This window comes from Mus musculus, chromosome 8 (genome assembly GCF_000001635.26).
Source record: "Mus musculus strain C57BL/6J chromosome 8, GRCm38.p6 C57BL/6J".
NCBI lineage: Eukaryota > Metazoa > Chordata > Mammalia > Rodentia > Muridae > Mus > Mus musculus.
In genome coordinates, this window is record NC_000074.6 from 21,574,739 (window position 1) to 21,646,827 (window position 72,089).

Sequence of the window (72,089 nt, forward strand, 5' to 3'; positions counted from 1 at the left end):
GCAAGCTACAGGTTTTCCTGATTACCAGCTGAAGGATATGCTGATTTGGAGAAAAATGTTTTGTCTTTGTGTTTTGGTAAATGATGATTAAGTTATTTATACCTTCCATAGTTTTATGGATCAGATTTGATAGAGGGAGACCACCCATGAGAACTAGATTCCAGAGAATCAAACAAAAAGTTTATCTTAATGATACTAAAATTTCATTTGAGATTTATATATTACAGAATATAGAGTCTTTTTTAATTTCATCATCAGACATGCTGAACTGACCTGCCTGAAAACCTGATGTCTTGGTTTTTCATCTGGATCCAGTCAGGACACAGACATCAGAGACTAATACAATCATTGGTGCGGCCTTCTTAAGGCCAACTAACTCCCCCATTTCCCTACCATTCCCCCTCCCTTCAAAAATATCTCGACACCCATATTCAGCTTCAAGAAGTTATGAAGAGTTGTCGTCCCAGTTCCCTAAGCTTTAGGGCTGGGAGTGGGTATTATAGGTTGTCTTTGGTACTGACAAATTTGAAGTACAGGGCTTAGACTAAGTCCTTCTATTGCTGTTATTATAAACAGATCTGAGATGTGTAAGCCTGTGAGTTAAGGGCCAAATAGGAAATTCATGACTCTGGCTTTATCTTTAGACTGTTTTCAGATTTTTAATTAGTGACTGAGAGTAGTTAACAGACAACAGTCAAGGTTACAATACATAGTTGGTTTTCAAAAACAGAAATCCACAGAATGTGACCTTTAATGTTATTAATTCATTTGTTGTTGAGACCAGTATGCTCCTGACAGCCTTCTCTGTCTTGTATTCAAAGAAGAAACTGAGCATCTTTGAGTTACTCCAGTTGTGGCAAAACAGCCACTAAGCAAGAATTGCCTCATTTCATTTACAGACATAATATTGTCCAAAGAAAGGACACAATTACAGTAAAGGACAGCTGGATTCTGCCGAGACAGAGTAAACTAGTCTTTAATATTCCTGTTTCTCTAAGTCTTTCAGAGGACTGTGTCCAGTAGGCTGAATATTGATGCTCCAACATATTGAAGTAAGGGACTGACCAGGTGATCAGAGGTCTCTATGGACTGGCTAAGTTTTAGAATCTGTTTTAGGTTTTAATATATATTTTCAGTTATATATCAGTCATTCTTGGACTTCTGATGGGGTTGAAAAACTACATAGTCTCCTATCCAACCCAGGCTTTTTATTTTGAGAACAGTTTTCAGGGGATGGTTTTTAGATGGCAAGACATAGCCAGATACAGAATTATAAGTCTTTTAAGTAAGGATAAATGACAGAGGTTCTGTTTAATTAACAAACATGATGGACTGGGTGTTAGATCTCTTGTACTTTATAAATTACAAAATAGTAATAGTTATGTTCATTTATATCTGAGATAAAATAGTCTTTTAATTGAACAGAAAGGGGGAAATCTTGTGGATTGCCCTGGGGCTAATTTTATTTGATGTTAATTATGTTCTGCTGTAAATGGTTGTGAACCAGGAATGAGTCAAGGCTCTGGTGATTTCCTGTAAACCTGCTTCCCATCTTAATTTGTAAAATAAAGGAGAGCTAATGATAGGGCAAGTAAAAGGGAAGGTGGAGCAGAATGGGGGTAGAGAGATAGGAAGGAGAAAATGGAAGAGGAAGAGGAGCCAGACTAGGAGGAAAAAGAAAAGCAGAGCAAAAGCACATTGCCTGGAGAAACTGCAAGTTCTAAGGGGTCTCATAAGCTGTGGTAGATGTGCCAAATTTAGGTGCACAGCATGTTATCATATTAACTATGTTGTGTTTTCATTGGGGCATATTTGGGAGGAGATTTACCTCAACAGATCCTGGTAGTTTGGTTTTTTGTTTTTGTTTTTGGTTTTTTTAATCTCCTAGAAAACCCACTGCCCTGAGGATGTTAACTCTGCTCACCACCCTTCTCCTGTTGGCCCTGCACATGCAGGCAGGTTCTCCCCAAGGAAGTACTGAGGAGGCTCCAGACCAGGAATAGTTGATCAAGGAGGACCAGGATATTTCCACATCATTTGGAGGGGATAAATGCAGTACTCTCCAAGATGCAGGGGAGAGATATCATCATGCTAGAGACATGCAATAGAGAGGAGTACAAATAATCTCTAAAATTGGGTCACCCAGGTCACTTTATTACTTCATTATTTTCCTCACTGAACAGCAAGAACAAAACAGATCAATTTCTTTCTGCAACGAATTGTTTGTGAATAACTTGAGAATTAATAAATAAATAAAGAGAATTAATAGATAGTGTTTTCTTCAAGATCTAAATGGTTAGTCTTGGACTATTTAACTGTGTCTATTATATTTTAGTTTGGAGATGTGTTTTTACATATTTAAGTAATGGCAGGAGCACAAAAATGAAAACAAACAAGTAGGGCTTAGTCTTTAGTTTTGTGCTTACCATGAATATTTATTTATATTCATCCTGATAACTCATGTTGCTGTAGTAATGATCAATAAGGAGAACCCATTTCACCCAGCACATATCTTGCCCAGACCTCTTCTGTCCTGCTGATTCAGGAACTAAGTACTTCATATGATCTCTATTCCCAGATATGAAGTCAGACTGGATCTGTGATTGTAGACTCACAGACTGTGGTTTTGGAGAACGGTTTTCTGGGGCCAGCACTTACCAGGGCCACACCTTCCAACCCTGTTGCTGCTGAGCACTAGGAACAAGAAGATTATATTTGTCATATGACTTGAGAATTTGAAAAGGACTGTTACTTGTCAGGTGTTATGCTCTAGACCTCCCTCTTCCTTTCTATGCAAATAAAGTTTTTACAGCAATTCTCTCTGTGTGTGCTTGATTATTGTCCCAAGCAAGACTCTGAGAACCAAGTAACAGAATGCTAGAAATACTTGGCACTCAGGAGGCAGAGGCAAGCAGATTTCTGAGTTCAAGGTAAGCCTGATCTACAAAGTGAGTTCCAGGACAGCCAGGGCTACTCAGAGAAACCCTGTCTGGAAAAACCAAAACACATAAAAAACTTATCTTTGGCCTGTAGGAGTGTCAAGGTTATCATTCTCACACAGGATCCTGATGCATAATAAGAAAGGCCAATGCTGTTGCAAGCATCCTAATCTATCACTTTATAACACAGCCCATTTAGATCTGAACCACTATCAAAGCCATCAGCCATGTGGGAGGTAGGCAACATGGTTATCTTCACTTTTACATTGTCACAATGACCTACCTTTTTAGAGAAACCTATCTCAACATTCTAAATGTTAGGATTTGACAAGCAGGGCAGGACAAGATCATATGTCTGGCTTTGAATTTCTATAAGTGTGTCAGCTCTAAAAACAATACTGTAAGAAGCATTAAGTAGAAAAGGCACCAAATAAGAAGTATGATGGTTTGTATATGCTCAGTCCAGGGAGTGGCAGTTTAGAGAAGTGTGGGCTTGTTGGAGTAGGTGTGTCACTGTGGGTTCTGGCCTTAAGACCCTCATCCAACCTGTCTGGAAGTCAATATTCTGCTAGCAGCCTCAGATGAAGCTGTACAACTCTGAGATCCTCCTCCCCATTGCCAGCCTGAATATTGCCATGTCCCTGACTTGATGGCCTGTAAGCCAACCACAGTCAAATGTTGTCCTTATGGCAACATTTGAGAGAGTTTCCTTGGTGTGTCTATTCAGAACAGTCAAAGTCTCTAAGACAAGAAGCAAAGCAGGAAGTCTCACCCAGATATATACAACATGTGAAGAAGTATCTGTACATATCTGTGGAAGCTGGATTTGATATATAGAGGAGTGACTGTAAACACACACACACACACACACACAAACACATACCATGTGCTCAGGTATTCAGATATATCTTCAGATATCTAGGTGTAGGTACCTTAAGACACCTTTATCTACCTTTCTCAACTGATGATGAGCTGTTAGAAAATGTGACTTATGTTACTTATATGACCAGATATCCTGTGACACACAGAGATACAGCAAGAGTGATCAGGACCCAGAGACAGTATCCTCAGTCAATATACCAGCTCATGCCCCCGTACAGGTGCCTGAAACCTGAACCAAACATAGTGGCCTGCAGAGGGACCTGGAAACCCTAAGCTTCTAGTTTTGAGCAACCACCCACCAAATTCAACAGGCATATATGAGGATGCTTCCATGTTAATTCCTTGCCCCCTTAAGACACTTTAAGGTCCTAGTTTAACTCTAGTAATAGCAGAAGAGATTTCCAAGTCTTCCAAATTCCAAAGTGCTAACAAAGGGTTGTGGTGGCTTTGATGAGCTCAAATTCTCACTGATGTGCAAAAGATCTATTAATGCATAGATCCCAGCCTCTTTTACAAGGTCTTTTTTGCTTTTCTTGGAATGCGGGCTTTGGAACAAGTGTAGTAATATTTAGAGCTCAGTAGACTGGAGCCTGTTGCCCAACCCTACTGCACTGAGTCCTCTGAAGACTCTCTGTAAAAAGACAAACTTTTAGCACAGCCATGCCACTTGATGGTCAGTGCAGGGTATCTGTCCACTTCTCTGTGGAGCTTGCCCTCCTTTCCTGGAACACTCTGGACTCTTAATCAGAGTGTCATGCGGAAAGTTTTTTTGATGTGAAAATACATGGGAGCAGCTGAGCAAAATGTGCAAACACCCCTGGGTCTCAACAGCTTACATTTCATGCAAGGCTATGACAAGGCTGCCCACTTTCTCCCTACCTATTCAGTATAGTACTTGAAATTCTAGCCACAGCAATTAGACAACAAAACAAGATCAAAGAATTCAAACTGGAAAGGAAGAAGTCAAAAATCACTATTTGCAGATGATATGATAATATATACAAGTGACCACTGTCTTTTTTCCACTGGATGGTATTACCTCCCTTATCAAAGATCAAGTGGCCATAGGTGTGTGGGTTCATTTCTAGGTCTTCAATTCTATTCCATTGGTCTACTTGTCTGTCGCTATACCAGCACCATGCAGTTTTTATCACAATTGCTCTGTAGTACAGCTTTAGGTCAGGCATGGTGATTCCACCAGAGGTTCTTTTATCCTTGAGAAGAGTTTTTGCTATCCTAGGTTTTTTGTTATTCCAGATGAATTTGCAGATTGCCCTTTCTAATTTGTTGAAGAATTGAGTTGGAATTTTGATGGGGATTGCATTGAATCTGTAGTTTGCTTTTGGCAAGATAGTCATTTTTACTATATTGATCCTGCCAATCCATGAGCATGGGAGGTCTTTCCATCTTCTGAGATCTTCTTTAAGTTCTTTCTTCAGAGACTTGAAGTTCTTGTCATACAGATCTTTCACTTCCTTAGTTAGATTCACGCCAAGGTATTTTATATTATTTGTGACTATTGAGAAGGGTGTTGTTTCCCTAATTTCTTTCTCAGCCTGTTTATCCTTTGTGAACAGAAAGGCCATTGATTTCTTGAATTAATTTTATATCCAGCTACTTCATTGAAGCTGTTTATCTGGTTTAGGAGTTCTCTGGTGGAATTTTTAGGGTCACTTATATATACTATCATATCATCTGCAAAAAGTACTATTTTGAGTTCTTCCTTTCCAATTTGTATCCCCTTGGTCTCCATTTGTTGTCGAATTGCTCTGGCTAGGACTTCAAGTACAATGTTGAATAGGTAGGGAGAGAGTGGGCAGCCTTGTCTAGTCCTCGATTTTAGTGGGATTGCTTCCAGCTTCTCACCATTTATTTTGATGTTGGCTACTGGTTTGCTGTATATTGCTTTTATCATATTTAAGGTATGGGCCTTGAATTCCTGATCTTTCCAAGACTTTTATCATGAATGGGTGTTGGATTTTGTGAAATGCTTGCTCCACATCTAATGAGATGATCATGTGGTTTTTGTCTTTGAGTTTGTTTATATACAGGATTACGTTGATATATTTCCGTATATTGAATCATCCCTTCATCCCTGGGATGAAACCTACTTGGTCAGGATGGATGATTGTTTTCATTTGTTCTTGGATTTCATTAGAACGAACTTTATTGAGGAATTTTGCATCGATATTCATAAGGGAAATTGGTCTGAAGTTCTCTATCTTTGTTGGGTCTTTTTGTGGTTTAGGTATCAGAGTAATTGTGGCATCATTGATTGAGTTGGGTAGAGTACCTTCTGTTTCTATTTTGTGGAATAGTTTGTGAAGAACTGGAATTAGATCTTCTTTGAAGGCCTGATAGGACTCTGCACTAAACCCATATGGCCCTGGGCTTTTTTGGTTGGCAGACAATTGATGACTGCTTCTATTTCTTTAGGGGATATAAGACTGTTTAGATCATTAATCTGATCTTGATTTAACTTTGGTACCTGGAATCTGTCTAGAAACTTGTCCATTTCATCCAGGTTCTCCAGTTTTGTTGAGTATAGCCTTTTGTAGAAGGCTCTGATGGTGTTTTGGATATCTTTAGGGTCTTTTGTTATGTCTCCCTTTTCATTTCTGATTTTTTTAAATTAGGATGCTTTCCCTGTTCCCTCAGGTGAGTCTGGCTAAGGGTTTATCTATCTTGTTTATTTTCTCAAAGAACCAGCTCCTCGTTTGGTTGATTCTTTGAATATTGCTTCTTGTTTCCCTTGGTTGATTTTGCCACTGAGTTTGATTATTTTCTGACTTTTACTCCTCTTGGGTGAATTTGCTACCTTTTATTCTAGAGCTTTTAGGTGTGTTGTCAAGCTGCTAATGTGTGCTCTCTCTAGTTTCTTTTTGGAGGCACTCAGAGCTATGAGTTTTCCTCTTAGAAATGCTGTCATTGTGTCCCTTAAGTTTGGGTATGTTGTGGCTTCATTTTCATTAAACTCCAAAAAGTCCTTAATTTCTTTGTTTATTCCTGCCTTGAGCAAGGTATCATTGAGAAGAGTGTTTATCATTTTCCACATGAATGTTGGCTTTCTATTATTTATTTTGTTATTGAAGATCAGTCTTAGTCCATGGTGATCTGATAGGATGCATGGGAAAATTTCAATATTTTTGCATATGTTGAGGCTTGTTTTGTGACCAATTATGTGGTTGTTTTGGAGAATGTTCCATGAGGTGCTGAGAAGACAGTATATCCTTTTGTTTTAGGATAAAATGTTCTGTAGATATCTGTTAGATCCATTTGTTTCATAACTTCTGTTACTTTCACTGTGTCCCTGTTTAGTTTCTGTTTCCATGATCTGTCCATTGGTAAAAATGGTGTGTTGAAGTCTCCCACTATTAATGTGTGAGGTGCAATGTGTGCTTTGAGCTTTACTAAAGTTTCTTTAATAATTGTGGCTGCCCTTGTATTTTGAGCATAGATGAAGGCCCAAAACAGGACCTGTCCTAGAAGTTGTGCTGCTTCGGCCTGTCACCAAAGCTGTTAGCTTCTGTAGTCCACACTCTCACCTGGACAGACTAGTCTCAGAGGGATCTGGGAACCAAGATGGCTCCCCTAGGTGCTCCTCAAAGCCCTCCCAGGCCAGGCAGACACCTCTACTCTGGCAGGGAAGCTGCCGGGATGTCTGGAGCCCGAAAAGGGGGCTGCCTCAGAAGCTCTGTTGCTCCCACCTGTCCCAGAAGCTATTAGCTTCTGTAGTCCATACTCTCACCTGTGAAGACTAGTCTCGGTGGAGTCCTGGAACCAAGATGTCTCCCGCCAATGCTCAGGCAAAGCCCCAGTACTCATTTTCTGAAAGTAAAAACATTGCAGAATCTCAAACATGTGGAATGACCCCTAGCTTGAGGGTCCCAAGTATGGAGATGCTCCTGGACCACACTATTGTTCCATGTGTTCAGACACTTTGGCTTCTACAGAACAACTCACTCTAGCTGCATTCTTACAAAATCTGTCTCTTAAACTCAATTCACTGTGCCACAATGAGGCCATCTTGCTTTCTCTATAATGGCCCCAAGTAGGGGATTCACATTGTTACCCCTCATGAGGATGATTGATAATACCTGAATCATGAAAAGAACTGACTCTCCAGTCTACCTGATCAAGGTCTAATCCAGACTTTCTGAGAATCACAGGCTTCAAGTCCAGAATATAAAAATCCTTTGTTCCTTGAGCTTATTAAATTAGGCAGTGCCCAGCTGCTTCTTCTCTTGCAAATGAGAGGTAAATACTCAAGCAGATGGGAAATGGGAGAAGATTGCAGGGCCTCTTCATGATTATCGGTATCAGGGTTTTTGTTACTGAACACAAAGTGCAACATGATGATGGTAGCCTTGAGGACAGAGGAACATCAAAGGGAACTTGAGGGTAACAGCCTCTCCCAATTCCACACATTGAGCTCCTGCTCACCAATCCTCCAGGTGACTCCCAGCCATGAAGACACTAGTCCTCCTCTCTGCCCTTGCCCTGCTGGCCTTCCAAGTCCAGGCTGATCCTATCCAAAACAGAGATGAAGAGAGTAAAATTGATGAGCAGCCAGGGAAAGAAGACCAAGCTGTTTCTGTCTCCTTTGGAGACCCAGAAGGCTCTTCTCTTCAAGAGGAATGTGAGTACTGGTGCCCAGTGTGATGGATGCTTGCATTCTCCTGAGGGAGGGATGAAGATGAGCCCTAGAATCCTGGTAGAGTAATGTTGCTCTCTGGCAACACTATTTTAATTCCTTTTATATTCATAACAGTAACAGCGAGAGAAAAGTAACTCTAATTGAATATCTTTCTCATAAGGCGTTTACTGTAAAAAGATATACATGGGAATTTCAATACTCACAGTACTCCAATACTCTGTTTAAATGCTTATAGAACAGGATTAGTCTTGGGTATTAGTAGAAATTTTTCTTTGTGTAAAGGAAAATTGAATCAATTTCAAAGTATACTAAAGTGTCTACATGGTGATAAAAGGAACACAGAAATTAAAGACACATCAGAATGGCTCTCAAGTACATGACCAACACCCCTGAAGTGTGTTATTGGTTGAGATGTCCTTGCTGAAGTCTGTATTGTGGCCAACACAGCACATTCATGCTGTATCACATATCCCCATAGGATTACATACTATTACATGCTGCCAACCCCAAATCTTAATGCCTGATTCTTTTTGTGCCTCCAGCGCGTTGAGAGATCGGATATGCTATTGTAGAACAAGCTGCAAAAAAAGAGAACGCCTGAATGGGACCTGCAGAAAGGGTCATTTAATGTACAAGCTCTGCTGCCGCTGAACATGGAGACCACAGAGGACAAGACAGCCATGAGTACTGAGGCCACTGATGCTGGGGCCTGATGAACATTTCTCAATAAATTGTTCACAATATGCTTCCTGTGTGTTTACATTCTTTCAAAGTATGCTACAAGGCTCAGTAAAGGCTCTGTATATAAAGTACCAGGACCTTCTAGGAAACCTTTGAAGATGAATGAATACTATAATTTTTTACTTCAAGATACCAGTTCCAATTAATATCAATTTTAAAAAGACTCCAGGTTCAGACACAAAATGTATAGAAAGCTCAGAATTCTCATGATCCTCACATATGCTGCTCCTGACTTTTGACTCTGCCTTTAGGTAGTCTTGACTCACTCTCAAAAGACATTGCCTATATGTTAAGAACAACTGACACTATGGGTTTCAGGTTTACAGAGTTCTAAAATGATATATTTTTTAAAAACTATACTGTCCTTAAAAACTGTTTAAGTTTTAATGAACCACACCTGAATTATGCCTCTGGCTTCTAAACCGTGGGTTACATATGGCTCTGTGGAGACAACTTTTCTCAACATTAGAAAAAGTTAGTCAGAGACAGAATGGGTAGGATAAAAGACAGTGCATCCCACACTATGATCTGCATTAATCTGCAGTGTCCACAGTCGTATAGGACAAAATACAGTTTTTATACAGAAAACGTCTTTATATACAGAAAGTATACATGTCTAATGACTGCAGTGTGCTCTACAAGGTACACTCAAATGACTTACCCTACAGCTTTCAAGGGCTTAATTCAGCATGGAAGAGATATGCAAGATAAATAAAGAAGTCGGTAGGCAGTTGTTGAAGCAGGGGACACTAGTGATGTACAGGGTGCTAAGAGTCAGGATATAAGTCATCATACTCCTTCAGGAAAAACCATGTCCTAAATGAAAGAACAGCAGTTGTAGTGGCCTCCAGATTACAGGTTCTAGTACCACAGATGGTGTGGGTTCACAGAAAACATAGTTGTGGGCATTCAATAGTGATGGAACCATGCTAGGTAAATTGAATACCCTTTCACACTTTGAGGAAGAAAAGATGCTAGAAGCATCTTACTTGGTCAGTTATGGCAACCATGACAGAGACTAGCTCCACTGATTGAGCTAGAAGAGAAAGCCAATACAACTCTTTTCACATCAAATATTACAGAATTCCAGTTAGAAGATTGCAAACAGAATGCAGTTATCATAGTCCACAAGACATTTGTCTTTAAATAAGTCACTGGTGAACTGAGCAAAATAAATTGAACAATTACATCAATATGGTCCATCCTTCTGAAATGTAATTATCTGAGGATATAGGTCCTCTGTTTCCAGGAACTGTTAGCATAACTCCAGTAAGTGTCAATCAACAAACACATGACACAGTCATATTGTTCAACCTCTCTACTAAAGTTCTCCAAGGCCTCTCCTCTATTTTACATAGCTAAAACTCTCTCTTTTCCTTGTCTTCAGAGTTTATTCAACACCTATCCCTGTTGCAAATTCTTGACCCTGGATGTTATAAGATCATGTATTCTTCCTTCCCAATTTACAATTTGGATAGAAATTTTCTTGTAAAATGCATGGTTTCATTGTTTTAACCTGACCTATTCTAGTGGTGAAAATTCTAGATGCTTATTAGAAAGGGTTTCTGTAGGTGTGTGCACATTGTGAAATGATTAAGTTCAAAAAGTATCATATCTGTAACCACAAGTATTTATAATTTTGTTATGGTGAAACACCTAAATTCTACGGTACTAATTGTTTTGAAATACATAATCCATTAATTTTTATAACCATATTGTTGTGTAATAATCCACTAGAACTCATTGCTCCTTCCTAAATGTAATTCTGCACCTATTGACCAAAATCCCCTCAACATTACTTCATGTTGCCAAAATCTAGTAGCAAGTACTGTATTCTCACCTGCCATCACATTGCTTTTTATCTTGGATATGTGAGAACATGTTGTCCTGCACTTTGTGTGTCTGGATAATACACAGTAAGTGTCCTCAGGTACCATCTCAGTTATTGCAAATTCTTTCTTTCTATGGTTGAGTACTATTCCACGATGTCCACATAAACTCACACACACACACACATACACAGAGAGAGAGAGAGAGAGAGAGAGAGAGAGAGAGAGAGAGAGAGAGAGGGAGGGAGAGAGAGAGAGAGAGAGAGAAAGAGAAAGAGAGAGAGAGAGAGTTTATATATGTGTACCACATTCTCTTTATCACCTCACATACTGATGGATATCTCTTGGCAGTAATGTACAACATTGAGAGATATAATACACAAATATATCTCTGCAGCATAAAGAGTTTATTTCTATTTGAAAGTTTGGTTTTCTGAACCCTTTCTACAACAAGAAATAGAATACAAGGGATTAAGAGAACATATTTTTCTTTGCTTTACCAACTTTCCTTTGACACTCAAAGTGCCTCAGCTCATTTAAAAACTTTCAGGTTAGAGGAAAACATTCTCCAGTCTAATGTTGCCCAGATGGTCTCCTTCCCATCTTCTTAATACTTGGACACCTTAGCTGACAGTGACCCTCTCCTCACTCTCTTCAACTAACCAGCCAATGGCCACATGCCCACATACTTGCCAATGCCTAGATTCTCCTCAGTTTGGGTGTTAATCTAAAGCTCCTGGTTTGTAACCTATTCATCTGCCTTCCTGCCTCTGATGTGGAAGACCCCGGTTCTTTGAGAAGTTCCCTCAATAAAGCTGTGCTTGAGAGTCAGCTGAGAACAATGATACATATGGTATACCCAGAACACTTGTACCCAGCTCTTTCATGACAGATGCTCTTTGTTAGCAATGATCACACACCACATGCATGTCAATTAGAGTGTTGAATTCAGGTTCAGAAAACACCCCTGCATCAGTATTTTCACACAAATTCTTGAGAACCATAAAGAGGAATTTTTATTAGAAAAACTGCTTGGTTCAGAAAATAAAGTGTTGCCCTGGCTTTTGTTTCTCCTTCTATTACTCATAGCTCTCATATAATGTCAAATGGAATAAAGGGCAGTTCTAGAAAGGATTTGTAGTTGATAATCCTAGAAAAATAACAAACACTTCTTAGTTTTCTCATGTTCTAGCAATCACAAAGGTCATACAGCCCACCCCACTACATCCCTTCCCATGGACAGAGAACTGAACCCCACTTGGTTGCACACTAATCCTGCATATCCATTGTAGAAAACTGGATATACAAAGAATGAGAAGTTGTTCATCAAAGCCCCCACATAGTACAGAACCTATGTCACTGATCTAGGACATGTTTTCAGAGTCCTTAAGATAAATTCCAGACTTCATCAATGCATTGACAAAGCAAAGGTTGATATTCAAAATAATCCACACAAGTCAAACATTCACTCTGTATGTACATGAACATGCTCTGCTCTCCTACTGCCCTGTAACATATCATTACCAGAAGAAATGGATTTCAAACAACACACATAAATGCGTTCTAACTCATATTTTCTATTTGGACATTGTTCAGTAAAATTGGCACAGAGATGAGTGGATCTCTAGGATTTAGAGAGTTTATTACAGAAAACCTCTCCAGCATGGTTGCCTAGTCAGTACTGGTGTCAGGAAGAAGCCAAGAGCTGAGAACAGGTGTGCAGAGGACATCCAACTATCCTAGCTAAGTAGAGAGGCATCATTATGAACCTGTCTGAAGTAGAATGGGTTTTGATGAAGGATGTTTGTAAACATTAGAAACCAAAATATTTTCCCCAATAAAGGTACTGATAACAATTTTAATTATACCACTCAGGGTCCTCAGTTCTTTCCCTGTTGTTCCCCTGAAAAGAATCAGAGTTCCTTAAAGTAGGGCATTTGTGTTCCAGTGTGAACATATGCCTTAGTTCTTTTTCTCTTATATAGCAGGACAGCACATAACAAGTCATATAATAATTGCATTTTGCATAGCAGTTGGTACCAATTTCCTATAGTTCTGGTTCTATGAAGTCTGGGGTCAGATGAAAGTGTGAAAAGATTTACTCTGGTGATGTCCCATTTTCTGATTTATAAAATTATTACAATTTAAATTTAATCCATGTTCTTTCAGCGTTTTCTGAGTTTATAACACTGGGAGCTAGGATTTTTATAAAACAAAAGGTTTTAAATAATATCATCCTCATTTTTTAATCCAAGAGTCTTCACAAAGGCATACACCACATATTAATTTTAAGCTGTCTTGTTCCTGTATTGATCACGATGAACCAGAACAGTTCCCATGAAAGAGGTCCATTGTTAAAAATGTGGAAGGAATGAAGACAAGAAAGTGAAAGTTCGGTTGGAAACTCGGTCTTTTATCCAGGCCTTGTAGTAGGTGACCCAGGTAATCACATCCACAGGTAATGCAGATGAGACATGCAGAGGGAATGTGCAGTGTTTGCCATGACAACAGACACAGTAGGGTCCTTGTTGACTGGGGATGGCATCATCACTGGATTCATGGGCTAGCTGTAAACAGCTTCTGATGCTAACACCAAATGTTAATGAATTACTTATAGTATGGATTTTCTACAGGGGACTGAAGTGAAAACTTGATGGTTCTTTGGAAAATCAGTTTTGTTGGAAGCTGTTTTGCTGGGGCAAACACAGGTAAAACACCGAGGCAGACTCTTGAAGGAACATTTTCCTGAAGCAGACACAGGAGAAAGGATGTTCTGCTAAAGCAAGCATGTGAAAGGACATGTGATGAAGGATTCTTTGCAAACAACACATATGTATTGGTCCACCTTACATGCCACAGCTGACCTCCATTTGTCAGGACTCCATGAGGAAAATGAACAAAAAAAATATCTGGTGGTGTGCTCTGACTATTTTGCAGCTTCAGTAGACTGGGGATAATCAGCAGAGTGATGTCAGCAAGTGTTCAGCATGTGTTCAGGCAAGACCCATGGAGGAAACATGGTATTTAGAGGGTATAAATAAGACTCGATGGGCAGTGATGGAGGCTGAAAAAGGCTTGCTTATAGAGCTGTTGTGCAACTCTTCTTGGTCTCAAGGCTTAGAGATCTTCATTTCCCTGAGAGCTGAGAACTCCTGGCATTCCAGCTAGTGCTTCCTGCTGACTCCTGAAGTGGATGAGGCCTGCATGTATGTGCTAGGTAGAACCACTACTGCTGATTCCTGTTTACTATCCTGACTTTATCAAACTGGACTACTGATGCATCCTTGATGTACTTGCAAGTGGATTGAGTGGTTCACTGCTGACCTTGTGAACTGAACTGTGAATTTCAAGACAACACACATAGGAGTTGATCCACTTCCAAAGTATTCTTTCTTATCCACTACCTCAGGTGGGTGGTGGGCTAAAAGAGAGGTTAACACATTTAAGAACCATCATGAAAAATAAGGGTTGGAAAAAAATTAAGTTACAGGGGACTTTGAGAAGAAAGTACATTGAATGCACATGGTGATATTAATAATCCCTGTGTAATAAGAAAGCAGATTATGAGTTTACTCTTGGTCTGCTTCCTTTACAAAACATAGAGATGAGCTTCATCCTGTAATACAAGTCTTAAGTCAATGTCTTCTGGTGGACTTCTTTTCATGAAAATATGTACCATTGTTGGATCTAGAGACACAGAGGACATTAGGCACTAAAATTAGACCTACCACATAAGAACAGAGGATCTGAGAGAAGTCCCATGCTTAGATGGGTGGGTTTGCTGTGCTGGATACATCAGAGCAAGCAGCTGGAACACTTTGGTGGCAAGAATCAGAGGACATATTTTTCCTCCAAAGATGTTAGGATTTTTCTTACTGCCTTTTCTTGTAGGTGTTTCTGGAATGCCCCTCCATACTGCCCATATGCTTATACACACTCATACACTTCTCCAATGTGTCTAGACTCTTCTAAGAGATAGAGTCAAATAGACTCCGTCATTAAGCTTAAATATTGAACTATAATAGGATCTACTCACAGTTTGCTCTCCTCTAACTTATAGTTAGTATATTTCAAACATATCTTGGAATCAAAAGTTCATGGCAGAAGGAAATCTCCTATACATATTTCATTCTCATGCTTGAAAGCACAGATGAGATATAAATAATCTAACAATATATGTATATTAATATTTATTATTCATATATTTATGTTTATTATTATGACAGAGTAATTTCAGCTGAGACAGATGATCCTACTAAGGCAAGACCCATGGAGGACACATGTGATTTGTTCTCTGTGTGTGTGTGTATGTGTGTGTGTGTGTGTGTGTGTGTGTGTGTGTGTGTGTTTCTCTGTATATTTAAAACGTCTCCACTGGGGGTGGAGTGAGCTAATTCAAACGAGATTAGAATATATTAAAGGCAAGTTTATTGGGAAAATCCCCCTGAGTGGGATAGTTCACTGGACACAAGGACCAAGGCTAGGGAAGTCACCATGGGTAAAGTGAGGGGGAGTTGAGAAGGGAAAGAAAAAAGAGAGAAAGGGTTTGAGGAGAGAGAGAGAGAGGTAGAGACAGAGACAAAGACATAGAGAGAGCACAAAAATGTCTAAATTATATGGGGAAGAGCTTCAGGAAAGAGCTGTTCACCCCCAGGTCTGGAAAATTCAAACTTGAGGGCAGGATATGCCAGGGAGGGACTGAGGAAGGCTAAGAGAACCTGGCAACAAGGTCTGCTTCAATATATAAACTATGAACCTCAGTAACTTGTCCCATGTTCTGAAAACAAACACATATGTATTTATATAAGTGTGTGTGTGTGTGTGTGTGTGTGTGTGTGTGTGTGTATGTCTTTGCTAAAATCTTTATGAATCTAGTTCCTTATCTCTAGCTATATTACCTCTATGCTGTGTGGCCATTCACATGCTCTTTGATCATGTTAAGGTTCTCTACCCAAGAACTTCCTGGTCCAGAGATGTCTCAGGTTTTTCTCAGACAGCTGCATCCTTGGCCCCTGAGACTACCAGGAAAATAACAGAGAAGAGGGTGACCTCTCTCCTGCAGGATGAGGGAGCAGGAGCTAAATGTGTGAAGGCTAACTGGATGCAGAGGTCTCATGAATTTTTTTGCCAGTAAAATATTAGTAATCCCCCCAAAACACACAGGAGCCAATCAGATGCAACTCACAGCAAGGTCTTATTCTATTCCAGCTAGCTCAGCACACCCACCCCAAAGCATCACCATCATGCAGGATGGATTTGGTGTGGGCAAACCTGAATGTCTATGGAGCAACTAAGCAGCAAACAGGAAATATGTATGCAAGCATCTAATTGGAAAGCTCCTGTGGCCTTTAATATAATTTGCTGCTGCTGGGATCATATCATAAACTTAACTTTTGCTCCCCTCTGCATTGCTCATCCAATAAATTGGTCTTAAGGGGTGGGCTTGTAACTTGGGGTGCATTTTGGCGGGGGGAATAACATGGAGTCCTGCTTGCTAGAGACCAATTTTTTTTCCTCTGCCCACAAAACCTATGCTACTCATACCAGATGTTGAGCAAGTTTTTAACTAGAAGGAGAAAGATATCTGGTCTTGTTGAGGTTGTAACATGGAAACTCTGGTTTCCTTGGGGATTAGCCTAGATACTGGAGCTAGGCTCAGGTTCTGTTAGGGGGCAACTTGGAAACTAATGCTTGGTACCAGTTTTTACTTTACCTGAGTGCAAAATTAAGTCAGGTTCTCTGAAATGGAGTCTGAATTTAAAAGATTTGGTGTCTTAGTCCCTGTCAAAAGCGCGGGGGGGGGGGGCTTCCTTTGTTAAGCAGTTTCTCATTTGAGTTTCAATTCAAACTGGGAGAGTTTTCAACTTATTCAAAGTCATCACATTGAGGTTATTCCATGCCTGATGCATAGCCCCATGTTCTCAAATACTAGCCTTCATCCTCTATTAATTGTTCAGCATTTCACAGAACCAGATATTCTCACTGTCTGGAATATTTGTGTTCTGGGCCAAGAACCCAGTGATTGATCACCTAATATGAGTATATGCTTAAAACATTCCTGCCTTTGAGACTGAATGAGAAGTCTTACTCTTTTATCTATAAGAAGTTGAAGTAAAGCTATTACCAGGCAACAGGGTAAGTCATAATTTGCATATATTATCATGATTTAGTAAATGATTAAGGTAAATCCAGGAAATGGTGGCTGAAGTTGCATTGACTTCCACCCTGCTCTAAGGCACAAAACAAGGACAGGATCAATTGGCTAATTAAAGACTGTGGGATGCAGAGAGTTGTAAGGAGAAATAAATTATTGAAGCAGCTCCCCATCTTGTGGTTCAGGACTGTACATGCCATGAAAGTACATAAGTTTTTGTCAATAGCCCATCACTTCTGATCCTACAAATAAGCAACAAGCTGGCTGGAGAACAATTTTCTTTTTCCCCCACCCAGACAGCCTCTGCTTCTCACAGGTGATGTTGAGCAAGACATTCACTTGAAGGAGAATGATAAAGCCTTAAACAACAAAGAAGTCATGCATTAAAAATAAAAAATAACGCCGCAGACATCTTCCAGTAACTCACCAAAATGACGAACACAAAGGGAAAGAGGAGAGGCACCCAGTACATCTTCTCTAGGCCTTTTAGGAAACATAGCGTTGTTCCTTTGGCCACATACATGCGAATCTACAAGAAGGGTGATATTGTAGACATCAAGGGAATGGGCACCGTTCAAAAAGAAATGCCCCATAAGTGCTACCACAGCAAACCCGGAAGAGTCTACAATGTGACCCAGCATCCCATGGGCATCATTGTCAACAAGCAGGTCCACATGGATTAAAAACTAAAATTAAAGGAAAAAAGGAATTGAACTTGGATGGATGTTGGATGAGTTTGCTAAGTGATGAGTATTATCCAAATAGGCTAACCAGTTGTTGCAAAATTTCAAAGAACTATTAAAAATAGCCAAGAAGTATATTTTAAAGTGTTCAACATTCTCATCAGAGAAATGGAAATTAAAAGTTCTCAGAGGTTTCATCTATGCCTAGTCAGAATGACTAAGATCAAGAAAACAATTGTCCACAAGTGGGGGTGAGGGTCTAGGGAAAGGAGAACCCTCAGGCACTGTTGGTGGGATTGCAAGCTGGCACAGGAACCAAAGACGTCAGTGTGGAGAATTCTCACAAAACTGCAGGGAAATCTCCATGGCACAGCTGTACCACTCATTGGCAAATGCCCAAGACACAGGGACCTCCCTCATAGTTACTTGCTCAACCATCTTTATTGCCTCTGGGATTTCAGCAGCTATAGAAAGGAAAGGACATAGTGTCCTTCAACTGAAAAAAATGGATCGTGAAAATGTGGGTCTCATTTTTGAGGGTGAGTCTTATCTAATGAACAGAAGAGTTGATAGAGAAGTAACTAGAGCAGAATGCCTGTCTCTTTGTATGTAACCTGCTGAGCATCCTTGATATGACTGCTAAATGTAACCAAGACTTCCTTTATAAGGGATTCACTGAAGATTCTACTACAAGGATTAGAAGAGACCTTTCGAAGATACCTAGAAAACATCAAAGAAACATAAACACAGATGATTTTTCAGCAAGGAGTTTATGAGAGAAGGAATTGCAATTGAGGCTAAGCACAAAGAGATCGTGGAGACCAAAGGCAAATGGTCATCTCAACCCAGATTCCACATTCAGCTCAACAGCCTTTATGATGTGTATTTGGAGCTTGGGTGGTGATAGCAGTTTTATTTTGCCTTTCTTTGCACAATGGCTGCTTTGGGCACTGGGGGCATGTCGGGCACACAGGGCACTTCTGGCACACTTCGCACTTCTGGCACACTCGGCACTTCCGGCACCACGGAAATCTTCTTTGGGCTGAGGACACAAACAAAGCATCAGGTTTTAAGTAAGTAGGCCAGCAGTGTGTTAGTAAACAATTCTATGAAGATATACTGTACATGGTACAGAGTAGGTTTGTTGTACTGGTGACATCACAGTCAGCACCATGGACACGAGACATTTAACAAGTATTGATCATGTACAGGACATGACACCCACACCATATTTCTTAAAAAATTTCTGTATTTTCCTGACAGAACACATTCATGCAATGGCATTTGGTTTCTAAGTCAAATTTTTTTAAAGCAAAACAGATTCTTCTTTCTTAACAAATTTATTAATCATGTATAAGATGACTTATCAATATGTTCTATATTTTGAAGGTTTCTCACAGATAATTTTTTTTCTTGATGTCTGTGACTCCATTTATCCCTGAACCTATCATGGGGAACAGAGCTCAGGAGTCACAGGCAAATGAATTTTTAAATGAAAAAACTTAACACTGGGTTGACTCTCACTGTTACTTCTATTAATAAGACAGAAAAAATCTTAGAGTATCAAGGGACAACTACCTGAACCAAGCTGTTATAGACATGATTCCAGGCTCATCTTCAGTCCTGCCTCAAGAGACACCAAACCTCCATCACAGGGCTTGAGCACTCACCTACATCTTGAAGAGCAGAGCCTTCTGTGCCTCCAAAGGAGACAGAAACAGCCTGGTCCTCTTCCCCTGGCTGCTCCTGAGTTTTAGTCTCTTCATCTGTGTTTTGGATAGGATCAGCCTGGACCTGTAAGGCCAGCAGGGCAAGGGCAGAGAGGAGGACAAGTGTCTTCATGACTGGGAGTCACCTGGAAGATTAGTGAGCAGGAGCTCAATGTGTGGAGAATGAGTAGCCAGCCTGCATTTATACGGCAGAGAGGCATCCCCACTGAGAGAAGGCACTCATTGATGGGAACTGGGAGGGTCTGTAACCCTCAAGTTCTATCTTTTGTTCTCATGGCTTCCAACATGATATTGCTCTGTGTGTTCAGTGCCTCCCACCCCTCCCACTGATAATGATGAAGTAGGCCTTGCTATCTTCCCCTGTTTCCCATCTGCTTGAGTATTTATCTCTCAGTGGTCAGGAAAGAAAAGAGCTGTTCATTGCCTAATTTAATAAATAGATGAATCAAAGGATTATTGGCTTTTGAACTTGGAACCTGGACCAGACCTTGACCAGGTAGACTGGACAGTCAGTTCTTTGCATGATTTAGGGAAATCACCCTCAGGAAGGAAGATTTTGTGAATCTTTTCCTATGGGGCCACGAAACTAAAATGGCCTTATGTCACCAGTGAATTGAATTCAAGACAGAGTTTGTCAGAGGGAAGCTAGAGTGGGTTGTTCTGAAGAAGTCACAGTGACAGAACATATATCATAAGAGTGTGCTCTGGGTGCCTCTTCACTCCTGGGAACCATCCAGTGACATGTCTTGATTCCTATATGAGATCTTATAGGAATTTTTTCTTTTGGAAAAGGAGATCAGGAAAAATAAAAAAATTAAAAAACTACATCAATTTTTTTCTCCTTCCTTAAATTATTCATGGTAATTGCTATCTCTGAGTCTATTTTAAAAAACCAATGTCCTCTTCCAATTGTTTGAATTTAGTTGTTTTTGAACTCTTCTAATACCTAGGAAAATCCTAGTGTCTATCATTATATGGCTATATGCATAAAATACTTATACAGATCCCACAGAGCTTAAAAGCAACAGTAATTTTGCTTTTCTTTTGCAACAACCATGCACACCCTACTTGTGACATGATTAGTAGATCATGCTGCTCACTGTCATGAAGTCTCTATGACAAATATCCTTGATTCCTCTATTTCTTTACAAGATGTTACTCACTGACGATTCCTTTATGCTCATTCTGCATCTTGATGCCTAACCAAGACTTGTCCAGCCATTGTTGGAATAGTCCTACAATTTTCATGATTGACTCCTACACTTTTGTTTATATCTAAGGTGTGATACAAGCTGATAATTCAGAGCACCAAGAATGAAGAGAAATTAAAATTACTGTTCACCTTGAGACCTGGAAATTACATGCCATTTACCCATGGTGCTGTGAGGATTAGTCAAGAGTCTCTGGAATGCAAGTGTCAGACTCCTAAATCAAACTGTTTTAAACACAACCCTGACACCAGGTAGTAGAAAATGCAAAGATGAGCACAATTTCCAGATGCAAAGTAAAATGAAGAAGCTCAAATGATGATGCTGCCCTGGTCCACACTCTTCACTTATTATAGCCCTAGTTTATATGGATGCACTCACAAAGACATCTCTCATGTGATAAATTCATATATTCTTCTGAAGCAATCTCATTCAGAGAATCACAAGACACTTCAAGAAGGAATAGCAATGAGTCCATGCAATGAGAAATAAAGTAAAAGTCAAAGAGAAAGGCTGTTCAAAAGATAAAATATCAGAACAACAAGAGCAAGAAACTGAGCACAAGGAAAGCCAGTAACTGAAATGAAACAAACAAAAAACAAGAGGACTTAGTAGGTGAGAGTCTACGAACAGGCCGGGTAAACAGAGTTCAAGTCTCAGGCACTACAGAGTGGAAAGAGCAAACAGCCTGCCACTAGCTGTCCTCTGACCTCCACTTAGTTCTGTGAAACATGAGTTCTCCCTACATATACAATAAGGGAATAAATTTAAAATGAATTTTAAGAAAATAATAACCTTCACAAGACAGACAGCCCCTGATTTAATTATAGAAAGCATGGTTTTGTCCAAAGAAAGTTCCCCTAGGTTAGCCTAATCCCAAAGAGTCTCAAGCAATTCATTTTTCTTGGCCTTGGACAAACATTGAGGAATTGCCAGTTTATATAATAACTGATGATTGCTGTAGTTTGTGATGCTCAGAAGACATGTCCTGATTGAAATTGCATCACACCACCAACATGGTATTTTCCACAAGTTCCACCCCAGGAGCTAGAGGACATCACTTATCGCTACAGAGGACCTCTGAAGAAATTGCATTGAACAACCTGTGATATCATGAAAAAAATACACTATAGATGCCCAAGTACTTTTGAAATTATCCCACTGATCACAGAAACTTCAAATAGATGACACATGCCTACTGGCTCATAGCAGCCAATTCTGTGACAGGCCCATGTGACAGCTTCTGACTGGGACTCTGCACACTCTGTGGAGAGCATGGAAACACAGATGAAAGTGTGTACAATTTTCATAATTAGAATTGCACTAGACTTCATTAGTCCCTAAATGTGCATCTTTAAAAGAAAGAATACTTGTTTTCATTGTCTGAGTATGTTCCTCAGCCCAGTAAGCTCATCCCACTTCCCATCAACCACTCTTCATCATAGTCTTCTGGTGAGAAATACCTGCACATTACACTGTCAGACCTTTACTGGTTTTCTTCTCATCATCATTAATATCTGAAACGTACTACATCGGTTCTCAGTTCATTCCAGACTCATATATCCTTATATGTAACATCTTTTACATAATTTGTAAAACTGCTTATTTGGTGTGATATCTCTTTAACAAGCAGATGGATTTCATAAAATTCTTGAGGTATTTGAAACTAGGAGTTACATTCCCCATTAGTTTAATAAATAGAAACATTTCATATTGGATAAAACATTTAAATGCAACACTGTGTCACCTTGGGTGCAGAGCTGGCGGTCACCCCCATGGTCCCTAGAGGACTCTCCGCACGATTTTAGGACTACTGGTGAGTGAAACACAACTTCTGTTCCAATACAATAGCGTGGGAACTGAGACAGCATTAGAGAAGAAGAAAACCTGACCAGGGGCACAAGTCCCTTCTGGTCGACACCAGCACCGGGTCACCTTGGGCGTGGAGTCTTTGGACACCCCTAGGGTCCCTTGAGGACTCTCCATGAGATCTTAGGACCACTGGTGTGTGGAACAAAACTTCTCTTCCAATCCAATCGCCCGGGACCTGAGACAGCATTAGGGAAACAGAAAACCGGCCTGACCAGGGCACAAGTCCCTTCTAGTTCGCACCCGCACCAGGTCACCTTGGCACAGAGTTGGCAGGCACCCCCAGGGTCCCCAGAGAAATCTTTACACGACTTTGGCACACTCAGAATCTCAGGTTCACAGGAGCCCACAATCAAAGGATCACAGAGAAAGCTGGACTCTGAAGAGTCCTGAATCAACTGTGATTATAGGAAGGAAAGGCTCCAATCAGATATATTGAGGACAGCAAATACTTGAGATAATCAGATGACAGGAGGCAAGCATATGAACAGAAGCAACGGAAACCAAGGTTACTTGGCATTATCAGAACCAAACTCTCCCACCGTAGCAAGTCCTGGATACACCATGACACCAGAAAAGCAAGACATGGATCTAAAGTCACTTCTTATGATGATGATGGAGGACTTTAATAAGGAAATACAGGAAAACACAGGTAAACAGCTAGAAGCCTTTGAAGAGGAAACACAAAAATCCCTTAGAGAGTTACAGGAAAACACTATTAAACAGGTGATGGAATTGAACAAAACCATCCAGGATCTAAAAATGGAAGAAACAATAGAGAAAACCTAAAGTGAGACAACTCTGGACATAGAAACCCTAGGAAAGAAGTCAGGAACTATATATATGAGCATCAGTAACAGAATACAAGAAATGGAAGAGAGAATCTCAGGTGGCGAAGATTCCATAGGGAACATGGACACAACAATAAAAAAAAGACAAATGCAAAAAGATCCTAACTCGAGTATTTTTCTTTCTGTGCTGTGAGCCTGTGGACAGGCTGGGGAGGGGCCCTTTGGCCCTCCCCCCTGGGAGCTGCACTCCCACCTTAACAGAGACCCCAAGTTTTCTGTGATAAGGGGCGTCAGCTTAAGCCCCGTGGCATTTTCTCTTTTGGTCGGTCTGTTGCAGCTTTTAGGCTTATTTGGGCCAGTTTCTAATCGCTGACCTGGTGCCTATCTCAAGCTACTGAGGAGTTAGGTCCTAATCAAATGCTTGCAGCAAATGGGACCCAATTGTTGAACCTCTCCTGCTTTGCTTCGGATTGGTACTTGAGTGTTATAACTAAGGAGAAATATGATTCCCTTTCTGGCTTCGAGGATGTGTTTAATCTTCGACTCAGCTGCATGCTCTCCTCATAATTCTGAAACTGGAAAGAACATATTGAGCTTGGCCTGCTGTCGTTTAGTTGATCTATTGATTATTTGGAGAAAATTCATCAGTGGGAAGACTAGTTGACTGTACATTGGACTTGCACATGGAAGCTCATCTCACAGATATGGAATCATGTGGGGGTCCAACTAGTTCTTTAGCTGGTTAATCTAGAAACACACATGTGGAAGATGATAATGTTGTATTTATTGAATCAGTACATCCTCCAATATGTGCTCCAGCAATACCTAATAAAAGAACTTTGTATTTGCTTCGTCAAAATATGAAAATCCAGGAGGAACTGATTCCACGATTTCCCCTTCTTGGAGAGATTTGACTTCTCAGACGGGAGATATATGTGAAACAATTGTAATTGATGATGAAGGGGACACAGACACAAATAGAGAGGAGGAGAAAAATCCTACCGACTTTATTGAATGGGGACTGAATGGAAATAAAAATAGTACCAAAAATGTGGATTTCCCCATTGCCAGTCTATCAAGAAGCAAGACCAAGGCTGCAGTAGGACCTTTTAATCCCGATAGGATTGATGTCACAGATGCATTTCAGAAGGGAAGATTTGTAGTTCATCACAATCCTGATTCTTATATCTCCCAGTCACCATCATTTCCTCATAACCAGAAACAATGAAAGGTGGATTCTTTATCACCAGTGGCCTCACTTCCTAAACAGAATTTCCAGCCGTCAAACCAACAACATCTTACTAAACCTGCTAATAAAATTACTTGTGCAAACTGCAAAAATCCTTTACAGAAGGGGCAGACAGCTTATCAATGAACAGGATCAGCTCATCTCTTTTGTTCAACCACCTGCCTTTCTTCTTTCTCCCAGAAGTGGACTCAAAGGACACAGAATGTAATGTGTAAAAAAGATTCTCCTGTGAGAACCACAACTATTGTTCCTCCAGTGGAGCCAAGCAAGTCCTTACAAGGATTTTATAATGCATCGCCATCTCCCTATGAAAACTGCCAGAGTCTTAGGAAAGAAGTTTTTACTAAATCCAGATGTATAATCTGTAATTAATTAGGAGAGGTTCGCCATGAAATCAGTGTTAACAGTATAACACATAAACGGTGCAGTAATAATTGCTTTAATGAATACAGATTGACGAATGATCTAACAATGAACTGCTGTGAACAGCGTAGCAAGTATATGCCCAAGAGTACTGGGCACAGCATTCTGATAACAGGTCAGCAAAAGAGATTCTGCTGCCAGAATTGTGCTGATGAATATAAAGAGATAATGGAAGCAAAATAAAAAATACTGCTTTTACAAAATAAATAAAAGAATGCTATCAGAGAAGAAAGTGAAAAATGGTTACATGAATCATCAGGTACACTTTCAGGAACCACAGGAGACATACCCGAAAAAAAGGAAAAATCTTCAGAGATAATAAAAGTCACAGCAGACTAGCCTTGAAACATCATCAGAGGAACAAAATGTGAATTTACCTTGTTCTGTGGCAGTAATACCTCATACATTTAAAGAGCAACTAGGAGATAAAAATTCAGAGGAGTTTAATATGTCCATTGTACCTTCTTTGAATCCAGGTTCATGGCCCCAAATTTTGAATATGAAACAAAGTGAATTTCTTGTCAAAAACAATTCACCTCAAATAAGAAATTTTATTTTTCCAAAAGACAGTGTAGGCAAGAAGTTTTCAGAAACATATTATACCCGAATTCTTCCAAATGGTGAAAAGGGCACCAGACCCTGGCTCCTCTTCTCAGCCTCGAAAGACTCTGTGTTTTGCCTATATTGCAGACTCTTTGGGGAATGAAAAAATCAGCTGAGAAATGAGAATGGGTGCAAAGATTGGCATTATCTGTCACATCTTCTTAGTAAACATGACGAAAGTGAAATGCACATCAACAATAGTGTTAAGTATTCAAAATTAAAGTCTGACTTGGAAAATAAAACCAATGAGGCTACAAAAGGTGGGGAAAATTGTGTGCAACTATTGTACACATAATGTCCTGTCTGCTCTACTTATGACGGTGTCTGCATTACCCAGACACTGTCATAAAAAGTTTTGTACCATACACTGTGAAAGAGGAACTTACAGGAGTTCATTAGCAATATGTCTAATAGCAAACAAATAGTAAAAAAGGTTCCTGTTCTAAACATAAAAGCAATGTGTGAGAGTGTAGCCATTCTCGCAGAATTTAGCAAAGGCAGTTTGACCTTTGTCACTATTAGGGTTCTCACCTTGTAAAATGTTGGAGGACTTGCACTTAATATCCTAAGAGCAAGAGGTGGCAAGATGCAAATGTAACAAGCTAAAGAAAATGTATTCTGGCCACAGGGTGGTGGTGTGCACCTTTAATCTCAGTACTCAGACACAGAGAGTTGAATATCTGTGAGCTCTAGGCCAGCCTGGTCTACAGAGCAAGTTCCAGGAGAGCCAAGGTACACACAAACCCTATCTTGAAAAACCAAAAAAAAAGGAAAAAAAGAAAGAAGAAAATGCGTTCAAACAGCTTAAGAAGCAACAGCTGTTTGTTATTAAACCAAATTGAGTTTTATTTCTTTAAAACATTTTTTATTTGTGCAAAACAGTTATTTCTTGTGGTAAAAAGAAGTAATTCGTGTTTTATTGATTTTATATTTTTGTTTTCAACTTAATGTGTAAATGTTCTAGTTTTGTTATGAGAATTATAAAGAATATATAGCTATTAGTATAACTATAAGAATTAAAATGTGGAATTAGGGAAGCAAAAAACCCGGCCTGATCAGGGGCACAAGACCCTTCCGGTCCACACCAGCACCGGGTTACCTTGGGCTTGGAGTTTGTGGACACACACAAGGTATACACAGGACCCTCCACAGTATCTTAAGACCTCTGTGAGTGGATCACAACTTCTGCCAGGAGCAAGTTCGAACAACAGATATCTGGGCACCTTCCCTGCAAGAGGAGAGCTTGCCTACAGAGAGTACTCTAAACACTGAAACTCAGGAGAGAGCTAGTGTCCCAGGTCTGCTGAAGGAGGCTAACATAAACACCTGAGGAACAAGATCTAGCCAGAGACAACTACAACAACTAACTCCAGAGATTACCAGATGGCAAAAGGCAAACTTAAGGATATTAGTAACAGAAACGAAGACCACTCACCATCATCAGAACCCAGCACTCCCACCCTACCCAGTCCTGGGCACCCCAACACACCTGAAAAGATAGTCCCTGATTTAAAAGCATATCTCATGATGATGGTAGAGGACATAAAGAAGGACTTTAATAACTCACTTAAAGAAATACAGGAGAACACTGCTAAACAGGAAGAAGACCTTAAAGAGGAAGCACAAAAATCCCTTAAAGAATTGCAGGAAAACACGACCAAACAGGTGATGGAATTGAATAAAACCATCCAAGACCTAAAAAGGGAAGTAGACACAATAAAGAAAACCCAGCAGTCTTGCCCAACACCCGCAAGGGCCCACACGGGACTCCCCACGGGACCCTAAGACCTCTGGTGAGTGGAACACAGCGCCTACCCCAATCCAATCGCGTGGAACTTGAGACTGTGGTACATAGGGAAGCAGGCTACCCGGGCTTGATCTGGGGCACAAACCCCTTCCACTTCACTCGAGCCCCGGCTACCTTGCCAGCTGAGTCGCCTGACACCCGCAAGGGCCCACACAGGATTCCACACGTGATCCTAAGACCTCTAGTGAGTGGAACACAACTTCTGCCAGGAGTCTGGTTCGAACACCAGATATCTGGGTACCTGCCTTGCAAGAAGAGAGCTTGCCTGCAGAGAATACTCTGCCCACTGAAACTAAGGAGAGTGCTACCCTCCAGGTCTGCTCATAGAGGCTAACAGAGTCACCTGAAGAACAAGCTCTTAACAGTGACAACTAAAACAGCTAGCTTCAGAGATTACCAGATGGCGAAAGGCAAACGTAAGAATCCTACTAACAGAAATCAAGACCACTCACCATCATCAGAACGCAGCACTCCCACCCCACCTAGTCCTGGGCACCCCAACACAACCGAAAATCTAGACCCAGATTTAAAAACATTTCTCATGATGATGATAGAGGACATCAAGAAGGACTTTCATAAGTCACTTAAAGATTTACAGGAGAGCACTGCTAAAGAGTTACAGGCTCTTAAAGAAAAGCAGGAAAACACAGCCAAACAGGTGATGGAAATGAACAAAACCATACTAGAACTAAAAGGGGAAGTAGACACAATAAAGAAAACCCAAAGCGAGGCAACGCTGGAGATAGAAACCCTAGGAAAGAGATCTGGAACCATAGATGCGAGCATCAGCAACAGAATACAAGAAATGGAAGAGAGAATCTCAGGTGCAGAAGATTCCATAGAGAACATCGACACAACAGTCAAAGAAAATACAAAATGCAAAAGGATCCTAACTCAAAACATCCAGGTAATCCAGGACACAATGAGAAGACCAAACCTACGGATAATAGGAATTGATGAGAATGAAGATTTTCAACTTAAAGGGCCAGCTAATATCTTCAACAAAATAATAGAAGAAAACTTCCCAAACATAAAAAAAGAGACGCCCATGATCATACAAGAAGCATACAGAACTCCAAATAGACTGGACCAGAAAAGAAATTCCTCCCGACACATAATAATCAGAACAACAAATGCACTAAATAAAGATAGAATATTAAAAGCAGTAAGGGAGAAAGGTCAAGTAACATATAAAGGAAGGCCTATCAGAATTACACCAGACTTTTCACCAGAGACTATGAAAGCCAGAAGAGCCTGGACAGATGTTATACAGACACTAAGAGAACACAAATGCCAGCCCAGGCTACTATACCCGGCCAAACTCTCAATTACCATAGATGGAGAAACCAAAGTATTCAACGACAAAACCAAGTTCACACAATATCTTTCCACGAATCCAGCCCTTCAAAGGATAATAACAGAAAAGAAGCAATACAAGGACGGAAATCACGCCCTAGAACAACCAAGAAAGTAATCATTCAACAAACCAAAAAGAAGACAGCCACAAGAACAGAATGCCAACTCTAACAACAAAAATAAAAGGGAGCAACAATTACTTTTCCTTAATATCTCTTAATATCAATGGACTCAATTCCCCAATAAAAAGACATAGACTAACAGACTGGCTACACAAACAGGACCCAACATTCTGCTGCTTACAGGAAACCCATCTCAGGGAAAAAGACAGACACTACCTCAGAGTGAAAGGCTGGAAAACAATTTTCCAAGCAAATGGACTGAAGAAAGAAGCTGGAGTAGCCATTTTAATATCGGATAAAATCGACTTCCAACCCAAAGTTATCAAAAAAGACAAGGAGGGACACTTCATACTCATCAAAGGTAAAATCCTCCAAGAGGAACTCTCAATTCTGAATATCTACGCACCAAATGCAAGGGCAGCCACATTCATTAGAGACACTTTAGTAAAGCTCAAAGCATACATTGCACCTCACACAATAATAGTGGGAGACTTCAACACACCACTTTCTTCAAAGGACAGATCGTGGAAACAGAAACTAAACAGGGACACAGTGAAACTAACAGAAGTTATGAAACAAATGGACCTGACAGATATCTACAGAACATTTTATCCTAAAACAAAAGGATATACCTTCTTCTCAGCACCTCACGGGACCTTCTCCAAAATTGACCATATAATTGGTCACAAAACAGGCCTCAACAGATACAAAAATATTGAAATTGTCCCATGTATCCTATCAGACCACCATGGCCTAAGACTGTTCTTCAATAACAACATAAATAATGGAAAGCCAACATTCACGTGGAAACTGAACAACATTCTTCTCAATGATACCTTGGTCAAGGAAGGAATAAAGAAAGAAATTAAAGACTTTTTAGAGTTTAATGAAAATGAAGCCACAACGTACCCAAACCTATGGGACACAATGAAAGCATTTCTAAGAGGGAAACTCATAGCGCTGAGTGCCTCCAAGAAGAAACGGGAGACAGCACATATTAGCAGCTTGACAACACATCTAAAAGCCCTAGAAAAAAAGGAAGCAAATTCACCCAAGAGGAGTAGACGGCAGGAAATAATCAAACTCAGGGGTGAAATCAACCAAGTGGAAACAAGAAGAACTATTCAAAGAATTAACCAAACGAGGAGTTGGTTCTTTGAGAAAATCAACAAGATAGATAAACCCTTAGAGAGACTCACTAAAGGGCACAGGGACAAAATCCTAATTAACAAAATCAGAAATGAAAAGGGAGACATAACAACAAATCCTGAAGAAATCCAAAACACCATCAGATCCTTCTACAAAAGGCTATACTCAACAAAACTGGAAAACCTGGACGAAATGGACAAATTTCTGGACAGATACCAGGTACCAAAGTTGAATCAGGATCAAGTTGACCATCTAAACAGTCCCATATCACCTAAAGAAATAGAAGCAGTTGTTAATAGTCTCCCAACCAAAAAAAGCCCAGGACCAGATGGGTTTAGTGCAGAGTTCTATCAGACCTTCAAACAAGATCTAATTCCAATTCTGCACAAACTATTTCACAAAATAGAAGTAGAAGGTACTCTACCCAACTCATTTTATGAAGCCACTATTCCTCTGATACCTAAACCACAGAAAGATCCAACAAAGATAGAGAACTTCAGACCAATTTCTCTTAAGAATATCGATGCAAAAATCCTCAATAAAATTCTCGCTAACCGAATCCAAGAACACATTAAAGCAATCATCTATCCTGACCAAGTAGGTTTTATTCCAGGGATGCAGGGATGGTTTAATATACGAAAATCCATCAATGTAATCCATTATATAAACAAACTCAAAGACAAAAACCACATGATCATCTCGTTAGATGCAGAAAAAGCATTTGACAAGATCCAACACCCATTCATGATAAAAGTTTTGGAAAGATCAGGAATTCAAGGCCCATACCTAAACATGATAAAAGCAATCTACAGCAAACCAGTAGCCAACATCAAAGTAAATGGAGAGAAGCTGGAAGCAATCCCACTAAAATCAGGGACTAGACAAGGCTGCCCACTTTCTCCCTACCTTTTCAACATAGTACTTGAAGTATTAGCCAGAGCAATTCGACAACAAAAGGAGATCAAGGGGATACAAATTGGAAAAGAGGAAGTCAAAATATCACTTTTTGCAGATGATATGATAGTATATATAAGTGACCCTAAAAATTCTACCAGAGAACTCCTAAACCTGATAAACAGCTTCGGTGAAGTAGCTGGATATAAAATAAACTCAAACAAGTCAATGGCCTTTCTCTATACAAAGAATAAACAGGCTGAGAAAGAAATTAGGGAAACAACACCCTTCTCAATAGTCACAAATAATATAAAATATCTTGGCGTGACTCTAACTAAGGAGGTGAAAGATCTGTATGATAAAAACTTCAAATCTCTGAAGAAAGAAATTAAAGAAGATCTCAGAAGATGGAAAGATCTCCCATGCTCATGGATTGGCAGGATCAACATTGTAAAAATGGCTATCTTGCCAAAAGCAATCTACAGATTCAATGCAATCCCCATCAAAATTCCAACTCAATTCTTCAACGAATTGGAAGGAGCAATTTGCAAATTTGTCTGGAATAACAAAAAACCTAGGATAGCAAAAAGTCTTCTCAAGGATAAAAGAACTTCTGGCGGAATCACCATGCCAGACCTAAAGCTTTACTACAGAGCAATTGTGATAAAAACTGCATGGTACTGGTATAGAGACAGACAAGTAGACCAATGGAATAGAATTGAAGATCCAGAAATGAACCCACACACCTATGATCACTTGATCTTCGACAAGGGAGCTAAAACCATCCAGTGGAAGAAAGACAGCATTTTCAACAATTGGTGCTGGCACAACTGGTTGTTATCCTGTAGAAGAATGCGAATCGATCCATACTTATCTCCTTGTACTAAGGTCAAATCTAAGTGGATCAAGGAACTTCACATAAAACCAGAGACACTGAAACTTATAGAGGAGAAAGTGGGGAAAAGCCTTGAAGATATGGACACAGGGGAAAAATTCCTGAACAGAACAGCAATGGCTTGTGCTGTAAGATCGAGAATCGACAAATGGGACCTAATGAAACTCCAAAGTTTCTGCAAGGCAAAAGACACCGTCAATAAGACAAAAAGACCACCAACAGATTGGGAAAGGATCTTTACCTATCCTAAATCAGATAGGGGACTAATATCCAACATAAATAAAGAACTCAAGAAGGTGGACTTCAGAAAATCAAATAACCCCATTAAAAAATGGGGCTCAGAACTGAACAAAGAATTCTCACCTGAGGAATACCGAATGGCAGAGAAGCACTTGAAAAAATGTTCAACATCCTTAATCATCAGGGAAATGCAAATCAAAACAACCCTGATATTCCACCTCACACCAGTCAGAATGGCTAAGATCAAAAATTCAGGTGACAGCAGATGCTGGCGAGGATGTGGAGAAAGAGGAACACTCCTCCATTGTTGGTGGGAGTGCAGGCTTGTACAACCACTCTGGAAATCAGTCTGGCGGTTCCTCAGAAAACTGGACATAATACTACCGGAGGATCCAGCAATACCTCTCCTGGGCATATATCCAGAAGATGCCCCAACAGGTAAGAAGGACACATGCTCCACTATGTTCATAGCAGCCTTATTTATAATAGCCAGAAGCTGGAAAGAACCTAGATGCCCCTCAACAGAGGAATGGATACAGAAAATGTGGTACATCTACACAATGGAGTACTACTCAGCTATTAAAAAGAATGAATTTATGAAATTCCTAGCCAAATGGATGGACCTGGAGGGCATCATCCTGAGTGAGGTAACACATTCACAAAGAAACTCACACAATATGTATTCACTGATAAGTGGATATTAGCCCCAAACCTAGGATACCCAAGATATAAGATATAATTTGCTAAACACATGAAACTCAAGGAGAATGAAGACTGAAGTGTGGACACTATGCCCCTCCTTAGATTTGGGAACAAAACACCCATGGAAGGAGTTACAGAGACGGAGTTTGGAGCTGAGATGAAAGGATGGACCATGTAGAGACTGCCATAGCCAGGGATCTACCCCATAATCAGCATCCAAACGCTGACACCATTGCATACACTAGCAAGATTTTATTGAAAGGACGCAGATGTAGCTGTCTCTTGTGAGACTATGCCGGGGCCCAGCAAACACAGAAGTGGATGCTCACAGTCAGCTAATGGATGGATCATAGGGCTCCCAATGGAGGAGCTAGAGAAAGTAGCCGAGGAGCTAAAGGGTCTGCAACCCTATAGGTGGAACAACATTATGAGCTAACCAGTACCCCGGAGCTCTTGACTCTAGCTGCATATATATCAAAAGATGGCCTAGTCGGCCATCACTGGAAAGAGAGGCCCATTGGACTTGCAAACTTTATATGCCCCAGTACAGGGGAATACCAGGGCCAAAAAGGGGGAGTGGGTGGGCAGGGGAGTGGGGGTGGGTGGATATGGGGGACTTTTGGTATAGCATTGGAAATGTAAATGAGTTAAATACCTAATAAAAAATGGAAAAAAAAAAAAAAAAAAGAAAACCCAAAGTGAGGCAACGCTGGAGATAGAAAACCTAGGAAAAAAATCTGGAACCACAGATGCAAGCACCAGCAACATAACACAAGAGATGGAAGAGAGAATCTCAGGTGCAGAAGATTCCATAGAGAACATCAGCAAAAAAATCAAAGAAAATACAAAATACAAAACATCCTAACTCAAAGCATCCAGGAAATCCAGGACACAATGAGAAGACCAAACCTACGGATAATAGGAGTAGATGAGAATGAAGATTTTCAACTTAAAGTGCCAGCAAATATATTCAACAAAATTATAGAAGAAAACTTCTCAAACCTAAAGAAAGAGATGCCCATGAACATACAAGAAGCCTACAGAACCCCAAATAGACTGGACCAGAAAAGAAATTCCTCCCAACCCATAATAATCAGAACAACAAATGCACTAAATAAACATAGAATATTAAAAGCAGTAAGGGAAAAAGGTCAAGTAACATATAAAGGCAAGCATCACAGAATTACACCAGACTTTTCACCAGAGACTATGAAAGCCAAAAGATCCTGGGCAGATGTTATGTAGACACCAAGAGAACACAAATGCCAGTCCAGGCTACTATGCCCAGCCAAACTCTCAATTACCATTGATGGAGAAATGAAAGTATTCCATGACAAAAATTAATTTACACAATATCTTTCCATGAATCCAGCCCTTCAAAGGAAAAACAGAAGAAAAAAAAAATACAAGGATGGAAAATACACCATAGAAAAGGCAAGAAAGTCATCCTTTAACGAACCTAAAAGAAGACAGCCACAAGAACTGAATCCTAACTCTAATAACAAAAATAGAAAGCAAAAATTACTTTTCTTTACTATCTCTTAATATCAATGGACTCAATTCCCAAATAAAAAGACATAGATTAATAGACTGGCTACACAAACAGGACCCAATATTTTGCTGCTTACAGGAAACCCATCTCAGGGAAAAAGACAGATACTACCTTAGAGTGAAATGGCTGGGAAACAATTTTCCAAGCAAATGATCTGAAGAAACAAGATGGAATAGTGATTCTAACATTGAATAAAATCGACTTCCAACCCAAAGTTATCAAAAAAGACAAGGAGAGGCACTTCATACTCAACAAAGATAAAATGTACCAAGATGAACCCTCAATTCTGAATATCTATGCTCCAAAAGCAAGGGCAGCCACATTCATTGAGGATACTTTTGTACACCTCAAAGCACACATTTCACATCACACAATAATAATGGGAGACTTCAATACCCCACTCTCTTAATGGACAGATCCTGGAAACAAAAACTAAACAGATACACAGTGAAACTAACAGAAGTTATGAAACAAATTGATTTAACAGATATCTACAGAACTTTTATCCTAAAACAAAAGGATATACCTTCTTCTCAGCACATCATGGTACCTTCTCCAAAATTGATTATATAATTGGTCACAAAACAGGCCTCAACAGATACAAAAAGATATTGAAATTGTCCCACACATCCTATCAGATCACCATGGACTAAGGCTGATCTTCAATAACAACATAAATAATACAAAGCCAACATTCACATGGAAACTGAACAACACTCTTCTCAATGATACCTTGGTCAAGGAAGAAATAAAGAAATTAGAGACTTTTTAGAGTTTAAAGAAAATAAAGCCACAACATAACCAAACTCATGGGACACAATGAAAGCATTCCTAAGAAGAAAACTCATAGCTCTGAGTGCCTCCAAAAAGAAACAAGAGAGAGCACATACTAGCAGCTTGACAACACATCTAAAAGCTCTAGAACAAAAGGAAGCATATTCACCCAAGAGGAGAGGACCAAAGGAAATAATCAAGCTCAGGGGCAAAATCAACCAAGTGGAAACAAAAAGAACTATTCAAAGAATCAACCAAACGAGGAGCTAGTTCTTTGAGAAAATCAACAAGATAGATAAACCCTTAGAGAGACTCACTAGAGGGCACAGGGACAGCATCCTAATTAACAAAATCAGAAATGAAAAGAGAGACATAGCAACAGATCCTGAAGAAATCCAAAACACCATCAGATCCTTCTACAAAAGGCTATACTCAACAAAACTGGAAAACATTGATGAAATGGACAAATTTCTAGACAGATGCCAGGTACCAAAGTTAAATCAAGATCAGATTAATGACCTAAAAAGTCTTATATCCCCTAAAGAAATTGAAGCAGTCATTAATGGCCTCCTAACCAAAAATAAAAGCACAGGACAAGATGGCTTTAGTGCAGAGTTCTATCAGATATTCAAGGAATATCTAATGCCAGTTCTTCTCAAACTATTCCAGAAAATAGAAACAGAGGGTACTCTACCCAATTCATTCTATGAAGCCACAATTACTCTGATACCTAAACCACATAAAGACCCAACAAAGATAGAGAACTTCAGAACAATTCCTCTATGAATATTGATGTAAATATACTCAATAAAATTCTCGCTAAGGAATCCTAGAACACATCAAAACAATAATCTATCATGACCAAGTAGGCTTCATTCCAGGGATGCAGGGATGGTTTAATATATGGAAATCCATCAACGCAATCCACTATATAAACAAACTCAAAGAAAAAAATGCACATGATCATCTTGTTAGATGCTGAGAAAGCATTTGACAAAATCTAACACCCATTCATGATAAAAGTGTTGGAAAGATCAGGAATTCAAGGCCCATACCTAAATGTAATAAAAGCAATCTACAGCAAACCAGTAGCCAACATCAAAATAAATGGAGAGAAGCTGGAAGCAATCAGACTAAAATCAGGGACTAGACAAGGCTGCCCACTTTCTCCCTACCTATTCAATAAAGTATTTGAAGTCCTAGCCAGAGCAACTCGACAAAAAAGGAGATGCAGGGGATACACATTGGAAAGGAAGAAGTCAAAATATCACTATTTGCAGATGATAAGATAGTACATATAAGTGAACCTAAAAATTCCAACAGAGAACTCCTAAACCTGATAAACAGTTTCAGTGAAGTAGCTGGATATAAAATTAACTCAAACAAGTCAATGGCCTTTCTCTACACAAAGGATAAACAGGCTGAGAAAGAAATTAGGGAAACAACACCCTTCAACAATAGTCACAAATAATATAAAATACCTTGGTGTGACTCTAACTAAGGAAGTGAAAGATCTGTATTACAAGAACTTCAAGTCTCTGGAGAGAGAAATTAAAGAAGATCTCAGAAGATGGAAAGACCTCCCATGCTCATGGATTGGCAGGATCAATATAGTAAAAATGGCTATCTTGCCAAAAGTAATCTACATATGAATGCAATCCCCATCAAAATTTCAACTCAATTATTCAACAAATTAGAAAGGGCAATTTGCAAATTCATCTGGAATAACAAAAAAATGAGAATAGCAAAAACTCTTCTCAAGGATAAAAGAACCTCTGGTGGAATCACCATGCCTGACCTAAAGTGGTACTACAGAGCAATTGTGATAAAAACTGCATGGAACTGGTATAGTAACAGACAAGTAGACCAATGGAATAGAATTGAAGACCCAGAAATGAATCCACACACCTATGGTCACTTGATCTTTGACAAGGGAGCAAAAACTATCCAGTGGAAAAAAGACAGCATTTTCAACAAATGGTGCTGGCACAACTGACAGTTTTCATGTAGAAGAATGGGATTTGATCCATTCTTATCTACTTTTACTAAGGTCAAGTGTAAGTGGGTCAAGGAACTCCACATAAAACCAGAGACACTGAAACTTATAGAGGAAAAAGTGGGGAAAAGCCTCAAAGATATGGGCACAGGGGAAAAATTCCTCAATAGAACAGCATTGGCTCATGCTGTAAGATCAAGAATTGACAAATGGGACCTCATAAAATTTCAAAGCTTCTATAAGGCAAAAGACACTGTCAATAAGCCAAAAAGGCCATGAACAGATTGGGAAAGGATCTTTACCTATTCTAAATCAGATAGGGGACTAATATCTAATATATATAAAGAACTCAAGAAGGTAGATTCCAGAAAACCAAATAACCCATTTAAAAAGGGGGGCACAGAGCTAAACAAAGAATACTCAACTGAGGAGTACTGAATGGGTGAGAAGCACTTGAAACAATGTTCAACATCCATAATCATCAGGAAAATACAAATCAACACAACTCTGAGTTTCTATCTCACACCATTCAGAATGGCTCAGATCAAAAATTCAGGTAACAGCAGATGCTGTCAAGGATGTGGAGAAAGAGGAACACTACTCCATTGTTGGTGAGATTGCAAGCTTGTACAACCACTCTGGAAATCAATCGGGCTGTTCCTCAGAAAATTGGACATAGTACTACTGGAGGATCCTGCAATGCCTTTCCTGGGTATATATCCAGAAGATGTTCCAACTGGTAAGAAGGACACGTGCTCCACTATGTTCATAGCAGCCTTATTTATAATAGCCAGAAGCTGGAAAGAACCCAGATGTCCCTCAACAGAGGAATGGATAGAGAAAATGTGGTACATTTAACAACAGAGTACTATTCAGCTATTAAAAAACAATGAATTTATGAAATTTCTAGGCAAATGGATGGATCTGGAAGGCATCATCCTGAGTGAGGTAACACAGTCACAAAAGAACTGACATATGTACTCACTGATAAGTGGATATTAGCCCACAAACTTAGAATACCCAAGATACAATTTGAAAACACATGAAACTCAAGAAGAATGAATACCAGAGTGTGGATAATTCGCCCCTTCTTAAAATTGAGAACAAAACAACCATGGAAGGAGTTACAGAGTTAAAGTTTGGAGCTGAGATGAAAGGATGGAGCTTCCAGAGGCAACCCCAACACGGGATCCATCACATAATCAGCCACCATAAGCAGACACCATTGCATACACCAGCAAGATTTTGCTGAAAGGACCCTGATATAGCTGTCTCTTGTGAGGCTATGCCAGTGACTGGCAAACACAGAAGTGGATGCTCACAGTCAGCTATTGGATGGAACACAGGGCCCCCAATGGAGGAACTAGAGAAAGTACCCAAGGAGCTGAAGGGATCTGCAACCCTATAGGTGGAATAACAATATTAACTAACCACTACCCCAGAGCTCATGTCTCTAGCTGCATATGTAGCAGAAGATGGCCTAGTCGGCCACCATTGGGAAGAGAGGCCCCTTGGTCTTGTAAACTTTATATGCCCCAGTACAGGGGAACACCAGGGCCAAGAAGCAGGAGTGGGTGAGTAGGGGACTGGGGGGGTGGGGTATGGGGGAATTTCGGGATAGCATTTGAAATGTAAATGAAGATAATACCTAATGAAAAATTGGAAAAAAATACATTTAAATGCTGTGGACATTCAGTACTTCTTACCTAAAGTAAGAATACTAATTTTCATTTATTGGAGACCTGGAACAGCTTTGTGTTCTAAATTCATAGAAACCATGATAATTTGAAACTTTTGTTAAACCAGGCATCATTCTCAAGATATGTAATATGTACAGAGAGTATATATTAACTGATACTTACTAAGTGCTAAGATCTTTTCTCTCTGGATAAGAGGTTTTCACAATAACTCAATAAAGTAGCCAAGTTCATTGACCAATGTTTTGTGGGTTTGTAAAGGCACTTTAAAGAGTTTAAATGCCATACTCAGACGACACTAAAGATTAGGCAACAGGGCTATGGCCAGATTCTTATACTTTACTGCTATCCCATATGCCACCTTAACTTCTGTGTTTTAGAGTGATGCCTTCTGTACTTACTGGGATTATTTGTGTTACCTACTTAGGACTTGATAAGAGTCTAAGGTTGAAAGACATCTCTTGACAGATGGTCTTTTTACTATTTCTTGGTCTCTGCCTCTGATAATTATCTCACTTGAGATTTGATGTGAGATCACCAACAAATAACCCCTATTCTCTAGAAATATCTGAAGAAAGGGTGTTATTTTTGCCAGTTATCACAGGTAATAACTCACATATATGATCCCTACTACAGAAATAGAGTAGATTATTAAGAGTAACTCTAGCAAATTATATCTTATATCTTGGGTATCCTAGGTTTGGGGCTAATATCCACTTATCAGTGAGTACATATTGTGTGAGATATAATTTGCTAAACACATGAAACTCAAGAAGAATGAAGACTGAAGTGTGGACACTATGCCCCTCCTTAGATTTGGGAACAAAACACCCATGGAAGGAGTTACAGAGACAAAGTTTGGAGCTGAGATGAAAGGATGGACCATGTAGAGACTGCCATATCCAGGGATCCACCCCATAATCAGCATCCAAACGCTGACACCATTGCATACACTAGCAAGATTTTATTGAAAGGACCCAAATGTAGCTGTCCCTTGTGAGACTATGCCGGGGCCTAGCAAACACAGAAGTGGATGCTCACAGTCAGCTAATGGATGGATCATAGGGCTCCCAATGGAGGAGCTAGAGAAAGTAGCCAAGGAGCTAAAGGGATCTGCAGCCCTACAGGTGGAACAACATTATGAACTAACCAGTACCCCGGAGCTCTTGACTCTAGCTGCATATATATCAAAAGATGGCCTAGTCGGCAATCACTGGAAAGAGAGGCCCATTGGACTTGCAAACTTTATATGCCCCAGTACAGGGGAACACCAGGGCCAAAAAGGGGGAGTGGGTGGGCAGGGGAGTGGGGGTGGGTGGATATGGGGGACTTTTGGTATAGCATTGGAAATGTAAATGAGCTAAATACCTAATAAAAAATGGAAAAAAAAAAGAAAAAAAAAAAGAGTAACTCTAGATCTGTTGAGTTTTTGCACTCTGGCTTGTAATAGAAAACACATACAGAAATGAACACCCCACCTGTCTTAGAGTTCAGGATATAGTGCAGAAGAGCATAAGAATAAACAAGTTCTCAAGCTATAACCCATCTTTTCAGCACTTCCTGTGGGTCAGCAGAGTCCTAATGCCTGTGAGGAAGTAAGAGTAATAGCCCTCCCATGTGCACAAGTGTGTCATGTGTACTATTCGAGGGTTCATAGACCGCTGGCAGTTAACGTCCATTCTTTTTAGGCCATGTTTGAATATATGGTGATGCTTGAACAAGATTTAGTACAAGGAGAAATAGCAATGGACTACAAAGAGCTCCTTCATTTTTCCATCATCACTTCAGTGTCTCTGATTCACCTGTCCATCCACAGCCCTTTTTCCAATGCCTCCTTTGGCATTCACATGTGATATCGCATGTTGGAACATTAAAGGTCCTGAACACGCTCTATGAAAAGGTGGAATATCCTCAGTTGTGACAATGGGTGGTAAGAAAGGTAACACTGCCTCAACCACAGGATGGGGGAGGAATTTTGCTAATACCACTAAAGGACAAAAGCTTGAGGTTTACATATTTAAGTTGAAAACAAGAAAACTCAGAAATATTATCAAAGAAAATCAAATACCAGGTTGTTTGGAACAGGAAACAAAACTGGACAAAGAAAAATGTTAATCTTTAAGGAGATTTTTAACATATGCTACAAAGAGAAAATTTCTAGACTTTTTGATCAGCAGCTAAAGATTAATTAGAGAAAATGAGGGCCTGGAAGCATGGCTCAGATGTAGAGAATGTTGGGTGCTCTTGTAGAAGTTATAGATTCAGTTCTAACACTCACATAGCAGCTCATAGCATTCTGGATCTCCAGTTCTAAGGGATTAGGCTCCCTGCTCTCCACAGACAATAGCCACACACACACATACAGTCTGGCAAATCACTTATAGAACAAAAATAAGTGACTCTACCTTTAAAAATGAAAATAAAATGTGCCAACTACTCTCTCAGTGGAACATTTGACCAAACACAAGTGCACACACTTCTTGTGTCAAAGCATGAGAAAAATATACTGTTATAATATTGAAATATCAATGTTATCTATCAGATTGGGATGAGGAATATAAGAAAAACATTATAGTACTTGTGTCAAACTGCAGTAAAACAATAAAATTTCAGCAGACAGTAAATTCACAAAGCAAAAAACTACTTTCCCCCAAGGCTCAATATACCTATTAGTATGTAAATAACTGTGTGCAGTTCCACAGATAGAGGATTCTGGTCTCTACTTTCTCTGGAGTCCATGAGTAGGTGTCTTTCCTCAAGTGAGACAAACTAATGCTACTGGGGCTTGGGTAGGAACAAAAAGAGAGAACATAAAGCAATAAGAAAATGAAAAGATGGTGCAGACTAATTTTGATTGCTGTACTTAAAAAGGACATACTTCTCTATGGATATATAGTGCTAGTTCAGCATTCTCTGGGACTTCAATGACCAGTTCTGTCTGGACACTGGAAGGAAAGGTACAATGTGAAAATACGTAATAAAAATCCTTCACATGACCATGGTGGCCTTTTGAGCATAAATATTTTTATAAGTGCTACTGAGATCAACTCTGTAATGATCAAGAAAGACAATAATGTGTCTGAAATATAAGGTATGCTTCCTTTCTGTTTGTGTGTGTGTGTGTGTGTGTGTGTGTGTGTGTGTGTGTGTATGTGTGTGTGTGTGTGTGTGTGTGTGTGTGTGTGTGTGTGTGTGCGTTTTGAAACAGGGTTTCTCTGAATAGCCCTGACTGTCGAGGAACTCACTTTGTAGACCAGGCTGGACTCGAACACAGAAATCCGCCTGCCTCTGCCTCCTGAGTGCTGGGATTAAAGACATGTTCCACCATGACTGGCAGGTGTGCTTCTTAACTCATTAATCAAAGCTTACAGATGTATTCAAAAGTTCATGTCCCATTATACATGTATATATTTAGATATAAATAGATATCTATCTATCTCTCTCTATATATGTATGTGTGTGAAATTTTATGTATGTAAAATACTATTCTCACTGCTTAGCTAACTATTGTACAAAACTGTATATAAAAATATTTTGACAAATGAATAATAATAATTAACACATAAATATAAGCTGGCACTTGTGACAGGGTGACTCCATACAGTGACTGAGAACAGCAGGAAGTTCTGTACCTTTTGGTGTGTATGTACTGTGAGAAAGGGGATGAAACTCATAGAAAACAGAGGTCATGTATGATGTGATGACACTTCTTAAGACTGGGTACTACCTTATGACCCTCTCTACATTGTGGATGTCATCTCTTGTAGATCAGTACTCATTTTCTGAAAGTAAAAACATTGCAGAATCTCAGACATGTGGAATGACGCATGACTTGAGGGTCCCAAGTATGGAGACTCTCCTGGACTCTTGTCCTGCACTCTTGTGTGATATGTGCTGCCACTTTGGCTTCTACAGAACAACTCTCTCTAGCTTCAATTGGACAAACTATATCACTTAAATTCAATTCACTAGGGGCACAATAAGGTCATCTTACTTTCTCTATAATGGCCCCAAGTAGGGGATTCACAAAGTTATCCCTCATGAGGAGGATTGATAATACCTGAATCATGCAAAGAACTAACTCTCCAGTCTACCTGGTCAAGGTCTGATCCAGACTTCCTGAGAAGTACAGGCTTCAAGTCCAGATCATAAAAATGCTTTGTTCCATGAGCTTATTAAATTAGGCAGTGCCCAACTCTTTTCTTCCATAACCACTGATAGGTAAATACTTAAGCAGATGGGAAACAGGGTAAGATAGCAAGGCCCCTTCATCATTATCAGTGGGAGGGGTGGTGTCACTGAACACACAAAGCAACATCATGACGGTAGCCTTGAGGACAGAGGAACATCAAGGGGAACTTCAGGGTAACAGCCTCTACCAGTTCCCATCAAAGAATGTCTTCTCTAAGTGTGGACTTTTCTCTGCCATATACATATGTGCTGACTAATCACACTCCACACATTGGGCTCCTGCTCCCCAATCCCCCAGGTGACTCCCAGCCATGAAGACACTTGTCCTCCTCTCTGCCCTTTTCCTGCTGGCCTTCCAGGTCCAGGCTGATCCTATCCAAAACACAGATGAAGAGACTAATACTGAGGTGCAGCCACAGGAAGAGGACCAGGCTGTGTCTGTCTCCTTTGGAAATCCAGAAGGCTCTGATCTTCAAGAAGAATGTGAGTACTGGTGCTCAGTGTGATGGACACTTGCAGTCTCCTGAGATTGTGATGAAGATGAGCCCTAGAATCCTGGTAGAGTAATGTGGCTCCCTTAGCAACTCTATTTTAATTCCTTTTATATTCTTAACAGTAACAACGAGTGTAAAGTAACTCTAATAAAATTTCTTTCTCATAAGGCTTTTACTATAAAAAGATACACATCGGAAGTTCAACAATCAGACTGCTCCAATACTCTGAGTAGTTGCTTCTAGAACAGGACTAGTAACACCCCTGAACTGCACTATTGGTTGAGATGTCCATGCTGAAGGCTGTACTGTGACCAAAGCAGCACTCTCATGCTTTATCACAGATCCCCATAGGATCACATACTGCGCCAACCTCAAATCTTAATGCCTGATTCTTTTTGTGTCCCCAGCGTTGAGAGATCTGGGATGCTATTGTAGAAAAAGAGGCTGTACAAGAAGAGAACGCATTAATGGGACCTGCAGAAAGGGTCATTTAATGTACACACTCTGCTGCCTCTGAACATGGAGACCCCAGAGGACAAGACTTCCATGAACACTGAGGCCACTGATGCTGGGGCCTGATGTCCACTTCTCAATAAATTGTCCGCAGTATGCTTCCTTTTGTTTACATTCTTTCAATGTATGCTACAAGGCTCAGTTAAGACTCTGTATATAAAGTATCAGAACCTTCAAGGAAACCTTTGCAATGAATGAATACTTTAATTTCTTACATGTAAAATCCTGGCTCCAAATAATATCAATTTAAGGATGACTCCATGTTCAGACACAAAATGTATAGAAAGCTTAGAATTCTCATGATGCGCACATAAGCTGCTCCTGTCTTTGACTCTGCCTTTAGGTATTCTTGACTCACTCTCAAAGACATAGCCTGTATTTTAAAAAGAACTATCACTTTGGGTTTCAGATTTACACAGTTCTAAAATGATATTATTTACAAAGCTACTGTCTCCTTAAAAAGTGTTGAAGTTTCAATGAACCAGACCTGAAATATGCCTCTGACTTCTAATCTGTGGGTTAATTTTGGCTCTTTGGAGACAACTTAATCAATATTAGAAAAAGTTAATCAGAGACAGAATGGGTAGAATGAAAAGCAGGGCAATTCACACTAAGATCTGCATGTAATCTGCAGTATCTACAGTAGTATAGGAAAAAATAAACTTTCTATACAGAAAATGTCTACATATACAGAAAGTGTACATGTCTAATGACTGCAGTGTGCTCTAGAAGTTACACTCAAGTGACTTACCCTACAGCTTTGAAGGGCTGAATGCACGTTGGTAGAGATATCTAAGATAAATAAAGAGGTCAGTAGGCAGGTCTTAAAGCAGGGGACTCCAGTGATGGTACAGGGTGTTAAGAGTCAGGCTCTAATTCATCACACACTCCTTCAGGGAAAACCACGTCCTTTCATCAGGACAGCAGTGGTGGTGATCTCTAGATTGCAGGTTCTAGTAGCACAGATGGTGTGGTTTCCTAGAAAACATACTAGTGGGCATTCAATAGCAATGGAACCATGCTGGGAGGATTGAATATTCCATCACACTTTGAGGAAGAAATGATGATAGCATCTTACTTATTAGTTTATAGCAACCATGACAGATACCAGCTCCACTGATTGAGCTATGAGAGAAAATCTAACTCTAGCCATTACAACTCTTTTAGCCTCAAATATTACAGAATTCCAATTAGAGGATTGCAAACAAAAGGCAGTTATCACAGTCCCACAAGACATTTCAGTCTTTAAATAAGTCACTTGTGACCTGGGCAAAATAAATTTAATAATTATGGCATTGTGGGTCATAATTCTGAAACAAAATTATCTGAGGATATAGGTTCTCTGTTTACATTTACAGTTAGCATAACTCTAGTATGTGTCAATCAGCAAACACATGACACAGTCACATTGGTCAACCTCTCTACTAACGTTCTCCAAGGCCTCTCCTCTAGTTCACATAGCTGAAAGTCTCTTTTGTCTTTGTCTCCAGAGTTTATTCAACACTTCTCCCTGCTGCAAATTCTTGACCCTGGATGCAAAAGAACTCATGTATTTTTCCTTCCCCCTTTACACTTTGGGGAGAATTTTTCTTGTAAAATGCAAGGTTTCGTTGTTTTTAACATGACCTATTCTAGTGGTGAAAATTCTAGATGCTTATTGGTAAGGGTTTGTGCATGTATGTGCACATTGTGAGATGATTAAGTTGGGAAAGTATCATTATCTGTCACCTCAGGTATTTATAATTTTGTTATGGTGAAACACCTAAATCCCACTGTACTGGGTGTTTTGAAATACATAATCCATTAATATTTACAACAATGTTGTTGTGTAATAGTCCACCAGAACTCATTGCTCCTACCTAAATGTAATTTTGTACACATTGGCCAACCTCCCCTCGACATTACTTCATGTTGCCAAAATCTAATAACAAGTATTCTATTCTCACCTGCCGTTACATTGCTTTTTATCTTGGATATGTGAGAACATGTTGTACTGCACATTGTGTGTCTGGATATTACACAGTAAGTGTCATAGGGTACCATCTCAGTTATTGAGAATTCTATCTTTCTGTGGTTGAGTAGCGTTCCACTATGTACACACATAAACACACACACAGAGACACACACACACACACACAGAGAGAGAGAGAGAGAGAGAGAGAGAGAAAGAAATTTTATAATGTGAGCCACATTCTCTTTATCAACTCACCTACTGATGGATATCTCTTGGCAATTATGTACAACATAGAGAGCTGCAATAGACAAAATATCTCTGCAGAATACACAGTTTACTTCTATTTGACTGTTAGGTTTTCTGAACTATTCCTACAACCAGAAACAGAATATAAGTGATTAAGAAAACATATTTTTCTGTGTGTTACCAACTTTCCTTTGACACTCAATGTTCCACTGATCATTTAAGAAAGTTGCAGGTTCAAGGAAAAGATGCTCCAATCTAATGTTGCCCAGATGGTCACCTTCCCATCTTCTTAATACTTGGACCCCTTAGGTGACAGTGACCCCCTCCTCACTCTCTTCAACTCTATAACCAATGACCACATGCCCACACACTCCCCAGTGCCTAGATTCTCCTCAGTTTGGATGTTAATCTAAAGCTCCTGGTTTGTAACCTATTCATCTGCCTTCCTGCCTCCTGATGTGTAAGACCCTGGTTCTTTGAGAAGTTCCCTCAATAAAGCTGTGCTTGAGAGTCAGCTGAGAACAATGATACACATGGTATACCCAGAACACTTGTACCCACCTCTTTCATGACAGATGCTCTTTGTAAGCAATGATCACACATCACATGCATGTTAATTAGAGTGTTGAATTCAGGTTCAGGAAACACCCTGCCTCAGTATTTTCACACAAATTCTTGAGAACCATAAAGAGCAATTCTGATTAGCAAAACTGATTGGTTCAGAAAATAAGTGTTGCCCTTGCTTTTGTTTCTCCTTCTTTTTCTCATAGCTCTCATATAATGGCAGATAGAATGAAGCACACTTCTAGAAAGGATTTGTAGTTGGAAATCCTAGAAAATAACAAACACTTGCTAGTTTTTTCATGTTCTAGCAATCACCCAGCCCATACAGCCTACCCCACTAAATCCCTCCCCATGGACGGACACCTGAAACCAATTTGGGTTGCACACGAATCCTGCATACCCATTGTAGAAAACTCGATAATCAAAGAATAAGAATTTTTTCATCAAAGAACCCCAAATAGTACATGACCTTATGCCACTTATCAAGGACATTGTCTTAGACAGGGTTTCTATTCCTGCACAAACATCATGAACAAAAAGCAAGTTGGGGAGGAAAGGGTTTATTCAGCTTACACTTCCATACTGCTGTTCATTACCAAAGGAAGTCAGGACTGGAACTCAAGCAGGTCAGGAAGCAGGAGCTGATGCAGAGGCCATGGAGGGATGTTCTCTATTGGGTTGCTTCCCCTGGATTGCTCAGCCTGCTCTCTTACAGAACCAAGACTACCAGCCCAGATATAGTCCTACCCACAGGGGGCCTTTTCCCGTTGATCACTAATTGAGAAAATGCTTTACAACTGGATCTTGTGGAGGCATTTCCCCAACTGAAGCTCCTTTCTCTGTGATAACTCCAGCTTGTGTCAAGTTGACACACAAAACCAGCCAGTACAGACATGTTTTCAGGCTCATTCTTGAGAATCTAGGTGAAAAGATGAAGTCCTGACATCATCAATGCATTGATACAGCAAAGGTTGATAATCAAAATAATCTACACAAGTCACATGTTTTCTCATTGTGTATTTACAAGAACATGCTCTGATATCCTACTGCTGTGTAAGATATCATTACAAGAAGAAATGGATTTCAAACAACACACACACACACACATGCGTTCTAACTCATTTTCTATTTGGACATTGGTCAGTACCATGGATACAGAGATGAGTGTATCTGTAGGATTTAGAGAGTTTATTGCAGAAAAATTCTCCAGCATGGTTAGCTAGTTGGTACTGGTGTCAGCAGAGAGCACAGACCTGAGAACAGGTATGCAGAGGACATCCATCCATCCTGGATCAGGAGAGAGGGATCATCATCAACCTGCCTGGAATTGAGTGGGTTTTGATGAAGGATGTTTGTAAACATTATAAACCAAATATTTTTACCAATAAAGATACCCATAACAATTTCTATTCTACCACTATAAGGGCCCTCATTTCTTTCCATGTGGTTCCCCCAACAAGATTCAGAGTTCCTTAAAATATGGCAGATGGGTTCCAGTGTGAACATCTGCCTTAGTTCATTTTGTCTTATATAGCAGGACAGCACATAACAAGTCATATAATAATTGTATTATGCATAGCAAATGGTACCAATTTTCTGCAGTTCTGGGGTCTAAGAAGTCTCAGATGAAAGTGTGAAAAGATATACTCTAGGTGATGTACAATTTTCTAGTTTATAAATGACAATTTCAGAAGATGACAGCCCATGGAAAAATGGACAAGGCAGTTCTCTGAGTCTCTTTTATAAGAGAATTACCCTATCCCTGGGGTATCTTCACCTGCACAAAGAATCCACTTGTAAATGTCATCTTTGGTAGTATGATTGCCATATGTTAATTTTAGTAGGACTTAAACATTCTGGCCACAGGATCATCTAAAGAAGAAAAAAATGAAATATTAACACTTCTAATCTTGGAGACAAATACAGCATGTTGACAAGTATGAGAGTTAGTTACATGACCAAATTTTCACTCAAGAGAAGCTGGGACAAGTCTGCATTTTGATAACAGTGTCAGAGGATTTGAGGTCATCTCAAAGTACTGTCTTCGATCTTAGGGACTGTATAGTGAAAAGTCTGTGCATCTTCACCATGGAATGTCCATTCTGATCATTGCTACGCTCTCTGGTCGAGTCAACTGGACAAGCCAAAAGGCCTAAAAGTCACTCATGAGGCAAAAGAGTTTCAAGGAAGCTCTCCTCCTGGAGTCTAGTGTTCTCTACCCATACATTAATTTTTCATTCCCAAGTTCCATTACCGCGCTAGTCTAGAGTATGGATCCACGTACTCTCTTTCAGTATTTTCCTATTATAAGTGCTCTGACATGGCTAAAGCCTTCCGCCAGTGTTCCAACGGGTCAAGGGCGTCCTTGACCAAGATCAAGGGTTTAGAATTCAGCAAGATTGTAAAAGCTAAGTCACTCCCTTACACAGGAATTTACCATCACTTAGGAAGAAGGAAGTTTCAGAACAAAGGAGAAACCAGAATAGATACTATAGCAGAGTTACATCCATACACACGTATTTACAATGGCCTAAGGGGAAGGTGGACTTTACAAGAGACTAAAAAAGGAACTGTGGCAAGGACTCGAAGCCCTTGACCCTGGCTTCTAAGATTAGTGAATTTTAGGTGGAGCCCTTGTTGATCCCAGCTGTTATCAATGTATTCTATCCTGGGTGGTTCCCGTTAGACCTTTTGTGTTTGCATTCCTCTGTTTTATGTAAGATTCCGGTTACCTCAATTGTACCTTGCGAATATGTCACCCAACTTCCTTATTGTCCTCTGCATAAAAAGTCTGATGCTCGAGTTGTAAAATTACATTCAGATTCCACACAAACTCTCCTGTGTGTGTGTCTGTCTGTCATTCATCCACGCTTTGCCCACCCGCGTCGAGAGACCCCGTTCCACGCAGACACAGGGACCCAGAAGGTCTGCAGCAGATCATGCTGAGTCTAACATTGTCTTTATACATGGGTGGTACTGGTGTAGGCACAATGCCTCTGAGAATGCATCACTTGGTAAGATTAGCTAGTTCCAATCGCTCTGCCATCTGCCAGCCAGTGGTACATTCAGAACACATTATGTCTTAAGGAACAATGTCATGAGTGTTTTGCCCATATGGCTCTAGAGAACTGTTTAGCTGTACTTATTCACCAAAAAGGGTTGCATGCTGTCCTTTCAGAGAATGACTTGATAAATATCCTTCAATCACATGGGAGACTTCATTTGAACTTTCACATCCTACCAGCAGAACCAGTGTACAATCTCAGTAATGTCTTTACTCTGCTGAATGGCTTAACTAGTTTTAATAGTTGTAACTTAGTCTCTGGAGATGTCACTGAGACCTAGTTTTTAAATCCTTCTGTACATGTTTATTGAATATGTATTCTAGTCATCTCTACAAAACATAAACCCTGATTTGTAGGCCACACGTTTCCTGTGTACTCTTTCTTACTTTCTCATATCAGCGATTAAGCCTCAGCCACAGAGCTATGCAGTACAACCTCCTTAAAGTGAGCAACAATGGGCAAATGGGTGTGATCTAGAGCTACACAAGATAAATAAGAAGTTCTTCTGAGAAGCACACCTTTGCCCCCAGCTTTTCCACATTGCTTAACTGTCCTTGAACCACAGGTGATTGAGGTATCCAATAAAAATTAGCCAAAAAAAAATTAAGACATCACAAGTAACTTAAATAGTGGAAGTCAGTCCAAGAAGTTTCAAATACTCTTGTTTCCCATGGTCTGGACAAAAGAGTGCTGTATCTCTTGCTCTTCTCTCCCAGCATACCACAAGGATCTGTAAGTAATGAAAGTAACTTTTTTACATGTATCATTGAGGCCTAGCTGCAAAGGCAAGGCTACTGTGAAGGAACCCACATCATGAGATACCTTTATAAGGTTATTCTGTCTGGACCTCTACTATCTGTGAAGGACAATAATTACTGGTTAATGGGAAAAATCACACAAGTTTTGCCAAAACACAGATGGGATAATAATAATTTTTTTAAAAGTCTGGTTCCACCTGCAGTCAGCATGTAAAGAAATGCAAATCAACCCATTCTTATCTCCCTGTTCAAAGCTCAAGTCCAGGTGGATCAAGGACCTCCACAAGAAACCCTGTTGCCCCAGGGTTATAGGAGAGAGGTATAAGTGATGAGGTTCCCAACACTAGTGAGAGTGTGCAGAGGATCTTGATGGAGCAGAGACTCTCTATATAGTTTAAGAGATTTATTAAAGAAATGCAGAGAGAAAAAGAGAAGAGAGAGATGGGGAGGGGAAAGGGAAAGAGAGAGGGAAAGAGGAGAGGCTAGAGAGAAAAGAGAGGAGAGGAGAGGAGAGGAGAGGAGAGGAGAGGAGAGGAGAGGAGAGGAGAGGAGAGGAGAGAGATAAAGGAGAAAGAGGGTGAGAGTGAAGGATAAGAGGTAAGAGCAGAAGAGGTAAGAGAGCAAGGTGGGGGCTGAACACCCCTTTTATGGTCTTTACAGTTTTTAGGTAACTGGGGAGTTTAGCCTGAAGGTCAGAAACTTGGGCCATTGCTTATGTGACTACTGACCATGCTTCTCTTGTGGGGCTGTGGGAGGTGTTACCTTAGGCAGGGGCCAGTGTTCTAGGAGCATGAGGGAACACCTACCATATCATGTAGGTGAATTATGACCATCGGGGTTCAGATCTCAGCTTGACTGGAGACCAGCCTGCAATTCCCCACAACCCAGAAAATGCTTCAACATGTAATAAGGAGACAGGCTCCACAATTTTTATAGTGGAATGGATACAAAAATGTGGTACATTTACACAATGGAGTACTACTCAGCTATTAAAAATGATGAATTTATGAAATTCTTAGGCAAATAGATAGAACTAGTGTATTAGTCAGGGTTCTCTAGAGTCACAGAACTTATGGATAGTCTCTAAATAGTAAAGGAATTTATTGATGACTTACAGTCGGCAGCCGAATTCCCAACAATTTTTCAGTTGCAGCTGTGAATGGAAGTCCAAGGATCTAGCAGTTACTCAGTCTCACGCAGCAAGCAGGCAAAGGAGCAAGAGCAAGAGCTAGACTCCCTTCTTCCAATGTCCTTATATTGTCTCCAGCAGAAGGTGTAGCCCAGATTAAAGGTGTGTTCCTTAAACTCGGAGATTCAATCTTCTGGAATCCATAGCCACTATGGCTCAAGATCTTCAAACCAAGATCCAGATAAGGATCTCCAAGCCTCCAGATAAGGGTCACTGGTGAGCCTTCCAATTCCGGATTGTAGTTCATTCCAAATATTTTCAAGTTGACAACCAGGAATAGCCACTACAATCCACCCCTTGTCAACTTGACACAAATAATATCTCATGTTCATATGAAACAATAACAAGGTTGTAAATACGCCTAACATGATATAACTATCCCTCGTACAATCGCAAACGCATTAGTAAATTTACAATGGGCATTCATATTACTTTATAATCCTCGTTTCTGCAACTGGTTACGTGGCCTTAATTGGTATTTATAACTACCTTCCTCTACTACCCATTCTGTATTTCCTTCTCCTTCAGCCAGCACCTCAGCAGGTCTTGGCTCTTTTCCTGGAGCATTGACCCATACCTTCATTCCTGATGGGTCTGCGTCCTTTGTCATCCTGCTTGGATTAGGCTGTTGTAGTTTCCCATTGACTTTAATCACAGGACATGGTAGTACTAAGAGACGCCCTAAGGGGTCTCCTACACTCCAGACATAATCTTGCTTACCACCATTGTGAAGAGGTAATCCAATTTCGCCATGGTAATCTGGATCTATCACCCCTCCTAACACTGTTATTCCTTTTTTAGCCTGTTGGTTTAAGGGCATTAGTAGCCCAAAATGACCAGGGGGAAGTCTGAGCTTCCAGTTCAATGGAATGTTTGTTGTAGCTCCTGGTAGAAGCACTCCCCTCTCTGGAGCCAAAACTTCTAGGCCAGCAGAACCTAGAGTTATGGGGACAGGAAGCAAAAATTTTCCTAGAGGGTCACTAGAAGTGATAGTAAGTGGAACTATTCCTTTTTCCACCCCTTGATTCCTGGACCCATGAATCCTGGCTATGGGTGAAACTGTACCATATATCGAGCGCTGATTCAAAGCATATACTGCCTTCTGAAGAACTCTACCCCAGCCTTCCAAGCTGTTACCACCTAATTGGCGCTGTAACTGCGTCTTCAAAACGCCATTCCATCTTTCTATCAAACCAGCTGCTTCAGGATGATGGGGAATGTGGTAAGACCAGTGAATTCCATGATCGTGGGCCCACTGTTGTACTTCTCTGGCTGTGAAATGAGTTCCTTGGTCAGAGGCAATACTGTGTGGAATACCATGACGATAGATAAGGCATTCTGTCAGTCCGTGAATGGTGGTTTTAGCAGAGGCATTACGTGCAGGAAAGGCAAATCCATAACCAGAATAAGTATCTACTCCAGTAAGAACAAAACGCTGTCCTTTCCACGAAGGAAGTGGTCCAATGTAGTCAACCTGCCACCAGGTTGCTGGTTGGTCACCTCGAGGAATGGTGCCATATCTGGGGCTCAGTGTTGGTTTCTGCTGTTGGCAGATTTGGCAATCAGCAGCAGCTGTAGCCAGGTCAGCTTTGGTGAGTGGAAGCCCGTGTTGCTGAACCCAAGCATAACCTCCATCTCGACCACCATGACCACTTTGTTCATGTGCCCATTGAGCAATGACAGGGATGGCTGGGGAGAGAGGCTGACTGTCCACAGAACGGGTCATCTTATCCACTTGATTATTGAACTCCTCCTCGGCTGAAGTCACCTTTTGGTGAGCATTTACATGGCACACAAATATCTTCACATCCTTTGCCCATTTGGAGAGATCTATCCACATACTTCTTCCCCAGATGTCTTTCTCACCAATTTTCCAATTGTGATCTTTCCAAGTCCCTGACCATCCAGCCAATCCATTGGCTACAGCCCATGAGTCAGTGAATAATCGTACATCTGGCCATTTCTTCTTACAAACAAACTGTAATACCATGTGTACTGCCCGAAGTTCTGCCCACTGTGAAGATTTTCCTTCACCTGTGTCTTTCAGGGTTGTCCCAGAAAGGGGTTGTAATGCTGCAGCTGTCCACTTCTGGGTGGTGCCTGCATAACGTGCAGAGCCATCAGTAAACCAGGCTCTAGTCTTCTCCTCTTCGGTCAGTTGATCATAGGGAACACCCCATGAGGCTATAGGTGCATGCTTGGCAGCAGATGGCATTGTAACAGGAGTAGAAACCATAGGCATTTGAGCAACTTCTTCATGTAACTTGCTTGTGCCTTCAGGACCTGCTCTGGCCCGATCACATATATACCACTTCCATTTGATAATAGACTGCTGCTGTGCGCGTCCCACTTTATGACTTGCAGGGTCTGATAGTACCCAGCTCATGATGGGTAATTCAGGTCCCATAGTAACTTGATGTCCTATTGTCAAACGTTCAGTTTCCACTAAGGCCCAATAGCAGGCCAAGAGCTGTTTTTCAAAGGGAGAATAGTTGTCTGCAGATGATGGTAGAGCTTTGCTCCAAAATCCCAAAGGTCTTTTCTGTGATTCACCTACAGGGGCCTGCCAGAGGCTCCAAACAGCATCTCTATCAGCCACAGACACCTCAAGTACCATTGGGTCTGCTGGGTCATATGGTCCAAGTGGTAGAGCAGCCTGCACAGCAGCCTGGACCTGTTGAAGGGCCTTCTCCTGTTCCAGGCCCCACACAAAGCTAGCAGCTTTCCGAGTCACTTGGTAAATAGGCCTAAGTAACACACCCAAGTGAGGGATGTGTTGTCTCCAGAATCCAAATAGGCCCACTAAACGTTGTGCTTCTTTCTTGGTTGTAGGAGGGGCCAGGTGCAATAACTTATCTTTCACCTTAGAAGGAATATCTCTGCATGCCCCACACCACTGGACTCCTAAGAATTTCACTGAGGTAGATGGTCCTTGAATTTTGGTTGGATTTATTTCCGATCCTCTGATACGCATATGTGTTACCAATGAGTTCAAAGTGGTTGCTACTTCCTGCTCACTTGGTCCAATCAGCATAATGTCATCAATATAGTGCACCAATGTGATATTTTGTGGAAGATCCAAACGATCAAGATCCCTTCTAACTAAATTATGACACAGGGCAGGAGAGTTAATATATCCTTGAGGCAAAACTGTGAAGGTATACTGTTGGCCTTGCCAACTGAAAGCAAATTGCTTCTGGTGGTCCTTATGGACAGGTACTGAGAAGAAGGCATTTGCCAGATCAATAGCCGCATACCAGGTGCCAGGAGATGTGTTAATTTGCTCAAGTAACGAAACTACATCTGGTACAGCAGCTGCAATTGGAGTTACTACCTGATTTAGTTTTCGATAATCAACTGTCATTCTCCATGATCCATCTGTTTTCTGCACTGGCCAGATAGGAGAGTTAAACGGAGATGTGGTGGGAACCACCACCCCTGCATCTTTCAAGTCCTTGATAGTGGCAGTAATTTCTGCAATGCCTCCAGGAATACGATACTGTTTTTGATTCACTATTTTCTTTGGCAGAGGCAACTCTAAAGGCTTCCATTTGGCCTTTCCAACCATAATAGCCCTCACTTTACAGTTCAGGGAACCAATATGAGAATTCTGCCAATTTCTGAGTATATCTATCCCAATTATACATTCTGGAACTGGGGAAATCACCACAGGATGTGTCCGGGGACCTACTGGACCTACTGTGAGTCAGACATCAGTCAAAACTCCATTAATCACCTGCCCTCCATAAGCCCCTACTTTAACTGGAGGGCCACAATGTTTCTTGGGATCCCCTGGGATCAGTGTCAACTCAGAACCAGTATCCAGCAGACCCCGAAAAGTCTGATTATTTCCTTTTCCCCAGTGTACAGTTACCCTTGTAAAAGGCCGTAGGTCCCTCTGGGGAAGAACTGGAGAAAGGGTAACAGCAAAACCTTTGAGTGTCTTATCAAGATCCTTCCTCAGCGGAACCTGGCCACCCCTTCATTCAAGGGGTTCTGGATCTGCAAACTGTCTCAAGTCTGGAAATTGATTCACTGGTCGAGATTGCTGTTTACCACGATCTAATGTAGCCTTTCTTTCATTTGGCTGTTTACCACGATCTAATGTAGCCTTTCTTTCATTTGTTTGAAAATTTTTCTGCTTATACAGATCAAACAAATATGCAGTAGGCTTCCTATGTATTTCATTCCTGGAAACACCATGATTGGTTAGCCAGTACCAAAGGTCCAACCGAGTCATGCCATTATAAATTTCACCTCTCCTGTGCTGACCATTACTGGGTATGTTATTATAAACATTCTTTTGTCTACGCTGTCCATTATAATAACTAGAATCACCTTGTCTCTGGCGATTCAATGCTACCACCTGGCCCTTGTTACCTCGGAATCCAACTAAACCCAGTGAATTTAATTCATCTAATTGAGCAGAAGCATCTCCAATGCTAAGATCTGGCACAAGGAAAAGGGAAAGAACAAAACCCTTCAAATGTGCTGGTGCCCCTCTCACCAATTTGTGTCTTATAGAGCTGGTGAAGGGCATATCTTCTGGACCTTCCCATTGTGGACAATTAGTCTTTACACAATATATCCACTCTAGCATTGCAATTTCCCTAAGTCTTAAAATCCCTTCATCAACACTAAGCCACGGAATATCAGGCATCTCCAAGTCATTTCCAGTAGGCCATCTTTTGATAAACACCTCAGCCAACCATTCAAACAAACTTTTGACACCTTTTTTAACTATGCAAGCTTCCGTATTAAACCTAGAATCTCTACTCAGAGGACCCATGTCAATAAACTCAGCCTGCTCTAGTTTTATGTTCCTTCCACCCTTATCCCACACCCTTAAAATCCATTCCCACACATATTCACCAGGTTTCTGCTTGAATGAATTAGCAAACTCATTAAGCTCCTTAGTAGTGTAGCGAATTTCCTCATGGACTACACTTTCTACCTCCCCTCTAGGAGCCTGTTTTGCTTTGAGTCTGGTTACAGGTCTAGAAGAAACTATTGGTGGGCCTTGAGAAACATCCGTAGTGAAAGTCATTGCTGGTTTATCAGACTCTGCAAAATTAATTTCCTCATGTGGGGAAGGCATTATTTCAAGAGGTGGGGCTGAGGGTACTACTTCCTCAGGTGGGGCAAACCCTTGAGAATCTGAAGATTCAAAATTCTCAGCTTCAACATGGTCTTCCCACACATCCCTGTCCCATGTTGTAGGATCCCATTCTTTGCCAATTAGAGCCCTTACTTTAACTGTCGACACACTCTGAGGCTGAGACTTGAATTTTCGCTGTAGTTCAGCCAACCTTACAATGAGAGTTTCTGTTTGATTTTCTGCAACTTGAGCTCTATTGCTACAAGAGAGAAGATTCTCCTCAAGGACACACTTAGCAACTTTTAGATCGTTTACTTGTGTCTGGAGCCTTTCGATTTTATCACACAACTCCTTCCTTTCATTCATTTTTTCCACAGATACTAAGAGCAGCCAGCCAGTAAAATCATTTTCCGATTTTTTCCCCATCTTGTAGAAAGCTTTGTGCACTGAATCACCTAATTCATTAAGAAAATCAAGGGCATTAGCTTCTTTAAGTTCGGAATATAGTTTCAACCATGGGTCTTCAAAATTCTCTGAGCTCCCAGGAGGGAGAGAATCTGGAGAGGTTTCAATAGTTGAAAGTGCTGGTGGATCAACAAGCCAATTCCAGTATTTTAAAAGATTCATCCTTGTACTTCTGTTACTCTAGAACCACTCCTGGTACCAACTTCTGTATTAGTCAGGGTTCTCTAGAGTCACAGAACTTATGGATAGTCTCTAAATAGTAAAGGAATTTATTGATGACTTACAGTCGGCAGCCGAATTCCCAACAATTGTTCAGTCGCAGCTGTGAATGGAAGTCCAAGGATCTAGCAGTTACTCAGTCTCACGCAGCAAGCAGGCAAAGGAGCAAGAGCAAGAGCTAGACTCCCTTCTTCCAATGTCATTATATTGTCTCCAGCAGAAGGTGTAGCCCAGATTAAAGGTGTGTTCCACCACACCTTTAATCCCAGATGAAAGGCGTAGCCCAGGTTAAAGGTGTGTTCCTTAAACTCGGAGATTCAATCTTCTGGAATCCATAGCCACTATGGCTCAAGATCTTCAAACCAAGATCCAGATAAGGATCTCCAAGCCTCCAGATAAGGGTCACTGGTGAGCCTTCCAATTCCGGATTGTAGTTCATTCCAAATATTGTCAAGTTGACAACCAGGAATAGCCACTACAACTAGAAAATATAATCCTGAGTGAGGTAACCCAATCACACAAGCACACACATGGTATGCACTCACTGATAAGTGGATATTAGCCCAAAAGCTTCAAATAATCAAGATACAATTCACAAGTCACATGAAGCTCAAGAAGGAAGACCAAAGTGTGAGTCCTTCAGTCCTTCTTAGAAGAAGCAGTAGCAAATATGGAGACAAATTGTAGAGCAGAGACTGAACAAGAGGCCATCCTGGGACTGACCCACCTGGCAATCAATCCCATATACATTACCAAACACAGACATTATAGTGAATGTCAAGATGTGCATGCTGTATATGGCTGATATGGCTGATACGGCTGTCTCCTGAGACACCCTGCCAGAGCCTTACAAATACAGAGACAGATACTGGCAGAAAACCATTGGACAAAGCGAGGGATCCCCAATAGAGGAGTTAGAGAAAGGACTGAAGGAATTGAAGGGGATTGCAACCCCACAAGACGAACTGCAATATCAACCAATCAGTCCCTCAAGGGCTCCCAGGGACTAAGCCATTAATAAAGGAGTACACATAGCTCCAGCAGCATATGTAGCAGAGGTTGACCTTGTTATGCATCAATGGAAGGAAGGTCCTTGGTTCTATGAAGGCTCAATAGTTGCCCCAGTGTAGGGGAACTGAGGGCGAGGAGGTGGTCATGAGTGGGTGGATAGAGGAATACCCTCATAGAAGAAGAAGGAGGGGGGATGGGATAGGGTGTTTCTTGGGGGAGGTGGGGGAAGGGGATAACATTTGGAATGTAAATAAAGAAAATATCCAATAAAAAATAAAATAAAATGTCTTTCTACTTTAAGAAATATCTCTTGGTATTGCTTGGTTTTGGCTACTGATTTGTATATGCTGTCTATATGTTTTGGATATTAGTTTCTATTCAGATGTATGCTTTGCTATATTTTTCCAACATGTCCTAGACTGTCACCTCACCACAATGCTTATTTCCTCTCCTATGCAGAAGCTGCCCAGCCCAGTGCAATCCCACAATCCCATTTGCCCACCTGCCTTGTTCTCAGTACCTTTGGTGTCATGCAAGACATTACCTCCCAGAACCAATTCTGAGTTTTCTTCTAGTAGTTTTACATCTTATGTCCAGGTCTTTAGTTCATTTTACTTGAGTTAAATTTCCAATTCTGCCTGAAATAATTAGGCTGTTAGCTTTAGTACTTACTATCGTAATTGCCATTCATACTTCCTAAAAGTATAAAGAATAAATACTCATCCTCCTTAGACCAATGCTTTGCCTAGAGTCACCAGAGCTCATTTCATCCATAGGTTGATAGGGTCAATATGGTAAACAAGCATTGATTCTCTCCATCATCAAGATCCAGGTCTGATTCTAGAGTCAAAACCTTCAGATAGCAGATAAGAATCCACCTTCAAAGAGTTAGAGGTATCATTTCTTAGACTAAAGGCATCAAAGTGGTGTTTCTTTTCTTCTTTCTTTACATTAAAAAGTAAACACTCATTCAAGTGTAAGTACAAATCCAAGTGGTGACAGGAAAATATCAGGGTCCTCTTCATCATCTTCTGCTTACACCAAATGCAGCCACCAAACATGAGGACCAAGGCCTGTCATAAGGAAGCTGTAAGAACAAAATGGTCAACAAGACCTTGAGGACAAAACCCTCTCCTTATTGAATTTATACATTTTCCGTGCAGGACCTCTCTCAGATCATTCCCTACACAGACATACACAAACACACAAACATTACACACACACACACACACACAGAGAGAGAGAGAGAGAGAGAGAGAGAGAGAGAGAGAGAGAGAGAGAGAGAGAGTTCCTTTTTGTGGATAGCCCTAGGGCTAACTATATTTAATGTTAATTCCATTCTGCTGTGAGTGGTTGTGAACAAGGGATGAGTCAGCACTCAGGTGATTTCCTGTAAACCTGCCTCCCACCTTAGTTTGTAAATTAAAGGAGAGCTGACAATTGGGCAGATAAAAAGGAAGGTGGAGAGGAAGGGAGGAGAGAGAGGAAGGAAAAAATGGAAGAGTGAGAGGATGCACAGGAGGAGGAAGAAGAAAAGCAGGGCAAAAATACATGGTCTTGAAAAAGCGCAAGTTCTAAGGGGTCTCATAGATGTGGAAGATGGTAGTGGTAGGATAGCGGTAGATTTGCCCAATCTAGGCACACAGCATGTAATCATATAAACTGTGTTCTGTTTTAATTGCCAGGGCATATTTGGGAGGAGATTTACTGCCACAAATGGCACCCAAGGTATTGATTTGAATCCAACTGACCTGAGATAAAAATTCACTGACCCCCAACCCCTGAATGGGGCTTGGGCAGTGACCTAGGTTGTATCAGTATGGATTTGAATCTGATTATATGTAAGGGGCCTACAGAGAACACCAGAGAGGCATCTATGCCTGAGAGAGCCTTTCTGTGTTTGCTTCCCTATATCCTTTGCTCTGTGGCCACCCTGCCTCCCCCTTCTCCAAACAGGGACACAGGCAACTCACATCTTTTTACACTCAGCTTCTCATTGTGAATAAAGAATTGGGAGACAAACGTACAAAGGACTCTGGACCAGGTAATTCATTTCTATAAAGAGAGAAATATAACCTTTTGATACTTGAAGATGGTATAAAGATATAGTTCACTAATAAGTCTTCCAGGATACTAATATTCTGTCTAACGTGGGCTCCACTGGAATTTTGGGTTTAAATCCTGGATTGACAAGCTGCATCTTTTATAATTAGGTGTAGTACATAAAGAAGGGAAATTTTACCTGCGGTTCAGAGCCAGATAGGGAATATTAGTTACTGACTCCAAGTAGAGAGAGCAGTGATAATCACCTGCTATGAACAGGTATTAATTAATAGAAGTCTGAGGCTTTAGGTAAAGAGCATAACAAATAGATATTATAATAGGTATTAATTAAATAAATATCTGTGGCTCCTGGTAGAGAACACAACAGATAGATGGTATAAAAAATGTCTGTGACTCCTGGGAGAGAACACAACAGACAGGATGGCTGCTCTAGGTAGAGAGCTCATTAATTATGAGAAATTTCATGTTCAGATAGATAGGGAATATTAGTTACTAACTCCAAGTAGAGAGAGCAGTGATAATCACCTGCTATGAACAGGTATTAATTAGTAGAAGTCTGTGGCTCCAAGTAGAGTGGATAACAGATAGTTATTAAAATGGGGATTAATTAAATAAATGCCTGTGGCACATGGTATAGAGTACCCTAATAAGTCTTACCAGATACTCATATTCTGATTAACATGGGCTCCACAGGAATTTTGGGTTTAAATCCTAGTTTGACAAGCTACTTCTTATAAGCAGTTATAGAAAGGAAAGAGTAAAGGAAAGGAAAATAGAAGTATGAATTTATGGTTTTAAAAATGGTATAATAAAGTCTGCAAGAGACTCATATTCTGTCTAATGTGGGTTCCATGGTAATTTTGGGGTTAAATCCTGACATGACAAATTAGAATGGCCTAAATAGGCTGAAATGTGTGTGATTTTGAGTATTGTGGTTGTTTTATTGTTCCTCTGGAACAGAGGGCAAGCTACAGGTTTTCCTGGTTACCAGCTGAAGGATATGCTGATTTGCTGAAAAGGTTTTATCTTTATGTTTTTGGAAAATGTGATTAAGGTATTTACACCTTCCAGAGTTATATGGATCAGATTTGATAGAGGGAGACCACCTGAGAACTAGATTCCAAACAATCAAACAAAAAGGTTATCTTAATGATACTAAAATTTCATTTTGAGATTTATACATTACAGAATATACAGTCGTGGTGAATTTCATCCTCAGACATGCTGAACTGACCTGCCTGAAAACCTGATGTCTTGGTTATTCATCTGAATCCAGTCAGGACACAGTCATCAGAGACTAATACAATCATTGGTGTGGTCTTCTTAAGGCCAACTAACTCCCCCATTTCCCTACCCTTCCCCCTCCCTTCGAAAATATCTCAACGCCCGTATTCAGCTTGAAGAAGTTGTGAAGAGTCATCATTCCAGTTCCCTAAACTTACCCGTTGGGGTGGTTACTATAGGTTGTCTTTGGTATTAAAAATTTTGAAATACAGGGTTTAGACCCAGTCCTTCTATTGCTGTTATTTTAAACAGATCTGAGATGTGTAAGCCTGTGAGTTAAGGGCCAAATAGGAAATTCATGACTCTGAGTTTATCTTTAGAGTGTTTTCAGTTATTTTAATTAGAAAAGTCTGAGAGTAGTTAACAGACAAGAGTCTAGATTACTAAACATAGCTGGTTTTCAAAAACAACAGAAATCCACATAATGTGACCTTTATTGTTATTTATTCATTTGTAGTTGAGACCAGTCTGCTCTTGACAGCTTTCTCTGTCTTGGATTCAAAGAAGACTTTTGTTTGTTTGTTTGTTTTGTTTTTTGATTGATTGTTGAAATTTTTTATTAGATATTTTCTTTATTTACATCTCAAATGATACCCAGAAAGTTCCCTATATCCTCACCCCGCCCTGCTCCCCTACTACTCCAACTTCATGGGCCTGGTGTTCCCCTGTACTGGAGCATATAAAGTTTGCAAGACTAAAGGGCCAAAATGAGCATCTTTGAGTTACTCCAGTTGTGGCAAAACAGCCACTAAGCAAAGATTGCCTCATTTCATCTAAAGATATAATATTGTCCAAAGAAAGGACACAATTACAGGTAAGGACAGCTGAATTATGCCGAGAGAGTGTAGGATAGTCCTTAATATTCCTGTTTCTCTAAGTCTGTCAAATGACCATGGCCAGTAGGCTGAAGACCAAAGCTCCAACGTGTTGAAGTAAGGGACTGTCCAAGTGATCAGAGGTCTCTATAAATTGGCTAAGATTTGGAATCTGTTTTAGGTTTTCCTATATATTTTCAGTTAATATCAGTCATTTTTGGATTTCTGATAGGGTTGAAAAACTACATAGTCTCCTATCCAACCCAGGCTTTTTATTTTGAGAGGAACAGTTTAAAGAGGATGATTTTCAGATGGCATTCAATCTAAGGCCAAGACATAGCCAGATATAGAATTATAAGTCTTTAAGTAAGGATAGATGACAGAGGTTCTGTTTAATTAACAAACATTATGGACTGGGTTTTAGATCTCTTGTACTTTATAAATTACAAAATAGTAATAGTTATGTTCAATTATATCTGAGATAAAATACTCTTTTAATTTGACAGTGAAAGATCGTGACAGAATGTAAAAGAACACAGAAGCCCCGAAATTGGCAAGATAGATGTCAGTGTTAGGAGAACTAGCTTCACTGATTTAGAAAAATAGAGGTGCACAATGCTCTGGCCACTCCTTGAACCTGTGTGTCTGCCAATGTTCTGACCAGGTATGTGCCCATTGCTGCACCTTCATTAGACTCTTTCCTTGTACCCCTCCCATACCCATTTCTTGAGAATAGATATTGTTTAGATCTGGAAATCCCCTACTCTCCCCCTTCTCCTTCCTCTCTGAGGGCCTATATAAACTGGGACCTCTTTCCCCTCGAGGTTGACTCCTCTACCCCTGCGTGGGATATGAGTCATCCCCAGAGCTCTGGCTTTCCCCGAATAAAGCCTCATGTGGTTTGCAACAAGCTCGGTCTATCGTGAGTTCTTGGGTGTCCACTATTGTCCTGAGGCCTGAGCAAGGGGCTCCTCTCAGAGTCTTTCAACAGAAAGAGGGAAATCTTGTGGATAGCCCTGGGACTAATTTTATTTAATGTTAATTGTGTTTTCCTGTAAGTGGTTGTGAACCAGGAATGAGTCAGCACTCATGTGACTTCCTGTAAACCTGCTTCCCACCTTAATTTGTAAAATAAAGGAGAGCTGATGATTGGGCAGATAAAAGGGAAGGTGGAACAGAAGGGGGGAGAGAGACAGAAAAGAGAAAATGGAAGAGGGAGAAGAGGCAGACTAGGAGGAAAAAGAAAAGCAGAGCAGAAGCACATTGCCTGGAGAAATCACAAGTTCTAAGGGGTCTTATAAGCTGTGGAAGATGGTAGTATAGTGGTAGATCTGCCCAATTTAGGTGCACAGCATGTAATCATAATAACTGTGTTGTGTTTTCATTACCAGGGCATATTTGGGAGGGGACTTAATGCAACAGTTTCAGATTTTTTTTTATCTCTTAGAAAACCCACCCCTATGAGGATGTTCACTCTGCTCACCACCCTTCTTCTGCTGGCCCTGCACACCCAGGCAGGATCTCACCAAGGAAGCAGTGAGGAGGCTCCAGACCAAGAACAGTTGGTCAAGGAGGACCAGGATATTTCCACATCATTTGGCATGGATAAATGCAGTACTCTCCAAGATGCAGGGGAGAGACCTCATCATGCCTGAAACATGGAGTAGAGAGGAGTACAAATAAGCTCTGAAATTGGGTCACCCAGGTGGCTTTATGTCAGAGACCATCCCGTGAGAAAGTGAGCCCTTCACAATCTCCCTAACAGGCCAAATGGCCTCCTGCTAGGAGCTGGTTATCACTCCCTCCTTCCTATTCCCTTCCTGGTACCTGAATCTGTAAAAGCTGAATTATAGTCCCCTCTTCCCTATCTCTTCCTGAACTTCCATGCCATCCAAGGACATGAGTTACACCTGAGCCCATCCTGACACCTAAGCCTGTCAAGGAGGATCTATGTTCTAGAGATAAGATGCAGAGTGCCCGCTGCCTGGCGCCTGACTTCAGCCCACATGTCAGCAGATGCCTGCTTCTTTATTCTTTGTAAATTTCCCCCTCAACCTCTCCCCTATTCCCTGCGATGTATGCTTTAAAAGAAGGCACTGCAGCATAATAAAGGAGACCTTGATAGGTACCATCTTCTTGGTCTCCTGCCTCTCCTTCCCTTCCTCCCATTTCCTTCCAGGTTTGCAGTCCTCCTCGCACCCACGAATAACTGAATCCCGCGGGACAGGATAACTTTATTACTTCTTTATTTTCCTCATTGAACAGCAAGAACTATACAGATCAATTTCTTTCTTCAAAGATTTGTTTGTGACTATCATGGGAATAAATAAAGAGAATTAGTAGCTAGTGTTTTCTTCAAGATCTAAATGGCTAGTCTTGGACTATTTATGTCTATTATATTTTAGAAAATGGAGATGTGTGTTTAGATATTTGTGTAATGGCAGGCACACAAAAATGAAGACAAGCAAGACAAGTGGGGCTTAGTCTTTAGTTTTGTGCTTACCATGCACATTTATTTATATTAATCCTGATTGCTCATGCTGCTGGCAGTAATTATCAATGTGGAGAAGCCATTTCACCCAGCATATATCTTTCCCAGACCGCTTCTGTCCTGCTGATTCAAGTACTAAGTACTTCATATGATCTCTGTATCCCCAGATGTGAAGTCAGACTTGATCTGTGATTGTAGACTCACAGATTGTTGTTTTGGACAACGGCTTTCTGGAGCCAGCACTTACCAGGGCCACACCTTCCAACTCTGTTGCCACTTAGCACTGAGAACATGAAGAATATATTTGTCATATGACTTGAGATTTCGAAAAAGAATGTTATTTGTCAGGTGTTATGCACTAGACCTCCCTCTTCCTTTCTATGCAAATAAAGTTTTTACAGCAAATTCTCTCTGTGTGTGCTTGATAATTGTCCCAAGCAAGACTCTGGAACCAAGTAACAGAATGCTAGGAAGAAATACTTGGCCCCTTCCGGTCCGAGCAGCACCGGGGTAGCTAGGGCAGGTAGCTAGGGCGCAGAGTAGGCTGACACCCGCCAGCTACCCACAACACCCGCCACAGGAACTTAAGACTTCTGGTGAGTGGAACACAGCATCTGCTCCAATCCAATCATGGGGGACCTGAGACTGCATTAGTTAGGGAAGCAGAAAACCCGGCCTGAGTAGGGGCACAAGCCCCTTTCGGTCTGAGCAGCACCAGGGTAGCTAGGGTACAGAGTCGGCTGACACCTGCCAGCTACCCACAACACCCGCCTCGGGATCTTAAGACTTCTGAGGATAGGGATTAGCCCGGCGTGGGAGTGCTTTGCCTGAGCATCTGCAGCAGACATCTCGGTTCTGTGACCCCACCAAGTGTATCCTGCACAGGCAGCTGGCCATTTTCCCGACCAGAGGATAGGGATCTGCCCCGCACGGGAGCGCTTTGACTGAGCATCGGCAGCAGACATCTTGGTTCCGGGACCCTGCCGAGTGTATCCTGCACAGACATCTTGGTTCCAGGACCCCACTGAGTGTATCCTGCACAGCTCCAGAGAATACCAGATGGCGAAAGGCAAACGTAAGAATCCTACTAACAGAAATCAAGACCACTCACAATCATCAGAACGCAGCATTCCCACCCCACCTAGTCATGGGCACCCCAACACAACTGAAAAGCTAGACCCAGATTTAAAAGCATATCTCATGATGATGGTAGAGGACATCAAGAAGGACTTTAATAACTCACTTAAAGAAATACAGGAGAACACTGCTAAAGAGTTACAAGTCCTTAAAGAAAAACAGGAAAACACAACCAAACAGGTAGAAGTACTTAAAGAAAAACAGAAAAACACATCCAAACAGGTGATGGAAATGAACAAATCCATACTAGACCTAAAAAGGGAAGTAGACACAATAAAGAAAACCCAAAGTGAGGCAACGCTGGAGATAGAAACACTAGGAAAGAAATCTGGAACCATAGATGCGAGCATCAGCAACAGAATACAAGAGATGGAAGAGAGAACGGCAGGTGCAGAAGATTCCATAGAGAACATTGGCACAACAATCAAAGAAAATACAAAATGCAGAAGGATCCTAACTCAAAACATCCAGGAAATCCAGGACACAATGAGAAGACCAAACCTAGGGATAATAGGAGTTGATGAGAATGAAGATTTTCAACTTAAAGGGCCAGCAAATATCTTCAACAAAATTATAGAAGAAAACTTCCCAAACCTAAAGAAAGAAATGCCCATGAACATACAAGAAGCCTACAGAGCCCCAAATAGACTGGACCAGAAAAAAAAAATTCCTCCTGACACATAATAATCAGAACAACAAATGCACTAAATAAAGATAGAATATTAAAAGCAATAAGGGAGAAAGGTCAAGTAACATATAAAGGCAGGCCTATCAGAATTACACCAGACTTTTCACCAGAGACTATGAAAGCCAGAAGAGCCTGGACAGATGTTTTACAGACACTAAGAGAACACAAATGCCAGCCCAGGCTACTATACCTGGCCAAACTCTCAATGACCATAGATGGAGAAACCAAAGTATTCCACAACAAAACCAAATTTACACATTATCTTTCCATGAATCCAGCCCTTCAAAGGATAATATCAGAAAAAAAAAAAAATACATGGATGGAAATCACGCCCTAGAAAAAGCAAGAAAGTAATCCCTCAACAAACCAAAAGGAAGACAGTCACAAGAACAGAATGCCAACTCTAACAACAAAAATAAAAGGAAGCAACATTTACTTTTCCTTAATATCTCTTAATATCAATGGTCTCAATTCCCCAATAAAAAGACATAGACTAACAGACTGGCTACACAAACAGGACCCAACATTCTGCTGCTTACAGGAAACCCATCTCAGGGAAAAAGACAGACTACCTCAGAGTGAAAGGCTGGAAAACAATTTTCCAAGCAAATGGTCTGAAGAAACAAGCTGGAGTAGCCATTCTAATATCGAATAAAATCGACTTCCAACCCAAAGTTAATCAAAAAAGACAAGGAGGGACACTTCATACTCATCAAAGGTAAAATCCTCCAAGAGGAACAATCAATCCTGAATATCTATGCTCCAAATGCAAGGGCAGCCACATTCATTAAAGACACTTTAGTAAAGCTCAAAGCACATATTGCACCTCACACAATAATAGTGGGAGACTTCAACACAACACTTTCATCAATTTACAGATCGTGGAAACAGAAACTAAACAGGGACACAGTGAACCTAACAGAAGTTATGAAACAAATGGAATTAACAGATATCTACAGAACATTTTATCCTAAAACAAAAGGATTTACCTTCTTCTCAGGACCTTCTCCAAAATTGACCATATATTGGTCACAAAACAGGCCTCAAAATATACAAAAATATTGAAATCATCCCATGCATCCTATCAGACCACCATGGACTAAGGCTGATCTTCAATAACAACGTAAATAATGGAAAGCCAACATTCACGTGGAAACTGAACAACACTCTTCTCAATGACACCTTGGTCAAGGAAAAAATAAAGAAAGAAATTAAAGACTTTTTAGAGTTTAATGAAAATGAAGTCACAACATACCCAAACCTATGGGACACAATGGAAGCATTTCTAAGAGGGAAACTCATAGCTCTGAGTGCCTCCAAAAAGAAACTGGAAAGATCACACACAAGCAGCTTGACAACACATCTAAAAGCTCTAGAAAAAAAGGAAGAAAATTCACCCAAGAGAAGAAGACAGCAGGAAATAATCAAACTCAGGGGTGATATCAACCAAGTGGAAACAAGAAGAACTATTCAAAGAATAAACCAAATGAGGAGTTGGATCTTTGAGAAAATCAACAAAATAGATAAACCCTTAGACAGACTCACTAGAGGGCACAGGGACAAAATGCTAATTAACAAAATCAGAAATGAAAAGGGAGACATAACAACAGATCCTGAAGAAATCCAAAACACCATCAGATCCTTCTACAAAAGGCTATACTCAACAAAACTGGAAAACATGGAGGAAATGGACAAATTTCTAGACATATACCAGGTATCAAAGTTAAATCAGGATCAAATTAACGATCTAAACAGTCCCATATCCCCTAAAGAAATAGAAGCAGTCATTAATATTCTCCCAGCCAAAAAAAAGCCCAGGACCAGATGGGTTTAGTGCAGAGTTCTACCAGATCTTCAAAGAAGATCTAATTCCAGTTCTGCACAAACTATTCCACAAAATAGAAGTAGAAGGAACTCTATCCAACTCATTCTATGAAGCCACAATTACTCTGATACCTAAACCACAGAAAGATCCAACAAAGATAGAGAATTTCAGACCAATTTCCCTTATGAATATAGATTCAAAAACCCTCAATAAAATTCTCACTAACAGAATCCAAGAACACATCAAAACAATCATCCATCCTGACCAAGTAGGTTTCATCCCAGGGATGCAGGGATGGTTCAATATACAGAAATCCATCAATGTAATCCAGTATATAAACAAACTCAAAGACAAAAACCACATGATCATCTCGTTAGATGTAGAGAAAGCATTTCACAAAATCCAACACCCATTCATGATAAAAGTCTTAGAAAGATCAGGAATTCAAGGCCCATACCTAAACATGATAAAAGCAATCTACAGCAAACCAGTAGCCAACATAAAGGTAAATGGTGAGAAGCTGGAAGCAATCCCACTAAAATCAGGGACTAGACAAGGCTGCCCACTTTCTCCCTACCTATTCAACATAGTACTTGAAGTCCTAGCCAGAGCAATTAGACAACAAAAGGAGATCAAGGGGATACAAATTGGAAAGGTAGAACTCAAAATATCACTTTTTGCAGATGATATGATAGTATATATAAGTGACACTAAAAATTCCACCAGAACTCCTACACCTAATAAACAGCTTCAATGAAGTAGCTGGATATAAAATTAAATCAAACAAGTCAATGGCCTTTCTCTACACAAAGGATTAACAGGCTGAGAAAGAAATTAGGGAAACAACACCCTTCTCAATAGTCACAAATAATATAAAATACCTTGGTGTGACTCTAACTAAGGAATTGAAAGATCTGTATGATAAGAACTTCAAGTCTCTGAAGAAAGAACTTAAAGATCTCAGAAGATGGAAAGATCTCCCATGCTCATGGATTGGCAGGATCAATATAGTAAAAATGGAAATCTTGCCAAAAGCAATCTACAGATTCAATGCTATCCCCATCAAAATTACAACTCAATTCTTCAACGAATTAGAAAGGGCAATCGGCAGATTCATCTGGAATAACAAACAACCTAGGATAGCAAAAACTCTTCTCAAGGATAAAAGAACCTCTGGTGGAATAACCATGCCTGACCTAAAGCTGTACTACAGACAAATTGTAATAAAAACTGCATGGTACTGGTATAGTTACAGACAAGTAGACCAATGGAATAGAATTGAAGACCCAGAAATGAACCCACACACCTATGGCCACTTGATCTTCGACAAGGGAGCTAAAACCATCCAGTGGAAGATAGACAGCATTTTCAACAATTGGTGCTGGCACAACTGGTTGTTTTCATGTAGAAGAATGCAAATTGATCCATTCCTATCTCCTTGTACTAAGGTCAAATCTAAGTGGATCAAGGAACTCCACATAAAACCAGAGACACTGAAACTTATAGAGGAGAAAGTGGGGAAAAGCATCGAAGATATGGGCATAGGGGAAAAATTCCTGAATAGAACAGCAATGGCTTGCGCTAATATCGAGAATTGACAAATGGGACCTCATGAAACTGCAAAGCTTCTGCAAGGGAAAAGATACTGTCAATAAGACAAAAAGACCACCAACAGATTGGGAAAGGATCTTTACCTATTCTAAATCAGATAGGGGACTAATATCCAATATATATATAAAGAACTGAAGAGGGTGGACTCCAGAAAATCAAATAACCCCATTAAAAAATGGGTCTCAGAACTGAACAAAAAATTCTCAACTAAGGAATACCGAATAACAGAGAAGCACCTGAAAAAAATATTCAACGTCCTTAATCATCAGGGAAATGCAAATCAAAACAACCTGAGATTCCACCTCACAACAGTCAGAATGGCTAAGATCAAAAATTCAGGTGACAGCAGATGCTGCCAAGGATGTGGAGAAAGAGGAACACTCCTCCATTGTTGGTGGGATTGCAAGCTTGTACAACCACTCTGGAAATCAGTCTGGCGGTTCCTTAGAAAATTGGACATAGTACTACCGGAGGATCCAGCAATACCTCTTCTGGGCATATATCCAGAAGATGTCCCAACCGGTATGAAGGACACATGCTCCACTATGTTCATAGCAGCCTTGTTTATAATAGCCAGAAGCTGGAAAGAACCCAGATGTCCCTCAACAGAGGAATGGATACAGAAAATGTGGTACATTTACACAATGGAGTACTACTCAGCTATTAAAAAGAATGAATTGATGAAAATCCTAGGCAAATGGATGGACCTGGAGGGCATCATCCTGAGCAAGGTAACCCAATCACAAAGGAACTCACACAATATGTACTCACTGATAAGTGGATATTTGACCAAAGCTTAGGATACCCAAGATATAAGATACAATTTGCCAAATGCATGAAACTCTAGAAGAATGAAGACCAAACTGTGGACACTGTGCCCCTTCTTAGAATTGGGAACAAAACACCCATGGAAGGAGTTACAGAGACAAAGTTTGGAGCTGTGACAAAAGGATGGACCATCTAGAGACTGCCATATCCAGGGATCCATCCCATAATCAGCTTCCAAACGCTGACACCATTGCATACACTAGCAAGATTTTGCTGAAAGGAACCAGATATAGCTATCTCTTGAGAGACTATGCCGGGGCCTAGCAAACACAGAAGTGGATGCTCACAGTCAACTATTGGATGGATCACAGGGCTCCCAATGGAGGAGCTAGAGAAAGTACCCAAGGAGCTAACGGTACCTGCAACCCTATAGATGGAACAACATTATGAACTAACCAGTACCCCGGAGCTCTTGACTCTAGCTACATATGTATCAAAAGATGGCCTAGTCGGCCATCACTGGAAAGAGAGGCCCATTGGACACACAAACTTTATATGCCCCAGTACAGGGGAATGCCAGGGCCAAAAAAAAATGGGAATGGGTGGGTAGGGAAGTGGGGAGGAGGGTATGGGGGACTTTTGGGATAGCATTGGAAATATAATTGAGGAAAATACGTAAGAAATAAATAAATAAATG

General features: G+C 40.4%; 4 protein-coding genes, 1 non-coding gene and 2 pseudogenes across 6 annotated transcripts; 5 read left to right on the forward strand and 2 right to left on the reverse strand.

The window, feature by feature from the left end:
- Positions 1-8,221: 8,221 nt before the first annotated feature.
- Positions 8,222-9,129, forward strand: Defa28 (defensin, alpha, 28). Of its 2 annotated transcripts, none has more exons than XM_017312929.1 (2): positions 8,222-8,460; positions 9,021-9,067. In XM_017312929.1, the coding sequence occupies exons 1-2, from the start codon at positions 8,289-8,291 to the stop codon at positions 9,026-9,028; spliced, it is 180 nt and encodes a 59-aa protein (XP_017168418.1). In that variant the 5' UTR covers positions 8,222-8,288; the 3' UTR covers positions 9,029-9,067. The 2 variants fall into 2 exon arrangements, with proteins under 2 accessions (XP_017168418.1, NP_001170994.1); NM_001177523.1 differs by having other exon boundaries at positions 8,289-8,464; positions 9,021-9,129.
- Gm15312 (predicted gene 15312) lies at positions 17,603-17,872 on the forward strand (annotated as a pseudogene).
- Defa43 (defensin, alpha, 43) lies at positions 18,749-19,727 on the reverse strand. The gene is made up of 2 exons (NM_001177526.1): positions 19,556-19,727; positions 18,749-18,927 (listed from the first exon to the last, which is right to left on the reverse strand). Exons 1-2 carry the CDS (start codon positions 19,725-19,727, stop codon positions 18,749-18,751), a joined length of 351 nt encoding a protein of 116 aa, NP_001170997.1.
- On the reverse strand, positions 19,300-19,391 carry Gm24829. The gene has a single exon (XR_003947681.1). It is a non-coding gene; the product is annotated as a small nucleolar RNA SNORA5 (small nucleolar RNA).
- Positions 24,003-26,788, forward strand: Gm15314 (predicted gene 15314; annotated as a pseudogene).
- Defa26 (defensin, alpha, 26) lies at positions 43,430-44,234 on the forward strand. Its single transcript, NM_001079933.2, has 2 exons — positions 43,430-43,616; positions 44,035-44,234. The coding sequence occupies exons 1-2, from the start codon at positions 43,445-43,447 to the stop codon at positions 44,142-44,144; spliced, it is 282 nt and encodes a 93-aa protein (NP_001073402.1). The 5' UTR covers positions 43,430-43,444; the 3' UTR covers positions 44,145-44,234.
- Positions 44,235-64,332: 20,098 nt separating this feature from the next.
- Gm15313 (predicted gene 15313) lies at positions 64,333-65,658 on the forward strand. Its single transcript, XM_030243913.1, has 2 exons — positions 64,333-64,501; positions 65,528-65,658. The coding sequence occupies exons 1-2, from the start codon at positions 64,333-64,335 to the stop codon at positions 65,656-65,658; spliced, it is 300 nt and encodes a 99-aa protein (XP_030099773.1).
- Positions 65,659-72,089: the final 6,431 nt, after the last annotated feature.

What these genes read in the sequence shown, in the direction of transcription:
- Defa28 (NM_001177523.1), top strand. Translation starts at nt 8,289, where the DNA reads ATGAAGACACTAGTCCTCCTCTCTGCCCTTGCCCTGCTGGCCTTCCAA. An exon ending in TCTCTTCAAGAGGAATGTGA is followed by an intron (nt 8,465 to 9,020) that starts GTACTGGTGCCC and finishes TTGTGCCTCCAG; the next exon opens with CGCGTTGAGAGATCGGATAT.
- Defa43 (NM_001177526.1), bottom strand. Translation starts at nt 19,727, where the DNA reads ATGAAGACACTTGTCCTCCTCTCTGCCCTTGCCCTGCTGGCCTTACAG. An exon ending in CTCTGCTCTTCAAGATGTAG is followed by an intron (nt 18,928 to 19,555) that starts GTGAGTGCTCAA and finishes TTGTGTCCTCAG; the next exon opens with CCCAAAGAAGATTTCCGTGG.
- Defa26 (NM_001079933.2), top strand. Translation starts at nt 43,445, where the DNA reads ATGAAGACACTTGTCCTCCTCTCTGCCCTTTTCCTGCTGGCCTTCCAG. An exon ending in CTCTGATCTTCAAGAAGAAT is followed by an intron (nt 43,617 to 44,034) that starts GTGAGTACTGGT and finishes TTGTGTCCCCAG; the next exon opens with CGTTGAGAGATCTGGGATGC.
- Gm15313 (XM_030243913.1), top strand. Translation starts at nt 64,333, where the DNA reads ATGAGGATGTTCACTCTGCTCACCACCCTTCTTCTGCTGGCCCTGCAC. An exon ending in ATGCAGTACTCTCCAAGATG is followed by an intron (nt 64,502 to 65,527) that starts CAGGGGAGAGAC and finishes TCTCTGTATCCC; the next exon opens with CAGATGTGAAGTCAGACTTG.